The 72089-nt window shown below is 40.2% G+C and overlaps 1 protein-coding gene across 1 annotated transcript; it reads right to left on the bottom strand.

Moving 5' to 3' along the window:
* Positions 1-16078: 16078 nt before the first annotated feature.
* Positions 16079-52256, bottom strand: LOC148015565 (beta-1,3-galactosyltransferase GALT1-like). The gene is made up of 7 exons (XM_087665126.1): positions 50271-52256; positions 49904-50136; positions 49506-49784; positions 18824-18952; positions 18547-18726; positions 16961-17068; positions 16079-16872 (listed from the first exon to the last, which is right to left on the bottom strand). Exons 1-7 carry the CDS (start codon positions 51139-51141, stop codon positions 16666-16668), a joined length of 2007 nt encoding a protein of 668 aa, XP_087521252.1. The 5' UTR covers positions 51142-52256; the 3' UTR covers positions 16079-16665.
* Positions 52257-72089: the final 19833 nt, after the last annotated feature.

Raw genomic sequence — 72089 nt, 5'->3', positions numbered from 1 at the left:
TTTCATGGGATGGGTATGCGCAGTCATTAGAGTTATTTCCTTGGTCAAACACTGGTTTATCAACGATGTAGTCTTGATATGTGTCAGATGTGGTGATGATTTGGTTTCCTGTCTTTCTTACGGTTACGGGTACGGTATGCAGTTTTTTCTTTTCTTACCTGCTACGGGATTCTGGGTGTTTGTCTGATGCATCGCATGAAGCTTTCGGTCGCATTTGTCTCAAGGTCATGTCGAATTTTTTCTAGGCTGTGATTTGCTTGGGGTTAGTTGGTCGAGTCACGTTTTATTGTTTTGGTTGTTCTCTTATCCTTGGATTTTTGTCTGTTGCTTTGCAGGCATTCTCCTTGATTGTCTGTGTTTGTGGTATGTGTGTAACCATCTGAATGGCACCTTCTCACGCTCCTCCCCCTATCCAGTACGTCCCATTAGTTAGTAGGGATTACTCTTCCCTACTTACTTTTGAGCCTCTCACGAAGGCGGGACTTGCTGCTTTTGTGGCTACTTCTTTTCCATTGCTTCCCGAGGATCCGTCGTTATGTGATGAGTTTCTGGCCTCTTACAGCAAGAAGACATGACTAGTCCAGGGAATTTCTCTGACTTTGACACCTCGAGGCTTAAGGAAGGCTCTGTCTCTTCCCTCCAAAGGTGAACCTTTTGTTACCACTCGTCAGCTTTTCTCTAATGAAGAGATTCTGAAGCTGTTGCAAAAGCAAACAAGGGAAATGTTGGATGTTAAGAAGGTGATCAACTCTTCAGGAGTTTCCTTTTCTATGATCACTGATCCCGTATGGAAGATGATCTGTCAGTTTCTCCAGGACAGGTTTATGCCTGCCAAAACGCCATCCCAGTACTTGTCCAAAGAGCTTTTTACAGCTTCCAGGATGGTGTTGAAAGGAGTTGCTATTGATTGGAGCACTTACCTCCTCACTAAAATGGATCAACATTTCGTCAAAGTCACCAGGGGTAATGTTACCAATGTCACATATGGATCATATTTGTCTGCCTTCTTGACCTATTCAGGTTTACAGAAGAGTGTGCATCCACCTCCTCCATCAGATTCAGTACCTCCTCCTCCACCTTCAGATGAGTCAGAACCTATTGACATAGAGGATGATGATTCTCTGCCTCCCCTGGTCATCCAGCGTAAACGCTTGAAGAGGGTAGCGGATAAAGCTCCTTCAGTACTTCCTTCAGTGCCCATTCCTGCTACCTCTGGCAGTGAACTCCCTGGGTATCTCACTTGTAATAACCTATTCAGAGCACATCGCGAAGGATCATTGGACATCTTAGTTCCCTCTCTGCACAGTCTCGTCTCAGGAGATGCAATTCCTTTCCTCTGTAAAGATATTCAAAGTTCCATTGAATTGTCAGTGACAGCCTGTGTTCAACAATTGTACGCGTCTTTTTATGAAGAACTCATGCAGTCTAAGGACCAGTTGCATAAGGCAACATCTGAGTTAGCATCTGCTAAGGATACCCTAGCAGATTTATTTAAGTAGATGGAACAGCAAACCCAACTGGTTGCCACCCAAAGAGATGAGATCTCTTCTTTGAAGATCCAGTTACTAGAGACTCAATCCCAGGTTACTAGCCTTTCAGAGGAGAAGGAGAGGACGTCCAGAGAAGCACAGGAGTTCCAAGCTATCTTAGATGACAAACTTTCAGCTTTACAGATTGCTAATGACACAGTGGCCTCCCAAGCCTCCCAAATCCAGCAGTTGCAAGATCAACTCGCAAAGTCACGCTCTGTTCCTCCAAGCCCTAATGTTCCCTTGATTCCTTCTCTTTCACAGCAGGACTTGGCTGCTCTTCAGTGACAGGCTACTTTGTGTCCTCTATTCCAAGATAAAGTGGAAAGATTGCAGTCCAGAATGGACTTGTTATGGTCTACCTTTGAGCAGTTTCAGGAATATGTTTCACCAGACCATTCTTTCTTTGTCCACTACCACTTACAAAAGTTGGTCTTCTACATGAAGCTTTCCATGATGGATTTACCTCTTCTAGAGGATGGCTGGAGTGGGGCTTGGTCTGCTGAGTTGCTGACAGAGATAGTAAGGATGGTATTTGAAGATTCTGTCACGCTAGATACCATGTTGATGTCATACATGTATCTACGAGGGGACTTGTTAATTCTCGATGAGGTGGATATGGCATGGTATGTGGGGGATGTGGTATTACAAGCTGTTTTATATGTCAACCATTTAGAGTTGTGCATAGCTGACATGTTCCAGAGTTACTCCTCCAAAGTGGCTAATTGTCATGATAATTCATGGCATCCCATGATTGATTTTGTGGTCCTAAATCAAAGACAAAACACAGCTCCTACTTATGCCCAGAGTACTAATCAACTGAGGATGGATCTCTTAGCCTATCTTTCAAAACATAATCCGTTTGATTCTACCTTCTTTGATGCCTATCATAGATGATCTCTCTTAGGACCTTCTGTTCCTACCCTCCTCTATTACCAACAAATGGCTCACCGATATGCTACATATCTTTCCCTTTGTCAATCTAATTCCACAATTATTTTACCCCTTCTTTTCCAACCTTCATCTTTCCCTCAAATTCCCATTTTTACATACTGTTCCTTTATTGAGGATAGGGTATTTTTCCCTTCTCCACCCTGTCCTTCTCCATCCATTCATGTACCCTCCACATTTCCTATTTATCAGTTAGCACCCTTCCTTAGTGATTCCCTCCAAATTTCTGCCACTCCTTCTTTAACCTTTTCTTCCTTTTATGATTTTTCCTATCCCTCCCTTCATCCACTTTTCCTTATTCCACTACCCTCTCCTAACACTTCTATATCTCAACCACCTCAGTTGGTTAGTGACTATGATGGGTTTGATAATCAGATTTCCAGAAGAAGGGGATGGAGTTCGGATGATTCCCTTACAGGACCTCAGATCAATTGGCCAGTAATTCCAGGAGAATGGACAGCTTCCAGTCAAGCCTATCAGAACTATGTTCATTTTGATCAGCAGTATTCACAGTCTGCCAATCCTTCAGTGAGATTAACTGCTCACTTTGCTTGGTACTTGGCATATATGCATAGGCACTCTCATAATGATTCCAAGCCTATTCCCAAGTTGTGCATGAATGTCAACGTGAGCATTGATTCCCACAGTTGGATATTTTGTATTTTCATGCCCTTTGTTTGCCTAGCGGATACCTGGTCCTGTTGGAAAGGATGTGCTGTCTTTAGTTTTTTCAAAATCCTCCCAAAAACTTTGTAGATGAATCCTTGTCTATGGATCGTTTCCGACAACATCAATCTTTCAAGAGGGATCATCTTCATTGATACCTTTCCAATGTATGGTGGATGCTTTTTAATGAAAATCTCTCTTTTTGGAGGAGTCATTCAGATGGTTGTGTTGTGAGTTCATTTATGTAAAATGAGCGTGGTGGTTTTCTATTGGATTGAATTTCGTGTGCGAGTTACATTTTGGAGAATTGTGGTGCTGGGTTTGTGGTTGCAGAGTTGAAGCTGATGCTGATGAAGAAGAAGAAAACTCTTATATCCTTTACAAATTTGTTGTGATTTTCTTGTTTGATAAGAGGTGTTAATGTGTAAAGGGTTTTCCTTTCTTTGTATTTTTATATCAGAAACAGGTTATAAGTTGGGGTCGTGGTGGATGGATTCTTTTTGAAAAGATATTGAAGATTAAAGTTGTGATTTTAAATGCACTTATATTCCCTTTTTCTTGGGTCGCGAGGACGCTTCCTTATTAAGTGTAGGGATATGTTGAGTGTTGAAATGACTTGTTTTTTTGGCTGATTTTTGTTGTTTTTGAGAGCTGAATGGTTGATTTTATGAGATGATTGATTGGTTTGGAAGTGGTTTGAGAGTGTTTTGGATGATATTGATTGTGTTTTGGAAGTTCATGATGTTTATTAGTGGTTCTATGATGTTCTAATAGGTTCTGATTGGTTCTGTATACCTTCTGTTTTGCTCTGTTTTGTTCTGATTGTCTTCTGTAAGGAGGGATGGAGTATTGATTGATGAAGATTGAGATCTTGAGAAAGCTTATTGAATGGTTTGTGAAAGTTTGGAATGGTTTAAGAATGAGTTATGTGGTTTTGATGACCTTCTGTAACCTTCTGAAGGTGTTCTGTAGAGCTTCTGTTTCTGTTCTGTTCTGTTCTGTACTGTAGCTGTAGCTGTTCTGGTACTGTTCTGTGACTGTTCTGTATGCTTCTGTATGTGTTCTGATGGATGAGAGTGTAGCTTGGGAAAGTTTTCTAGCCTTGGAAAGAGGTGAATACAAGTGCAAAAGAGCTGAAAGAAGTGGAAGAAGTAGCTGCTGAAGACTCAAGTGAAGACTAGAGTGAAGTGACAGTAGTGAGCTATGAAAAGACACTGTAGTGGCTCTGGTGACTCTTCATATCAAACATACCTCTTGGGAGGGGTATCCACGACCTAAGAGGGATTATTGAAGGTGATTTTTGAGAGATTGTAGTGAGGATATGATGTATTATTGATGGAGAAAGAGAGAGAGAGTCAGAGATAGCCAATTTTACTCAAACAGAGTGATTGTATATGAGAGATTGAGAGAGAAGACTATGAAGATATTGAAGATGAATACTATGTGATGTATTTCCATTCAAAGATGGTGTATTCCTTTGCTTTCTTTGTTCTATTGATGGATTTTGTGAAGATATTGAAGAATATGGTTGATTCTATCAAATCCGTGGGAGATCTACATGATGTTGTATGAAGATTTGTTGTGCCTGGTGTTCTTTTCTTCATTGTGATCATATGAAACATGATAAAGAAGCTTGTTGGTATTACAATATAGATTTTCTTGCAAGAGAATTCCCTTTTCCTTGGTGTTCCTCTTGGGGCTCCAATCTACCAATGTGGAGAAATTTTCAATCTATATATCACATAACTAATCTTTTTCACTACCTAGAAGGGCCCATAATAACACATATTCAGCTTTGGATACAAGTGATATTTGCCTTATATCTTTTTCATCCTAGCCTTTGCAACTAGCAGCAATATCCAATCATCCTAGACAAACTCTAATGTGCATCTATGGCAATCAATTGTTTTTCTCTGCTTCTCTTATAACATCTAAAGTGCTTGCTTCACCTTTTGATAAGCAACATCTAGACTTTCAATATACCTATCAGCCTCATAAATATTTTCCTTTGTATGCAAGATCGATGGAACTTCATTTCCACACTCAACAACCTCAGAAGAAGCCGTGCCAATATAATTATGCACCATATTGTTTTATGCAAACTCAAGCAAGGGTAAAAACTTTCCATAATACCTAATAATCCAAAACATACACCTCGAAAATATCCAAAAATGTAGAGTTTGCCTCTTTGGACTAACCATTTGTCTATGGATGGAAGGAGAAATAAATTTTAATGTGGTACCCACGTTCTCAAATAGCCCCTTCCAAAACAAACTAGTCATCAATGAATCTAGTTATGATTGACTCAAGCATGCCATGGTACTATAATATATGTTGCATAAATAGTTGTGCCATATGATTGGCCTTTATCTTCTTCCTAATAGAAATAAAGTGGGCTTGCTTACTAAACATGCACATGATAGTCCAAATCCCATCATTTTCAAAAACAATGTCCATAGCAATACTTTTCCAAGGGCTATCAAGTATAGGTAAAGGATGTAACAATCTAAGGATCTTTTCTATCATGCTTTACCTTTTGACACTACAATGTATGTGTGAATAAATTGCTCTATATCATATCTCAAAGCTAGGAAATAGAAGAAGCGCTTCACTACCTTTCATGCAGCATCAATGCCTCTATGCTTGCATACGATGGAGGATAACACTCTATCCTCACTTTCGGACTCAACTACTTAATCAGACATAATTACACGTGCATCATGAGAAATCCATCTCTAAGCATAAAATGCTCTCATGTCTTTGTCCATTGCAAAGTTATGCGTACACATTGGTAAATTCCAAATTAGTCGTGTACTAATCTTTTATGGCATCCAAATCAGTGTGATAAACCATGATAACTACTAAAATCTTAGGCTTCCTTAACAATGCATCAACCATTACATTGTTCTTACCACATCAATATGCAAAATCTAAAAATGAAACATAGACACGATTTTTCCATCTCATATGCTTCTCAACAACTTGGTTTGAGAAAGAAAGGAATGCAATGTCTGATGATCTGTCGGCACAGTGAAATCAACTCGTAAAAGATTGTGTTTCCATGTGGAAACTACATGAATTACAATAATTCCTTATTATAAGCCTACAAATTCTTTTCAGTACCATGGAGAACACAACTCTCATATGCCACAACGTCACTTTCCTACATTAAAATAGGCCTAATGTTGTTACCACATACATTAAGATCGGGCAATACTAACACTGGATCCAAAGTCATCTTTTCTTTTAACTTTTCAAATGCTAAAATTTCCATTGTTTTCCATCTAAGAGGCACTCCCTTCTTTTGCAAAGTATGCAATGGAGATGCCATTTTAGCAAAAGTGTGAATGTACCATCTACAATAAGAATATAAGCCCAAAAAACTATGAATCTCATGTATATTTGCAAACATGGCCATGACTATATTGCCTCTACCTTTGTAGGATCCATTCATACCCCATCAACCAATATAAATGCCCCAAAAAGTGGATTACATGCAAAAGGAACCAACCAATATAAATGCCCCAAAAAGTGGATTACATGCAAAAAGAACCAACCTTTCTTGTCATTAATATCAGTCTATGTTTATGTAACTCATTGAACACTCTATCCAAATTATGTGCTCCTCATTCTTTGAATGCACTATTATGTCATCAAAGAATGTACCCATGAAAACTCTAAGTGGTTCAAATATCCTACCCATCATCTTATTAAATGTGGTAGGAGCATTCGTAAGCACAAACAGCACAAACTCAAAATCTAAAACATACCCTAAAAGTTCTTTTTAGTACATTCTCTGGCCTTACACACATCTAATGATACCCACTTTTCAAATTGATACGGCTATAAATAGATGACCCCTGCAATCTATCCATTATATCATCAATCCTTGGAATTTAGAATTAGTTCTTAATCATCATCTTATTTAATACACAATAGTCAATGCACACACACCATGAATCATCCTTCTTTTGCACCGAAAGCACTTACAAATAGCAAGGAGATGAGATAAGTTGAATCGGCCCATTTTCCAATAGCTTATTGACTTGGCTCATAATCTCCCCATGTTGGGCTACACTCACCTTATATGGTGGCTTATTACGAGAGCTACTCCAAAGGATTAAATCTATACCATGATCTTTTAACATTTCGGGCGGTAACTCCCCTTGAAACGATGGAGAGAAAAACCATCATACATTTTTAAAAATGAAATGCCATCCTTATCCAAAAAACACATTTCCGATATTCTCATTATCATCTTTATCTTTAGCAAAGACCATACTTTGTTGAAAGCTCATTTTTCATTACTTTAGAGATGGTAGAAGTTGTTACAACATGGACAAACTCTCTCAATTTTACATCCAACGTATGGGCCTTGCCCTTATGAGTGATAAAAAGTTGCAACTTTATCATGGGTATCAACTCCTACATGCACATGATGGCACTAATGCATTCCAAGTAATATATCACATCCTTCATGTTGTTATGGAGAACTCTTTGTTGTCCAACTCCGAATGTGTAACCAAAGCTTCCCAATGAAAACTCCGAATGTGTAGCCAAAGCTTCCCAATGATAGGAGTGAGACTTTACGTACCTCTTGCATGTCATACTAATCTCCCCCATGGGAACCATCTCATCCTCTCTTGCATGCCACCATACCAATCTATGAGAGCCATTTCATTCTCTCTGATGCTAAGACAGGAAGCCATGTTTGTAGAGAAAATTTGAATGTGCACCATGATCAAAGAAGATTAAGATATGCTAATCTTGTACCTTAACCCATGCCTTGCAAAGTTCTGTAGCATCATCATTGGGTTGAACTACCACCATGTCAAAGACTAAACTAGTCAAAGTTTTGGATTTTTCCCCTGGGGGTCTCCCTTTCAACTTGCTACCAATTGGGATAGTCCCTTTCCATGTTACCCTCTTGTTCACAAACAAAGCATTTATTAGCAATCATTAGTTTTTTACACCTTGCTGCCAATTTCCAAGCCTTTTCTTGCCGCATTTGCCTCTTCTCAATCATATTTTCAAATTTGGAATTTTCTCAACCTTGGACACTTTTTTGGATGGCCTCACATTTCATCTTTCAAGCCCAAAGACTTTCCATGCATCAAAGCATCAACTGTACATGCCATCTCAATAAGCTATAACATACTACTCACTATGGTCTTTATGCAAAAATCCCTAAATGACCCTAGGCAGCAGCCCCCAGCAATACTTATCAATTTTCTTTGAAATAGGGACATCATGATAAGAAGTGACCGACAACAATGCCTCCCAAAACTTCTTATTGTATTGCTCTAAATTTTTGTATTGTGATGCATCCAATTTATTCCAAGCAAACATAGTATCCACTTCAAATGTGCTTCTCAACGAACTAGAAGCAAACAATTGCTTAATTTATACCCATGTTGATGGTGCTCTACCTTGCATCAAAAGTATGGGCCACCACTACAATGCATTTCCTTTCAAAAATGTGAATGCATTTTGAATCTTATAGACCACACATTACAACAAGAAATAAATCAACTTTACCACTTAATCTTCAATAGCCACCAACACCAAATTGACCCCAATAATTGGCACCCCTTGCAGTATTTCTTCATCTTGTATTACTAAAAGGTTGAAGTATGCTTAGACACAAGCTAATCCCCTTCAATCTTCAATACAATTGCTATCAAAAATGACTAACACTTTGTAGAATCAATTTCTCCTTAATTTTACCATAATCCAAACATAGTTGGATCATCAATCTCTTGCATGCATGTCACAATGAATTGAGAATGGGATACCTCTCAAATCAACTACAAATTTCTTGCCTTCAATTATTACATCGAGTACAAGATCTTTGGTGATTGGGCACAACTCTCAAGATGGTTGCAAAAACCCTAATTTTTTTTATGTAAATTAGGATTTTGACATCAATTTCTTCTATTGCTCTTCACTGAAAGTTAGAAGTGGCTGAGAATTGTTGAGGGAATATTAGAGGATGAGAGAGAAATAAGATAAAAGGAGTATCTTTGAAATGATAACTCAAAGGTTAGAATAAGTAATTAATCAAATCAACTAAAATGAGGAAACCAACTACACGTATCCTATCGCACTGTGCAATCAAGTATCACCCATCTTAGAGCTTAATTGATGGCTCCTTCCTCCCTCAACCTCTAAATGCTAGAATCACCCTTAGTTAGTCCCCCAATAGCCTTCTCGCAGCTTCCATGGTTAATTTTAACAAAGGTAGTAGTTTCTTTTACTATTTGGTAGCCTTTTAATTGTAATTTTTAACTATTATTAAATACTTTTTTAATTTTAATTTCTAAAAATTAATTAATCGTTTATTTGACCCTTCTCGAGAACTAGCTAGTGCCCATTCACAATTAATGTGATAACCCCTATGGAATATTTAATTACACCAACATTAATTGACTTTGAACTAGCTTTAACTTAAATTAATACCTACTCTACCAATGTCGCCATGGGACATTTTAATGGCCCAATGAATGGCCTAGATCCATGTTAACACTAAGCACCCACAAGTATCTATTCGACATAACTTTCTACAACTTTTAGCAATGTCACCCAACCACCACTAATCACTTGGGGTAACTTAATTGACTTGTACTTCACACATGGACCTCAAATGTCCATAACGTAATAATGCTAAAGCTAAACATTACAAGTGCACATCCCCATAACATGGACACTCTTTCGAGGAAAAAGTTTGAAGTCTTTCACAAGGTTTTACAATTATTACCCTTTGGAGATCGATCTACCATAGCCCTATAAAGGTTCACATCATTCACTCCAAAAGGGTTTATTACACTTATATTTCTCTTGGTTGTTTTAGTGTGAAAAGTCTTTCACACACACTTTTTGCCTTCATGTTGAGGAGGATACCAACATCCTCAAGAGAAGAATAGAAGCCTAACTCAACTAGAGTAGCGACATGTTTGCACTCCTCAAATTGAAAACATTGCAATAATTATCCAATGCAATCCCACCCAACAATATCAAATTAGATACCAAGATAGTAGTGCAACTAGCCAACATCTAGCAGAGCAAATGCTTGTTGTAAATCAATCTTAAATGCTCAAACTTTCAATCTTAAATACAAGATCAGAATGAGAAAAGCATGCCCCTTTTGTCTAAAGGGTGCTCTTAATTGACTTGTTCTAAAAGCCTAAAAATAAGAATGAATATTCTCATACCATGCTCATGGTGTCTAATTCATCCAATACAATACTTTCTACAAACAATAGACTTTCTTTCCATACCCTCCTATATAAACACTAGTAGTTGGTTAACATAGACTTCCTCATTCAAGTCACCATCAAAGAAAGTAGTTTTAATGTTAAGCTAATATACATTCCAACCATGATATGTAGCCAAACCAATGACTACATGGATGGTCATCATACATGACATGGATACAAATCTCTCCTCGTAATCAACATCATATCTCTAAGCATAACCCTTTGCCATGAGCTTAGCTTTGCAGCCATCAATGCAATTTTCAATCATCATAATCCTGAATTGTAAATGAGGAAAAATTAAGTCGAACATGTATAGGCAAGTTGTTGAATTTATTGCAATGATGCATGAGATTGAGCAAGTGCATAGTCAACAATCTTTAAGAATGATTTAAACAATGGCATAATCAAATCAAACATATCTTCAAGGCCAATAGTTAGCTGATTTTTGCAATCATACAAAGGCTTTTCTAAATCTTCAACAAAGACATAGCTACTAACAAGCACTGTCTGTAACCACTTAGTACAATCAATAGCCTTTGATCTCCATGTTATAGTTAATAAAAATACATTTAATCATTTTGTCTTGCAATTTTTATCTTTTGAGATAGAACACGAGTGCAAGCTAGACAAGCACATAGCAAGTGGTATGAATCGCATCCAACTAAAATTTATATAGCAAAGGCTTCCCATTGAGTATATATTTGGTCATCTCCACCAAGAGATCTACATTTGACAAGACCATTCTGTTATAGTGTACAAGGCATAGTGCACTAATGAATAATATCCCTAGAAAAAAGAAATATTACAAATTCTTATAACATCTAGACTTAATAAGAAAAGCACCTGCTATAAATCTTCTCTATGTGCCTAATTGAAGTTTGAAAAAGGAATAGATTATGTACTCTCATCTATAAGTGCAAAGAGTAACCAATTAGCAACCACCATAGTTTTCAACCATAGCAATAAACCATTGAAAGCTTAAGAACATCTTTGACTTGGCCTTCAATGAAGGTAACAAAGTAGGCATCCACTAAGAGAGAGTATGCATAGAACCACATACATCACTATGCACAAGCTGTAATTTTTGTGTGGCATTCACTCTCCCATCCTTGAGAGAGTTGAATCTATACATTTTGCCAAGTAAACACTCCTCACATATGTGCTTATAAGGCACATGCATATCAGGCAAATCATAGACCATATCATCCCTATACAAGCATGACAAGCAATTAAAATTCAAGTATCCAAACGAGTGACACTATCTATCATAAACGTTAAGTCTATACGAGCCACGACATGAAATACTAATGATAACAATCACTTATTATCATGTGTATCCTTAACCACACATTGTGACCGAACAAATCTAGCTTCACAACCACTAGTGACAATGACTTAACACCAATAATAGATTCGTTCAAATGCCAAGTGCACAACATCATTTGAGGTGACAATATCCCCATTCACTACAATATAAGGACATCATTTGAGGAGGCAACATCCCCATTCACTACAATATAAGGATTTTTCCAATGCCTTCGAGTGCATAAGTAACATTGTTAATACATGTAACAGTGCCATGTGTAGCATCAACCAAAGAAATGAAAAGATACTTAGATGAGGTAATGCGCTTGCTAGCACCACTATCAAAATACCAATGTTGTTCGTTATCCTCTACTGAAAGGCCTATATCATATATAGTAGAATCATAAAAACAAGACATTGCAAAAGCATATGAATTGAAAGTTTCTACAATATGAGTTGCCTCATCCTTCCCACCATTGAAAGCACTAAAAATGGTAGTCGTAACAACCAATGAGGCTTGTTTATTCTCCTCCTCCATAGCCTTACACTTGCAAATCCTAGCTTGCAACAATACTTCTCTCTCTCTCTTTTCGCTCATATTTTTTTTTAAGGAAAAGAAGAGCGCAATGAGTTACCCTTGTCATTCTAATGGCTAGATGAAGAACCTAATTACTTCCCTTTGCCTCTATGATGAGAGGAGAAAGAGATATAAGCATTGGATGTAGCAACAAAGTGATTGAGACAACCCCGCTTCTACAATATTAGTGCGATCAACTCATCAACAAAAATTTATGCCCATGACCGCAAGAAACCACTCGCAAGGTAGTAACAAACATTTGATAAGACCATGAAAGCCTACCAAGCATAATAGAGAAGACAAGATAGCTCTCTATTCATATCAATCTATAATTTGTGTATGATAGATATCCATATTATCCCAAAATCTAATCCCTCCCTCAAATTAGCAACACATGCCTCATTTCTTATTTGATAAAGAGATGTAAGCTTATCCCAAGCACTCTTTAACATGAGCAAATATACAAAATAATGAGTTATTTAAAAGCAATCAAAGAGCATACTTCACGCATATCCCAATCCACTCCATGGACAGAGAGAGCACCAATTATAACTCCTACAAAGTTAAAAGTCGCAATAAGCCACCTAAAATAAAGGCACTAGCATATATGAGTGTGTTACAACTTGCCAACCAAATCTTTGCAAGTGCATTAGGGTTTATTGGCCGCACCTCTAAATACATGCTTCATCACATACAACCAAGTGGAATAGATGGTACCATTTAACTTGTTCTCAATAGAAAGCACCCAAATGATTCATTCCAATTATATATCATCTTTAGAAACTACTTAAATTCGTCTAAAATTAAAGAAGATAGTTGCTATCCTAACAAAAATGCGCGAAAAAATGACTTAAAAATAAAATGAGATGAAAGAGCATAAAACCAATACAAATGTTGATATTGACATTATTTAGACACATACATATAAAAATGTTGAGGTAGTAAATTGAGACTTCACAAAATCGAAGTCAAATCGAGTGATTTGGACAAAATTCCCTAGATGTTATGCACATGTCGAAAAAATTAATAAATTTTACACATTCAATAAAGATCCACGCAATGAAAGATGAATACGAAAATTTCAAGAAATTTCAAAAATAGAGCAAATCAATCAAAAATCCCCAAATTTTTTAATGTCAGTTGCATTAAATTAAAAATTGCTTAAAAATTCAAGATGAAACTAGGGTTTTTGAGTTTTCATACGCAATAAAAGATGGCAAAGATGGACAAGACCAACCATATAGACCAAAAAGTATAGAAATTTTTGAAAGCCCCAAAACTCAAAAATTAGAGTTTCTAAGCTTTTTATAGATACATAGAAAATGGCAAGGCAAAGGAGATCACCAACAAGAGAGTTTGAGAGAGTGCACAAAGGGCTACATAATGAGGCATTGCATGCGGCTTGTATAGAGAGAGAGGACACAATAAAAAGTACGGCAACTAAGGAGGCTAGAGCAATGATGACTTTGGCCATCATTGTCCTTGAGGAATTCACATGTCAAAGTTGACGATAGAATTGATACCACAATGGTAGCAAGGCCAATGGTCAATGGTCCACAAAGTGAGAGTAAACACTCAAGAGCTCTTGAGTGTGCAAGAATACCTTCACAATAATGAATCACAAGAATAGAAGTACCAAATACAACTCTAAGGTTATTTAGACCTACATACTGAGGTGTGTTCACATGGGGAAAAAACCTTCCCATGCAAGAGGGTAAAAAGTGCTTGTGGATAGAGTGTGTTCAGACCTAAACGACTCAGAAGAAAACACAAGGTGTATTCCACAGGTTTTTATCATCATATGACTACCCTCTTGGTGGTTATACTACAATGCCTTGGACATTATTGTTATTGATCATGTCCCAGCAAAGACACTCTCATGACTGTGTCTACTGCATATGCGAGCTTTGCCCCAAACGCAATGATGACTTTGTGTCCTAGAAAGTCCTTGTCCCATCCCTAGAAACATTTGGGTCATAAACAGAAAGCACAAGGAAAGACAGCGCGATGAAGACTCCAACAAAGCATGTTCCCAGTCCTGTCAGACCAGATTATTTAAGGTCTAAAATCCTGCTTGATCAGGAGAAGGGTACCACTACAGCCTCTATTACCTGTGTCAGCAAAGCTAACATAGCCCATATCAAAAATCTCTTCAAGAGTTTCATCCCCTAGCTTAATCTCTTGCAGTGCTATGATATCCACATTGGTCTGCTACAACAATTGCATGCATGCAGTCTTTTTAGACTTAGAACAGAAACCCCTTACATTCCAAGGGCTTTTAATTTGAGAATTTCCAAATCCTCCCCATCAAGTCCCTGCAAGGCTGCATAGACATTTCTTTCAACAAGAGGCGGACAAGCCAGCCTTTTAAGTGAGATTCTCTCTTTGCCCTTGTACCTTTGTGAATCTGATCTTTACCCTTAGACTGCAGAATATTCTCCTTATCACTGAAGATTTCCTTCTTCTTTAGCTGCTTGGCTGTTCAGACTTCTCAGCCTCTCTGTTGCCAGAGGCTTCTCTGAGCAACTGATCCTCCTGACCAGCAGATTTTCCAGAAGATTGTGTATCTTCCATCTTTTTGTTTCACTTTCTCAGCAGAGGTATCTCAAACTTCCTCATTAATTTTCCTAGTCAGACAATCCCTGGGAAAACTGGCCGGACCCCCTAAACAAGCAACAAGAATCTGGAAAGGCAGCAAATGGGATCTCTCACACAATTTCGATTCTGTTAGCATGAAACACCTCGACGACCTCTGGAACTTCAGTGCAGCATCCACTTAATCTTTGTAATGCCCTGCTTGCCTCCAGGCTTCAGGGACATTGGGCATGTGCTCAACACCTCAGCCATTTATCTAATCTCCTCATCATCTAGTGCAGCATAGAGGGACCCACACTGGATGCTCAAACTGAGGGAGATCTTAGGGTGAAAAGTTTGATATCCATGTAAGGACACAAACAAAGTTCTCTTTGTAGCTTACAATGCTCCAAAGCGTCCAGCTACGCTCAGCATTGATGCAACCTGCACAGATAAAAAGCGCTTCATAGCTTACAATGCTCCAAAGCGTCCAGCCACGCTCAGCATTGATGGTAAAAACCACTTGCCCATGAACCTATATTGAACCGAAGCAGTGTAAGCTTGGTAGGCTCGTCCAAACCACCTTTCAAATTCATGTTCCCCATGGGGCTTTCCCAGAAAATAGAATAACTATCCAGTAAGGGAATAATTAAAATACCTAGACATGAGCCTACATAAAGAAAATGCAGCTGGAGCTCTAAAAACCTCATCACCAAGCTGCTGACACTTTGCTCATTATAGAACTTGAGGTTTTCATGCAGAACCCTCTTGATTTCTTCCATATTCGGGCACAGATTGCTTGAGAAGTTCTGCATATTCCAAGTCCATACCCTCCTGATCCCTCTGAAGCTTTTCTTCAGCTCGGCTCCTCCATCCCCCTGCTGATTGCACCGGGGCAAATGGACCACTTAGATCAGCCATCCCCTGCATGCAGGCAGGGGGGAAAACAGCTGACACATGGGGGAGTTAAAAAGCAATAAAAATGAATAAAGAGCTGCGGGCAGTTAGATGCCAGACTTCCACTTGCCACTATCCTCAGTCCATCCTTTTCAATCACTGCCAATAATTTCCAAACTTCTGCTAAAAGTGCATTCATTAAGAACTCCACAAGCAAATTTTAAAAGTAGTGTGAATCTAAAAGCAAAACCAAAAGTTGGAAGTGGAAAGAACAAGGACCATGAACAAATACTTCTGATTCAGAAGTTTAATGACCAAAAAAAGTGATTTCAAAATCTCGAGTAAAACCATTTACACTTCATAGTTGATTTGATAATCTCAACCAATACATAAAAAAAGGTCACTATCACAAAGTAGTTAGAACTCCATCCAAACTGCACTCCACTAGATTGGACAGCAGACCAAATTTCCCAAGGATACTCTTTCTGCAAAGATAAACATAACAGATTACAAAAAAAACGCCTATCAAGGGATAGAATCCAATGAAACTCTGACACATTGCACTGTTCCACCAGTGACATTTAGCTGAGATTGTGCCTGAAGCAACTTTGTAACTTTATACAGGAACTCAGAGAAATGCTGCCTCTAACCAGAGCATTCAGGATTTCTAACATAGCTGCTGATAGATTTTCTATACCGTCTTGTGGGAGTCCAATCCTTATGCTGTGTAAAAAGCCTCATGCTTGTGATCTGGTTGATCCTTGCACTGAAGCTTAAAAAATGCAGTGGCTTAGGTGGTCACTGAGTTAAATAAGTGTCTAATGTTTGTTAACTTTGACTAACTATATGATACACTTCTCATGGTAAACTCATCTGCCCCTCTTATGGACAAGGTTAGTGGGTTAGAAGTTTACTCGCAGCAACGCGGCCCTAAACCTTCCTTAAGTTTCCCCCACAAGCAACTCATATGCTTGGGGTTTTGGTAATGTGCAATGACATAGCCATCACTGCATCCTATGTTATTGAATCTATCATCATTGTTGTAATAGACCTTCTGCCCCTGTCTTCGGTACTCATCTATCCAGATCCCCATTGAAACATCCTCAAGCTTGAAGAGCTGCAAGCAAGCCATGTGTCAATACACACAAAACAGAGAGACAGACAGGCGCACACATTTGTGTGCATAGAATCAAAAAGAGAAATACCTTCAAAGTTGTATTATAATGCGCCTGTACAATAAATCTGGCAACATCCTTAGAAATGATATATCCAGGGCCATGAGCCCATGGCGGATACTGAGGCAGTGGCCATTCCTGCACAGTGCAAACATTACAGATACTTCATTGATGTTGAAATTTTCAGGTGAAGTTACTAATTGCTTGTTTGTGTCAGATTATCAACAAAGTGAGATCCAAGATGTTGAATCTTGTCAGCCTCCCACGTTACCTTCCAGAATCAGGAGAACCTTTACTGTTCCAGTGCACTAGGTACAGGTTTTTACAGCAGATTTACTGTACATATTCGCCTGCTTGGAGAGAGGGGAGAGTTTTCTAGGAAGAAAGCCACAAGTTTGCAATTCTATTGGAAGCCAGCTTCCAAAAAGCCATGCGCTAGTCATAAAGACCATCTCTTCTATATGAAGATGAAAGGCCCACAGCTAATGCAATACAGATTTATGAATAAGTGTCCGGCCCACTCATTAGAAACAGTATCCATGGAGTTCAAAGTCCTGGACTATCTGCTACTCTAGGTCTCCTAGACCAAAAACAGGTGACGCTCTCGTGAGAAGTGTCAAGACCATAGCTCATTGCTACATGTGAAGCATAACAAGCATTGCTACATGTGAAGCATATAGCATCAGGACCAAAGGTCATGGCTTTTGGTGTGAGGCAGCCTTGCGTGCAGAGCCCAAACAGTGCACCATTGAGAGCAATGAGCCTATGGCAGAATGATGACAAATTAAATGCAAGTAAGATCTAAAGGGCCCATAGTTTTGTGGCATGCTGTACGTAGTATTTATCTTGTGTTTATGGATAGGTCTTGAACCTGAATTTTTTCATCCACATACACAAGGCAAGGATGTAAACATCTCACACACATGGCAATCCAAGAACACCTGATTTCCTTTGGCTGAAGCCCACTAGTTGACATCATTAATAGTATCAAGATGAAACAACCCTTAAAAGAAATCACTTCGCCTGTAGAAATTAGCGAATAGCGAATCAACAGCTCAACATATGTGCGTGACATCTCTAACACTAAGCTTTTATCCTGCTACCTTTGGTTTTGACCATATGAAAATAGCAATAGGAACGATCCCTGAACCTGGGGATCGAAGCCTCATATTTCACAATGTATCAGCATAATAATCACACAAGCTTCGGCCTTAAGCCACTGATGTTTTACTCCATTCAGCTGCTTAATTAAACAATGAGAAACACTGGATCCTAGAAAATATAGGCCAAAGGAATAGAGTGGTTTTTTCTTTTGGTAGCTGTTTCACAAGAATTTTGTGCGATAACAATCTTTGCAATGCTTGTGACTAGCACGCAAGAAGATAATTTGTTCATAAAAAGGGACTCATTTTTAATCAACAGCCACAGAAAATGCAGAAGCTGCAGAATAATTTGCTTATTCAAAAATTTGTTCAGAGCATTTATAAATAATTGTACTTTTTGCTTATCTCTTGCCGAGATAAATCTTATCACCACAATTAGAAAAACACTCTGAGATATAAACAATCAGAATAATACTTCACTTCAAAAAGAGCTTTGCAAGTTTATGTCATTACCTCTGTTCGTATGTACCATTTATCAGTAGGGTCCCGGTGTGGTTGACTTTCAAACTCAATTGATCCACATAGAAGACCTTTACTCTTTTGTGTTTGATTGAGAACCCTTAGCACTTCATCAACTCTCACAAATGTATCATCATCCGTCTTCATAATGTACTTAGGCCTTATTATTTCTGTCTGACTCCAAATCAGGCCCATGATTCGCAACAAACCCCATTTTAGAAAAAAGATAAAAAAGCCTTGTGTGTCAGATCAAATGGCAGGATATACATACCCCGAAAATGCAGATAGCTATGGTTTTTAAGGTAATCAAGTTGTAATAATCCACAAAGGGCATCAATTGTATATCACCATATGTCAATGCCTCCCTCCAAAGCTCTTTGTTTACTCGCTTATTTGAATGCTGTCAACAAGTAAGATACATAAGAAAATCAAACACTTGGTCAATATTTCCCTGCCCATCCGAACCACAACCCCTTCCCAAATCCCCACCTGGTGCCTGCATACCTTCCCTCCATGTTCAATCAAAAGATGCACACAAGGCACCCAATAAGACTGGCTTCAAGAAGAATGCATTTTTTCTCTAGAACACATCTTCAACCTTCAATCTCACAAAGGAAGCTAAAGCAAGACACGTGAGCACCAAGCACTATAATGTACAGCATCCCTTAGTGTGTCAAATATTGGAAGTATTTCCAGGAGATGCAAAACCCACTGGAGTAAAACAGGAATGCTCACTCTTGCACACTCTATCCAATCTTAACAGTAATTCAAATATCACAGTGTGTGCACTTCTCTCTCGCCCATTCTATCCAACCCGTAGTAACATGGGACAGATTTTGAGAATGGGGGCAGGGTCAGGAACACGGACAGGGACAGGGACAGGGACGAAGGCAGGAAATGTCATTCCCCGTCACCATGAGAGGAGAGGGGGTTCTAACATGGGGACGGAACTGGAACAGTATGGGTACGGGATGGGACTGGGAGAGAGAGCTAGAAAATGGCCATCCCCTGTTACTAAGGTCAAACCTTACAGCAATTCAGATATTAGAGTGTAGATATTGAAGGGGCACGAAGAACTGGCTAGAGACTCTTCAAACTACTTGCCAGACAATAAATCCTCAGATGATGCTCAACCATGAGCAATCTTGTAGGGATAGGGACAAAGGCAGAAAATGGCATGCCCCGTCACCATGAGAGGATGCTCTAACATGGGGACAGGACTGGGACAGTACCGGTAGGGGGTGGGACTGGGATTTTACCCCCACAAGAACTTCTCCAAAAAGCTTCCTACATCGTAGCTTCTCAAGGCTTCTAGAAGGAGCTACTACCAAAAAAGCACATAAAGAAGGCATCATGGAGGAAACTCCCAAAAGAAACTACCATAGAGGACCTTTAGGCAGAAGCATCTGGCAGTATTCTTTCACACAAAATTTTTTTTTTTTTTTCCTCATTTTGAGGATTCTCACAAGAATTTGCAGAGTACCTACCAGAGTATACTATATCTTGGCCATTTGCCACCCTAGAGTGTCTACCTCCAGCAATATTACTGCCTTGAAGTTATTAATAAGATCAAATGTGATCAAAAGAATGTCATCCAACCCCCACAAAGATCCACCACTTACGTCTATAAACTGAATGGCAGGCACATGTGCAGCCTTCATTGCTAAATGTTATCAAGGGTGCACATGTGAAGAAGAAGTGTTCAATCTCCAACCAGTGTTGAGTTGGCATGGTATCTTGCTGATATGAGATTCTCACATATTGATCAATTTATTCATCTCTCTTACAGCCCCAAAAAGAGGTTCAATTTTAAATAATCACAGTGCACAAAGTTTCAGCAGGACAAAAGCTCTAAAAGGTTCCATAAATGAGACCAAGGGACAAGACCACTTTCATTGCCAACTCTTATCATTCCCATTCCCATTGTGCCCCAGCTTCCCATCAGCATCATTCAACCTCATCACCATTTCTGCTGCTGCCACACCTATCATCATTATCGTATGACATGCATGGTAGAGGCATCTTCCAGTGATAGTCACGCTGCTGCTACATGGCTGTTCCCACTGTCCAGACCAGACATATGCATTTTGTTGTCCTAGAGACATCACTGCTGCTGATACTGTCAAGCACAGTTTGCCACATCATTATTCTAGCCAGAAACTGCAACATTTTCTGATCATTACCTGCCACAGCTACTCAGCTCATCTCAGGGTGATTTCATACACAGTCCAAAACATTTGAGTGCTGGCTGGCCGCTCCATTCAAACCTGATGAACTCCTAGCGATTCATGGTGTCGCCAGCAATGACTCCAGCACCCACAGCCCAAGAACCAAAGTAATGGAGGCTTGTGCAGTTTCTCCAGCCTCTGCTTCAAACCTTTGCTTCCAATCTAGCTACGTTGTAATCGGCCCCTCTGCTCCTTGAACATCATCCATCTTTGTATCTTTCTTGTCCATGATGTCATTCTCATTTTTCTAAGCATATACTTGCTGTCTGTTGCTTGTACATCCACTGCCTTGTATTCTCTTGTGGTTTCAGAACCGAGTGCCTTCACACCTGAGCTATTGTAAGGCTTGTACATCCACTGCCTTGTATTCTCTTGTGGTTTCAGAACCGAGTGCCTTCACACATGAGCTATTGTAAGGCTTAACCATTAGGAGTTCTGAGAGCACAACCAACTTTTGATTTCTCAAAGTGTTTGAATAAACCCTACCCCCTCATTCAATTTTCCCCTTTGTTCAACCTTTGAGAGTGGTAGCAGCATCCTTCACCTTCAACAAACATGTATCCTCAACATATTCCTACTTCTTGGGAGCTTGGAATCAAGTTCCTCAGCCCTCAAAAGTTGCATCTCAATTGGTGCAATTGGTTAATCTCGATTCATATTTTCCCACTTATATTTTGATGATACTTTATGTTCTTTCTGCTTTAGAAAGTGGAAACCCATTGAGACCTTGCTCAAGTGCAAATTCATGGCACACATGCTCCAATTTGCATTGCACCTTGCACAGCATTGCTTTTGTGATTTGGGCAATTGGCTGGTCATAAAGCCAATTGGGGCACCTTTTTAAGGGAAAAACCCTCGCATTTGTGATAACATGCTCTCTTATGCTCATGTCATGGAGCGGATTTCTTAAGCTTCCATGCTCTTTTCTACTCCCAAGTGGTCAACTCACACGAGGTAGCATTCCACTATCATCGACATCCTTGAGGGTTGTTACATCCTTTGTCGTGAGGACATGTATTTTTAAAACCTCACTTAACATGTGGATTAATTTTTAATCACACGATTAAGTAAATGTTACATATGTGAGGTGCAACTGGGGTCAAAGTAAATTTACGAGCCCGAGACCCAAAGAAATCACAGGATGTCAAAGGCAAAAGTTGCTATAAGTTATGCCGCACAAGTACTTGGTGGTATTTGGTACCAATTGTTAACCTAGGTCATTCATTTGGCCATAAGTGTCAGTTGGTGACACTAGAGAAGTGGCATTTAATGGTTCCTAATGCCAATCTAATGGTCAAAGATGGCACAGAGACACTCGGGAATGGAAGTTGCCTAGCCAATTTAATTATTGGCTAGTCATATTATTTTTCAGAGCGCCGAAATAATTATTAGATTAATTTTCAGTAATTAAAGATTGAAATTTAATATTTAATTATGGAAAACGCTGAAAAATCCAGTCATTCTTCGTGACAAAACTCTGAATTTTCTCTCTCTACAGCTTTCTCTCTCATCTCCCAACCATTTCACAGCCTTGAAAGATCTCAGCATTTGGACCCTTGGAGGCTAAGAAATTGCAAATTTCTCTGCTGTTAACCCTAATTTATAGTAAAAATTACGGTTTAGCAATAGCCTCGAGAAGCATGCCAAGAATTGAAAGCTCCAAGACTTGGATTTTTCAGGGCTGAATGTGAATTTCAGCTAAATTCAGGTGGAGAACTAGCCAGCCATTGAATTTGGGGCATTTCCATCGTCTATGAAGTGGGTGAAGGCCAATTAAGTGCCTGAATCAAGGGGGAATTCAAATTGAAGATTTGCTAGTCACTTTAGACAGCAAGGGGAGTTTGGATTGCAAAGGGGATCGGGAGAATCCATTGTAAGACAGCCTTTTCTTCAATAGAACCAAAAGAAATACCGAAAGGGGCGCCAATTTTGGGGCCAATCGAGTGTGCATTGTCCAAGATCAATTGGTAAATTTGTATTTTCAGATTTGCATTTATTGTTTGCTACTATAATTAAGTTGTAATCATGGATTTACCACCCATCCACGAAAGGAAGGCTAGTTACATGGTTCCATTGCCGAGATACCATAAAATCCTTTGAATTGGTGAGCCCGTGGTACTTGATTGCAACTTGGGACTATTGCATTATTACTGAAATTGTTCTTAGCAGTGAATTACAGCAAGCGTGTCTTCACATGGTGATACGGGATCAAGTGGAGAGAATGCATCACTCCTTAGTCAATCACGTGGTGAAGGGGGAAATGCAATGACTAATGTTGGGCATCGTTCTCAACATGGACAAAATATGTTGCTGATTTGAACTTTGCTAATGTTTATGATCAGCTTTGCAATGGTCAAAGACATGGACACTTTGTGTAAGAGATGGATTTCTGATGATGCATGGACGACTATGTGTCACAAAGCAGTTGAGGCCTAGAGTTATCATTGAAAATCGCGCTCATCTGTATGCAGGACATTGAGGTATTGATGCCACGATCAAGGCAGTGGAGCATTTCTTTTATTGGCTAGCTTTGAGGTATGATATAGAACAGTTTGTTAAGACATGCATTATATGCCACAAGGTAGAGCATGATAGGCAAAAGATACCAGGTTTGTTACAACCCTTGCCTATTCCAGATAGGCCTTAGCAAAGCATTGCAATGGACTTTATTTTTTAGCTTCCTAAGACACCTACAGTGAATGATGGGATATGGACTATCATTTGCAAGTCTAGCAAACAAGCCCATTTCATTCCGGTGAGGAAGAAAATTAAGGTTGCTCATATGGCACGATTGTTTTTACAGCGCATCTTTAAGTATCATGGTATGCCAGAGTCGATCATTAGTGATCGAGGCCCCCGGATGACAGGTTTATTTTGAAAGGGCTTGTTTGAGAATATGAGTACCATGCTGAAATTCTCATCATCCTTCCATCCGCAGACAAATGGTCAGTCTGAGGAAGCAAATTCCACACTATTAGATCTTTTGAGGTGCTATGTTTCAAACCACAAGACACAGTGGGAGCAGTATTTGCTCTTGGTTGAGTTTGCTTACAACAACACAGTGCATAGTTCTACAGGCAAAGCTCCATTTGAGGTGGTAGAGGGTGGTAAGAAAGTACCCCCTATTTTGCACACAAAAGATAAGATCTTTGAGTTTGATCGCTATGTGGAAAGCATGGATGCAACTTATCAGAAGGTTAAGAATGCACTTCAAAGATCACAAGATAAGCAAAAGAGAGCAATTGATCATCATAGGTGTGCTTTGCACTTTGCAGAGTGTCATTATGTATTGCTGCGATTTGAAAAGGCACGGCTGAAAAAGATGAAGGGCAAAGAGCGATTGTATCCAAAGCTGTCTATGAGATACTACGGGCCATTTCAAGTGTTGGAGAGGATCAATGATGCATGCTATAGGCTGAAATTGCCTCCATACTAGTGGATACACAATGCCTTTCATGTGAGCTTGCTTAGACCTTTTCATGGAGATGTATCTGCTGAAATTTAGCCAGAGGTTGAAAAGCTCGATGAAAAACTGGTACCAAAGCAAATTTTGGCACACAAAGAGAGAAAGATCAGGGGAAAGGGTTCCAAGGGTACTTGATGAAGTTTCAAAATTATTCACCAATGGATGCCAAATGGATAGAGGAGGATGACTTGGCAGACCATCCTCAGTTGTTGCAGCTTTACCTTGATGCTTTCCAATTAGAGCCGACTTTAGTTCAGGCTCAATCAGGTTCAACATAGCAGAGGTCCAAAGTATTACCTGATACTTGTGAGGGAGCTAGCACCTCCGCTCCTCAATAATGGACAGCTCTAGAAGTAGTAGATCTCGAATGTATTCAACATACATTCATGGTACTGTAACTGAGCAGTATGTTTGCCAAGGGATTACTATTCAGTGTACTAGTCACTATGTTTGGTATGTAGATTGGTATGGTTTTCACTGTAGCTCTAAAACTATACATTTGCATCAGTTATGCTCAATATATAATCAGTTATGCTTGGTATGGCATTGGTTATGCTTGGTGTAGCATCAATTAATGATCATCAGGAGCTGATTATCGAGCGTTGATTTTCAGTGTATGATCATTAATATTCAATGGTATTCAGCTAGTTTTGTGGACAGCAACATGTCTTATGATGCCATTGATGTTACAATACAATCATGGTTTATGCTTGGTTTTCACTATACTATGGTTTGGTTTTGCCAGATGAGTTGAGCTCATGAGAAATGGACATGTCACATGATAATCTAGAAATGTTTTTGAGATTCTTTGTAAGTCTTATGCTATATTGCTATAATTTTCAGCATATGTTGGACATATGGAATGGTTGAATAGCAGTGCGCAATGTTGTGTTGACTATGATGCCCTATGGAAATTCCAGTGTAGTACTTTGCTTTTGATGCATTTGATAGTGCAATCAAGGACAATTGCAAGGATTTCAAGGGAAAGGACTGTCATGAGAACATGTATTTTTGAAACTTTACTTAATATGTGGATTAATTTTTAATCACATGATTAAATAAATGTTGCACGTGTGAGGTACAACTGGGGTTAAAGTAAATTTACGAGCCCAAGACCCAAAGAAATCATGAAATGTCAAAGGCAAAAGTTGTTATAAGTTATGCTGCACAGGTACTTGGTGGTATCTGGTGCTAGTTGTTGGCCTAGATCATCCATTTGGCCATAAGTGTCAGTTGTGGTGACACTAGAGAAGTGGGTTTATTGGTACCTAACGTCAATCTAATGGTCAAAGATGGCACAAAGACACTCGGGAATGAAAGTTGCCTGGCCAATTAATTATTGGCCAGACTGATTATTTTTCAAGGCATTGAAATAATTATTAGATTAATTTTTAGTGATTAAAGACTAAAAATTAATATTTAATTATGAAAAATGCTAGAAAAACTATTTGGAAAGGCTGCCACTTGTCAAAAATGCCTATGCAAGACTGAAAAACGTCTTTAGAGGCTGGAGAGGCATTTTTATAAATTCAGTCTGCAAAAGAGAGGGAGGAGATGCTGCTAGTCTGATTTGCAACCATTGGAGGACCTTCAGAGGCTGTCAAGGGCAGAAGAAGACCAATCAACAGCATGAGACAACATCTAGAGACTGTTGAGACAAGGCAGTAGCAATAAATGACTGATTTTCTTCAGTTTTTTGCATCTACAAGCTATTGTAGCAGGGCAGCAACTGCATTTGACAGATTTCCAATCATTCTTCGCAACAAAACTCTAAATTTTCTCTCTCTATAGCTTTCCCTCTCATCTCCCAACCATTTCACAACTTTGCTCCGAAGATCTCAACATTTCGACCCTTGGAGGCTGAGAAATTTCAGATTTCTCTGCTGTAAACCCTGATCTGTAGAGCAAAAATTAGGGTTTAACAACAACCTCGAGAAGCGTGCCAAAAATTGGAAGCTCCAAGACTTGGATTCAACAAGGCTGAAAATCTTTTTAGCCTATTCAAGTGGAGGGACCAGCAAATAATTGAATTTGGGGCATTTTTCATCGCCACCAAAGCAAGTGAAGGCCAATTGATTGCCCGAATTAAGGGACAAATGAGATTAAAGACTTATTGGCAATTCATCACAGTAAGGGGAGTTGGAATACCGAAAAGGATTAGCAAAAGTCCATTGTAAATCAACTTCTTCTTCAATAAAACTAAAGAAATACCGAAAGGGGCGCCAATTTTGGGGCCAATTGGATATGCATTATCGAAGATCAGTAAGTAAATTTGTATTTTCAGATTTGCACTAATTGTTTGCTATTATAATTAAGTTGTAATCAAGGATTTACCACCCATCCATGGAAGGAAGGCTGGTTACATTATATTATGTTGGCCGGTAATTTTCAGCATGTATTGGGCATATGGAATGGTTGAGCTCTATGATTCCTTGTGGAAATTCTAGTCCACTATTTTGCTTTTGATGCATTTAGCAGTGCAATTGAGGATAATTGCAAGGATTTTAAGGGGTCGGCTATCATGAGGGCATATATTTTTGAAACCTCACTTAACATGTGGATTAATTTTTAATCATATGGTTAAGTAAATGTTGCACATGTGAGGTGAGTTAGAGTAAATTTACGAGCTCGAGACTCCAGGAAATCACAAGATGTCAAATATAAAAGTTCCTACAAGTTATGTTGCACAAGTACATGGTGGTATCTAGTGCCAGTTGTTGGCCTAGGTCATTCATTTGGCCATAAGTGTCAGTTGGTGACACTAGAGAAGTGGCATTTAATGGTACCTAATGCCAATCTGATGGTCAAAGATGGCTTAAAGACACTCAAGAATGAAAGTTGCCTAGCCAATTTAATTATTGGTTTGCCAAATTATTCTTCTAGGCACCGAAATAATTGTTAAATTATTTTTTAATATTTAAAGACTAAAAAGTAATATTTAACTATGGATAATAATGAAAAAACCGTTTTAGAATACTACCACTTGGCAAAACTTGCCCATGCAAGCCAAAAAAACGATTTTAGGGGCTACAGGAGTCTGTTCCAACCATTGTGAGAGGAAAGGAGGTTGTTAGAGAGCAAGGAGAAGTTACTAATGTGATTTGCAGCCACCAACAATTAATCCTTTGGCAAGTTATAACAATTTGGAGCCCTCCAAGAGTAGGTGACAACAGCCTAAGGTCCTAGTGCAAATGACAACATGTAGAAGGGGGCAGCTGAAACCAACCTTTCTTCCGTGGATAGGTGGTAAATCCTTGATTACAACTTAATTGCAGTAACAAATAATAAATGCAAATCTGAAAATACAAATTTACCTACTGATCTTGGACAATGCACACCCGATTGGCTCCAAAATCGGCACCCCTTTCGGTATGTCTTTAGGTTTATTGAAAAAGAAGAAGATTTACAATGGAATTCTTTTGATCCCCTTCGCAATCCAAACTCCCCTTGCTGTCCAAAGTGACCAGCGAGTCTTCAACCCGTTTTGCCCCTTGATTTGGGCACTTATTGGCCTTCACCCACTTCATAGACGATGGAAATGTCCCAAATTCAATGGCTGGCTAGTCCTCCACCTGAATTTAGCTAAAATTCAGCTTCAGACCTGAAAAATCCAAGTCTTGGAGCTTCCAACTTCTGGGACATTTTCCGAGGCTGCTGCTAAACCCTAATTTTTGCTGTAAATTAGGGTTTACTGCAAAAAATTTGCTATTTCTCAACCTCCAACGGTCCAAATGCTAAGATCTTCAAAGCAAGGATATGAAATGGCTGGAGATGAGAGAGAAAGCTGTAGAGAGAGAAAATTCAGAGTTTTATCGTGAAAAATGACTGAAAATCAGTCAAATGCAGCTACTGCCCTGTCACAACAGCATTAAATGCTGTCACCTACAGCTGAGACATCCAAATCTGCTATCACCTACAGTTGAGACATCCAAATCAGCTATCACCTTGTACCTGGATGTAATCGCCCAGCTGTGGAGGGTCTGGATCTACAATCGCCTCCTCAAAACTCACTCGTGGTTGGCTGCAATGGCTGATAATAGGCTGGCCATAGCTGCTCATAGCTCTCCCACATTTGCTACAGTAAGAATGATCTCGTTTTTCCTCTTCTTCAGCCTTTTACCAGCCTGTATGGGCAAGTTTACCAAGTGGCAGCCTTCCCAAATGGTTTTTCCAACATTATCCATCATTAAATATTAATTTTCAACCTTTAATTACTGAAAATTAATCTAATAATTATTTCGATGCCCAGAAAAATAATCAAACTGGCCAATAATTAAATTGGCTAGGCATCTTTCACTCCCGAGTCTCTCTGTGCCATCTTTGACCATTAGATTGGCGTTAGGTACCATTAAACGCCACATATCTAGTGTCACCAACTGACATTTATGGCCAAATGGATGACCTAAGCCAACAATTGATACCAGATACCACCAAGTACCTGTGCAACATAACTTATAACAACTTTTGCCTTCGACATCCCATGATTTTCTGGAGTCCCGAGCTCGTAAATTTACTCTAACCCCAGTTGCATCTCACATGTACAGCATTTACTTAATCATGTGATTAAAAATTAATCCACATGTTATGTAAGGTTTCAAAAATACATGTCCTCATGACAACCCTCTCCCTTGAGATCCTTGCAATCGTCCTCGATTGCACTACCAAATGCATCAAAAGTAAAGTACTACACTGGAATTTCCATAGGGCATCATAGTCAACACAACATTGCGCACTATTGTTCAACCATTCCATATACCCATCATATGCTGAAAATTACCAGCCAACATAACATAACATAAGACTCACAAAGAATCTCAAAAACATTGCCAGATTATCATGTGAGATGTCCATTTCTCATGAGCTCAACTCATCCGACAAAAGCAAACCACAGTATAGCGAAAACCAAGCATAAACCATGGCTGAAACATCAATGGCATCATAAGACACTTGTTGGACATTTTTGCTCCTTGAGCATCCATATCTGTATCATCTTCTTCACTCATTCACTTTCAACATTCATTCATTCAACACATACATATCTCCCTTTTGTTGTGTTGCATTTTGCCTAAGTTAACTCTATTCTAGTCATGTTTGTACTCCCTATGTTTTGCAAACCGCATAGGTTCATAGGCAAGAGAAAGTGATTGTTCACCAATTGTAATGTGTCCACCTGTTCCCTTCAGGACACGTCTTAGCAGTCCATCGGAAAGAAGATCTAGAAGGCTTCACCCGGCACTCCCATGGAATGTTACGAGATTTGCGATCTAGGACTTTCCGCGTCTGCCACGTAGAGGAAGAATTATGGACGTTCCCACTTAGGACCGACCTAAATCAGGGTTTCCCCTAATGGTCATTTCCTAAACGGCAGCTAGTGTCGAACCCTGAGCGACTACTTTACGCAGAAACGCCAGGGCCGAAGCGGATTCACTCTGCACTTGGTTCAAGGAGAATGGGAAACGAGAGGGATACAAGACTCGACCTCATTACCATAAGGCATAGCCTCATTCCGTTCCCCTAAAACAGCATAAATCGGGATTTATTATGTAGAGACCCTTAGTACTGATGATTTCATGGATGATTCGGAGTAAGCCCTCTGTACCACATGAGATTATGAGAGCAAAGATTGGAGCACCATCCATGGTGGCAGAAAACCTCTTCCAAACAGTGACTTTCCTGCATAGGCTCTAGACCTTGCCGAGACAGAGATACTCCTGGCTCATTAGACTCTAGGTCAGCGCCCTTGCTATTCATTTCCTTTGAAAACGATCTTCTTGCTGTCCATCATGATTGAGAAAAGTTCCCGGCCAACTGGGACCACCCATCTGTAGGACGGACCCATGGCCACATCCATCGCACTTTCCTCAAGTTGTTTTAGTTGTCTAATTACCTACCACGTGTAGTTGGGCATGCATCAAACAGCTTCCTTAATTAGTCCGTTAGGCACCGGTTCCTTCACGTAATCATAGCACTTGACATAGAAAAGCAATGTCAAACAAGTTCCTTTTCAACAACTTATCATATTTATCTTTGAAATACATTTATGAAATCCAGCCCGTAGGCTTATCCATAATCCGCCCGAAGGCTATCCAGCAATCCACAGGGATTACTAATCCAAGAGTCCGCCCGTAGACTAGTATGCGGGCCTCGAGATCCAATCCCAAGTCACGTTGGCCTCTTGTACAGGGCCCGGAAGGTGAGGGATTTACGGCCAGAGCCCCCCCTGGCACTCAAGCGTCCTCCTGCTCCAAGTAGCACTCAACGGAGAGAACTCTCGAGGCGGCTTCGGTCTACCTTCCCAGCACGGTTAACAACCCCCTTGGTTAGGGTCAGGCAGGCAGTCAAGGGTAACTAAAGCTGCCTCTCCCTTCAGGCCTTCAACCTGAAGCATTAGATATCTTTACATCCTTTAATTCTTTGAGCAAACAAAGCAAACAGTGCCCTCTAAACTGTTACAAGCACAATCATTTCTAGTGGTAGTTATTTTTTGCCAACTGCTAAGGAGTGAATCCTTCTTTTCGAATGCATCCAACACTCGATCCGGGATCAATTGCGACTTGGCAAGATTCCCAAGGGTTTGTTTGTTAACCCTTATATCCTTGGGTTAGGGCCGTACACTATTAACCCAAATTAACCAATACCTTAAGTTCTATTAGCAGTAAATATGTTATTCCAATTTACTGATAGATCTTTTGCTTCTAATCCCCTTATCTTGGTTCTTTTCCCAAGAAAGGTGCTATGTCAGGATAACTACTTATCCTCTTGCAAGATAAACTTGCACAAGAATCTGCCAATCTCATTCCGAGGAATTTGGCCATTCCCTTGTGATCAAATCACAAGATCATGCGACTCTGTAACTTGTTGCACAAATGTCGCATCAAAATCCATGGGACTATTTTACCCATCGAATGGCATCTTCTAATCACGAAATCATCATTAGATAGGAAACAGGGTTAGAGTGTCTTCATAACCAATCCATTCCTAATTACACTAGGCCGACATTGTCGGTCCTAGGGTTCCAATTCAAACCGAGTTTCATCTTTTTAGCAAGCGATCCTTAGGGTAGAAACCCTAGATCGTTTCTCGTAAGTATGTCCTATTGTCCCTACATTCCGTGAATGTGGACAAGTCTTTAGGGATACGAGAGTTTCAACTTGGCAATAAGTGCGACTAGGTCACCTCCTCAACGTGCTAAAACCTAGTTAGCACTTTGGGATATGTTGCATCGATTTAACCATTCCTAAGCAAGTCCCTCGTGTTCTAGGTATTTAGGTTAAACCAATTTACTTGTCTATTCTTGAAGATATTTACGATACCATTTTCATAATCACATGATTCATTGCCTACGTATGAGTAGATTTACAAACCCTAACTTTTCTGGTTAAGATCAAAGCGTATGTTAAGTTATGGCATAATTCCTAATGATCCTTCTATAACATGCAATCAAGATTCATGCTACTAAGCTTTAGGATTTTATGTTTAAAACGAACCATGCAGCCCTAGAATCATTTCCATGCATAATCGAAGTGTACAATAATAAATTCGACCTTGTAAAGATGGTCATTAGTTGATCTAATTTCGTTACTTTGCAATGCCTATAAACAATTTGCTAAGAATGCATAGATGTCTTATGTCCTTCTTTCATTCGTTCCTTTGAAAAATACAAATGACCGATTCTTCGATTGTGAGTTAATTTTCCCTAAGATAGACAATGTTTTTCATTCGTAAAAGTGCATCTTACTTTCGTGAATTACCATGCATAATTACGATATTCTGACGTAAATAAAAAATAGGAAGAAAACCTGGACTTGTGGATTCGGTGAAATGTCCACATGAATGCTAGGAAATTGTTGAGATATCGAGCTCCACTCGTGATATGCCAGGATGACCGTTGTGCATTTATGTCACCGACGTGTCAGTTTGCAAATGCGGTTGGTACACCGCCCATGAATAATAGCTACATGACAGCTATCCTTATCTACTCTAGTTCGTGGCTCAATTAGTATACCACCTTAGTTAGTTGAGTTTGGTTTGAGACCCATATATAGGGTTCTTCTATTTCTTTGAATAAGAGTTCTTTTGGCTTACACAACTAAGAAGAGAAAAACTGTTTTCAGCCTCCACCTCTGTGTGTATTCCCCCATTGTGCAAGCAAGAAAGCTACAAGTGAGACTCCTTCCTTCTCTCCCACAATCTTGACATGGTATCAGAGCCTTGTTCGTGGTAAGGAGCTCAAGAAAGCAAGCCAAGCTTGCGGTGTTCTGGTAAGAGGAGCAGTGTTGCTTTCATTTTCTGTTTTGGGAGCAGATCTCTGCAGGCAGCACAGCCGAAAATTGCAAGAGTGCATTGTCTCAGATTGAGACGCCCTTCGCGGTGAAGCAAGAGGACAGTATATGCTGCGGGATGAGGCTTTAGCCCTCGGCGACCCTGTTTTTTTTTATTTGAGGCCATTTCGGGGCCTATTTTGGAGACGGAAGTTTTCTGCACGCACTCAGGAAAAAGCCATGTTTTATGCTGTGCGACCACTGTTCTACAGGTCGGTGAAAAGTTACCACAGATATTGCATCATATGCTCGTGTGTAGAGACATTGGGAGTTACAGAATCATCCTTGGTTCCTGTTTATCCAAAATCGTCACTAGGAAGTGACTGTGTGGTCAAATACCACTTTCGCCAGTTTTGCAGATTTGCTCTTGTGAGAGTGAAGCTGTGTTTTTTGCAGTGACAGAATTTTTTGCAGTGTTTTGTAATAGCGTCTGATTCTCTTTCACAGATTGTAACTGAAAAGCTTGACAAGAACAACTTCCAAGCATGGAAGTTTAGAATGACGAATTTCCTTATGGAAAAAGGATATTGGGAATTTGTTGCAGGAAATGAAGAAGAACCAGTTCTTCCTGATGTTCCCAATCAACAGCAAATGCAGGCATTTAAAGCATGGCATGAGAGGCAGGAAAGTTATGTATTGGCTGTCTATCAGCATTTCAAACTCTATGATTGTGCATATTCAAGATGCAAGTACGCCAAAGGAGGCATGGGATACTTTGTCAAAAATGTATAGCACGAATACGCAAGCCAGGAAAATGCAGCTCAAGCAAGAGTTGCATAATGTGCAAAGAGAAAATATGAGCATCAATGACTACCACATGAAGGTGAAGAAGATTGCAGATGCACTTGCTTCCATTGGGTCGCCAGTGGAAGATGATGATTTAGTTTCTGTGACCTTGAATGGTCTAGGAAAGGATTATGCACAGTTCTAAACATCCATTTCCGTCCATGAAAGATTTCCTGATTTTGAGGAGTTGATTGCTCTTCTAATTTCTGAGGAGCAGAGAAATGGTGGTGCATCTTCTTCAAGAAGAACTTCAAAAGAAGCTGTCTTCTACTCAAATGCTGAAAGAGGTAGAGGCAGAGGTAGAGGAGGCCGATCTGGAGGCCATGGTAGAAATCAGAATATGCAGCAAACTCAAGAAAACCAGTCCTATGGAGGAGGACGTGGTAACTCTAGAGGCAGGGGGAGCCAAAGAGGTCGTGGTGGATGGCAAAGAGGCCAAAATGCAAACAGCAATGTTGAATGCTACTACTGTGGTAAAATGGGTCATATGGCTAAAGACTGCTATAAAAAGCAGAATGACATCATGAATGGAAAATTGCAACAAGGGAATTATGCATCTTCTAGTAGACAGGGTGATGACAGAAATGAGTATTTGTTTATGGTATAACACATGAACAATTCTGTGACAAGTGCAGAACAAAGCAACGATGTGTGGTATGTTGACTCAGGTGCATCAAACCACATGACAGGTCATGCAGAATGGATGGAGGATGCAAGGAAAATGAAAAAACCAGGATTTGTGGAGACTGGTGATGATACTGCACATCCTATTGTGCAGATTGGAAAATTTCCTTTGTCTATGCAGGATGAAAAAAAGAAATACATGTCCGATGTATTTCATGTCCCGAATATCACCAAGAATTTGGTTTCTATTGGTCAAATGGTTGAGCAGGGCTTGCAAGTCAAATTTAATCCTCATGGATGCTTTGTTGAGAATATGAAAAATAAAGGTCGCTTGATAGCAAAAGAAAATAAGAATTGCAGAATGTTTACATTGGATGCAGACATGCCTGAATTGAGTGCAGCAATGTTTGCACATGGGACCGGTGTAGTTGCATATATTGATATCTGGCATAAACGCATTGGTCATGTTAATGTACAGCAACTTAAATCAATGCAGGCCCAAAATATTGTTGCAGGATTGCCTAAATTCAAGGTTGCAGAAATGCATAAGGTATGTGAAGCCTGTCAGTTTGGAAAACAGGCAAGGAAACCATTTTCTAGACATGTTCAAGAGAGTAAGAAGCCATTGGAATTAATCCACTCTGATGTGTGGACTACTAAAGCTGCATCTCTTGGAGGCTGTCATTATTTTGTCACTTTTATTGATGACTATAGCAGAAAAGTTTGGGTGTATTTTATGAAAAAGAAAAGTGAAGTGTTTGGGTATTTCAAAACTCTTAAAGCTATGGTTGAAAAAGAAACAGGCCTGCAAATAAAATGCCTAAGGTCAGATGAAGGGGGAGAGTACCTCTCAAATGAGTTTGCAAGGTTCCTGCAAGAGCATGGCATAAAGCAGTAATATTCATGCAGTCATACCCCACAACAAAATGGAATTGCAGAAAGGAAAAACAGGCATATTGAAGAGGTATCTCGTACCATGCTCAACGAAAAAGACTTGCCAGATTTTTACTGGACTGAAGCAGTTGCTACAGCAGTCTATATAATGAGCAGGACTCCCACTACAGCAATACATGGGATGACTCCAGAGGAGAGGTATACTGGTAGGAAACCAGATATCTCTCATTTGAAAATTTTTTGTTGCATTGCCTATGTACATGTGCCAGATGAGTTGAGATCCAAGTTGGATCCAAAAGCTGAGAAGTGCATCTTTATTGGTTACTCTCTGTAGCAAAAAGGGTATAGATGCTATAACCCTTCTACTCGTAAGTTTATAGTGAGCAGAGATGTTTTTGATGAGATGAGTAGCTGGTATAAACCAGTAAATGTGATTGATGATGTAGATGCACAAAATGGTAATGCTGCACAGAATTCACAGCAGCAATCACAAAATATTAGTGGACCTGGAGCGTCCTCTAGCAGTGGTTCACATTCTTCGCCATGGACAGACAGATTGAGATCAGGAGAATCTTCTCAAAGCAATGCAGATAGTGGTATGCAGGTATCACGAAAAGGAAAAGAGAAGGTTGATCAGCCCATGTTTGATGTGAATGCAGGTCACTCTTATGTGGATGGTGAATCCAGTGACTCAAACAGAGCATTGATGATGAGTTGGGTATTTCTTCTATTGTTACACCTGGAGTAAGGAAGACTAGGGATGTTTTGAGAGCACCTGGGAGTGAACCTATTTTGCGCAGGTCTACGAGAGCTAGGTATCCTGTGGATAGGCTGAAATATGATGGATTTACAGCCATTCACTATGCATATATGGTCAAAGTGATACAGGAACCAGAACCCATTTCTTTTGAGCAAGCCATGGGAAAAGAAAAATGGAATAAAGCCATGGATGAAGAAATGGATGCCTTGGAAGCAAATGCTACATGGGAATTGGTACCTTTGCCTAAAGGTAAGAATGCAATTGACTGTAAGTGGGTTTATAAGGTGAAGCACAATGCAAATGGTTCTGTGAACAGATACAAGCCAAGATGAGTAGTCAAGGGGTATGCATAAACATATGGCATTGACTATGAAGAAACATTCAGTCCCGTTACAAGGATGGCAACCGTAAGAGCAGTCATTGCTATGGCTGCACCAAAGGGATGGTCTTTACATCAGATGGATGTAAAGAATGCCTTCTTGCGTGGTGATTTGCAAGAAGAGGTCTATATGGAGCAGCCACCAGGTTATGTGCATGCTGTTCATCCTGAGTTTGTTTGCAGGTTGAAGAAAGCCTTGTATGGCTTGAAGCAAGCACCTAGAGCATGGTCTGACAAGATACTTGGCTTTTAGATTTCCAAGGCAGATTTCTCACTTTATGTGAGAAAAACAGAGAAAGGTATTATGCTACTTGTCATTTATGTTGATGATTTGATTATGACAGGTGACAATGATGAAGATATCCTTCATGTGAAAATGCTATTGAAGCAGAAGTTTGAGATGAAGGATTTGGGAGAGCTGCGTTATTTCTTGGGCATTGAGGTGATTAGATCACCAAGTGGGATACAGCTCTTGCAAAGGCAGTATGGATTGGACATGCTGTCCAAATATGGGATGACAGGCTATAAGCCTATTTCAGTTCCTTTGGAGCAGAATGTGAAGCTGAGCGCAGATGCAGATGAGCTTCTGGAAGACCCTACTACGTACAGACGCATAGTAGGAAGCTTGATTTATATGACTATTACCAGGCCAGATTTGAGCTATGTTGTTGGATTGGTAAGTCAGTTTATGCAGGCTCCAAGGAAACCGCATTTGGATGCGACTAGACGCATACTCAGGTATGTGAAGTCCACATTGCAGTATGGACTATTTTATGAGATTGGGGTTCAGATACAGTTGCATGGATACACTGATGCTGATTGGGCTGGTAGCATTTCTGATAGACGATCTACCAGTGGATATGTGTTCTCTTTTGGGAGTGCTGCAGTCACTTGGAGCAGCAAGAAACAGCCTACAGTTGCCTTGTCCAGCACAGAGGCTGAGTACAGGGGTGCAGCAATGGCTGCATGTGAGGTAGCTTGGTTGCATAAGCTACTTTATGATATGTATCAGCCTACAGATGGGCCAATTGTCATTTATTGTGACAACATGAGTAGTATACACTAGGCAAATAACCCAGTCTATCATGCTAGAACAAAGCACATTGAGGTGCATTATCACTATGTACGGGAGAGGGTTTTACTAGGTCTTATTGATCTAGTTTATGTCAGCACAGAGGATCAGGTAGCTGACATATTTACGAAGGCATTGGGCGCAGAGAAGCTACGCAAGTTCAGAGACCTGCTTGGTGTGCAGGAATTGGGATTGAGCTCGAGGGGGAGTGTTGAGATATCGAGCTCCACTCATGATATGCCAGGGTGACCGTTGTGCATTTATGTCACCGACGTGTCAGTTTGCAAATGCGGTTGGTACACCGCCCATGAATAATAGCTACATGACAGCTATCCTTATCTACTCTAGTTCGTGGCTTAGTTAGTATGCCACCTTAGTTAGTTGAGTTTGGTTTGAGACCCATATATAGGATTCTTCTATTTCTTTGTATGAGAGTTCTTTTGGCTTACACAACTAAGAAGAGAAAAATTGTTTTCAGCCTCCACCTCTGTGTGTATTCCCCCATTGTGCAAGCAAGAAAGCTACAAGTGAGACTCCTTCCTTCTCTCCCACAATCTTGACAGAGATGACCCTCCTACGATTGCACCTTGTGCCTTTTTAGAAGCCATCACGTATTCGGCCTTCTTGCCTTGGCTGCGGACTTATGATCTTGGCCCATCTCCCTCACACGCGAAACTCTCTTTGAGATTCGGCTTCCTTGACCGATTGCACCGTCTTTCGGAATCGGGCTTTAGAAGAACTTATAGGCTTGTGGGAGTTGCAATAGGAAAGATAGTTTTTGAATCCGGCGGTTAGAGTGAACTTGAGGAGAACCAATGAAAAGAGGGTTTAAAACTTGCTAATACGGCTTGAGTGGGAATGTCAAGGGAGCCTTTAAAGAACTTGTGTGAGGGAAAAATCCACGGAAGGGGTTAAAAATGGCTTTGTGGAATGCAAGGGGAGGATTTAAAAGGATACGCGGGTTAAATAGCCTTGTGGAAATGCTATGAAAAGGGCTTTAAAAAACCCGGGCTAGGTGACTTTTGGGGAAACCAAGGCCGAAAGGGTTTAATTCTCGGGGATGCAAGGGGGAGAAAAGCCTAATTCCTGGGGGTATAAGAGACCACTTGAGAAGGGCAATAGGAAGGGTTTTCAAGAGCCCGCAAGTAAATATGAATTTGAGTGGGGATTTCCCACGGGAAGGATCTTTAAAACCCGGCCTAAGGTGGGTTTTGGGGGGCAAGGAAGCTTAAATTCGAGGGGATAAAATATGGACTTGTGTGGGAAGGATTTCAATGAAAAGGGCTAAATTCTCGAGGGGAAAAGGCAAGGGAAAAGCTTAATTTCCCGGGGTAAAAATCCCCTTGTGTAAGAACGCAAGGGAAAGGGCCTTAAGGAGACCCCCCCTTAGAAGCTTCTGGAAAGCTTATGTAGTCGTGATCACTCCACGTGGAGGAAGAGAAGATGATTTTCAATGGCGGCTTGCTGGCGGGCAAGGCCGAAATGATGGCCATGGCGGAACTTCTGCGGCGCTCCTCCCTCGCGGCGTGGCACAGAGCAGCGTGGCTCAACTCTCTCCCTCTCACGGCCTGGCGGCGTCGATCCTCCTCCGTCCACGACGGTCTACGGCAGCCTCATGACACTCTCTACTTCTCCACGACTCTTCCCTTCTCACCCCTTAGAGGGGGTATTTATAGGAAGAGGGTAAGGCCTCCCTTCCCCCCACGTGGTGCCCGCATGTAGTCTCTCCCCTCCACCTCCCTCATTCCATTACAGTCGATCACCTTCCCTCAGCCACGCTTCGGCTGGGGAAAGGTAATAAAAAAAATTTGCCATAAATATAACATTATCTCTTGACCTCCTCCCAAGAGGAGGTTCTTATGAAGCTATGCAGGATTCTTAGTCCTTAGGCTCGATTGGCCGATGGAGAATGTTCTATTTAATGTCCGAACCATCCATAACCACAAAGCCGGCATTGACATTTGCCCGAGACTTCACACGGTCTCGTAATATTTTCAGCAGAAATATTACATTCTCTCCTCCTTGGAGGAATCGAGATGTCATCATCTCGAGATAAACTGGGGATATTGATGGTTGAGAGTGCTTTCATCCATCCAAGTGGCATCCTCCTCAAGATAATCTTTCCATTGGACGAGGCATTCTCTCAAGGTTCTGGATCTCAGTTGTCTCTCCCTAACATCTAAGATCCTGTCAGGCCATAGTTCAAGGACTCCTTGACTAGGCATTACAACTTGTTGGTCATCAAGTACATGACTAGGATTTGGTACATACTTCTTCAATAGGCTGATATGAAATACATTATGAACCTTTAGGTTCTCAAGGAGTTGCAGTCTATAAGCATTAGGTCCTAGGCACTTGAGGATCTTGTAAGGTCCACAATACCTTGGACTTAGCTTCTTGCAATTTCCTAAGGATAGGGAAAGACCATATCTCCTCCCTCAAATTTTCTATCTTGACGCTTCAAATCCGCGTATGCCTTCTGTCTATCCTTGGCGGCTTGGATGTCCTGTCCTATTGACTTTACTTGGTCATCCATCTCTTCCAACATCCGCCTTGAAGCTTCAACTCTCAAGGTTGGATCTGAGAAGTTTAGGGAACTTCGACAGTCATGACCATACAATGCTTGAAAAGGGGTCATCTGAATGCTTTGTTGGTAAGAAGCATTGTAGGCAAATTCAACCAAAGGCAAGATTGCCTCATGTTGAGCTCGTTCTGGGTAAAGATCCACTTGAGACTCTTATGATCAGTCACTAGAGTAAACTTGTTACCCAACAGGTAGTGTCTCCAAAGCTTTAAAGCATGGATGACAGCTAACAGTTCTAGATCATGGGTAGCATAATTCTTCTCATGGCTCTTCAGTTTCCTTGAAGAGTAAGCTACAGGGTGACCTTCCTGCATGAGCACACATCCTAAGGCAAGCGTGCTAGCATCAGTTACAACCTCGAATTCCTTACTGAGGTCTGGAAATTTTAGGATAGGTGCTGACATCAAACTTTGCTTCAATCTATCAAAGCTAGATTGTTCGGCAGTTGACCATGCAATGGATATTTGCTTCTTCAGTAAATCCGTCAAAGGTGCTGCAATCAAAGCATAGTTTTTTATGAAGACCCTATACCATCCTGTCAATCCAAGAAAACTGCGTATTTCTTTGACAGTTGTTGGTATTGGCCATTCTAGCACATCTCTGACTTTGGCTGGGTCCACTGAGATTCCCTTCGCTGATACAATGAATCCCAGATATTCAATCTGACGTTTGAAAAATGCACATTTTTTCATCTTAGCATAGAGCTTATTTGCTCTCATTGTCTCAAGGACAATCCGAAGTTGGGGTTCATGATCTTCTTCCTGTTTGAAATAGACTAAAGTGTCGTCGAAGAAGACGAGTACGAAGTCATCAAGATATGGCCTAAAGATATCCGGCAGGCGCATTCTAAGCCCGAATGACATAACTAGAAACTCAAAGTGTCCATATCTTGTGTTAAAGGCCGTCTTTGGGATATCTTCTTCCTTGATTCTTATCTGATAGTAACCAGACCTGAGATCAATCTTGGAGAAGATCTTCACACCCTGAAGACGATCAAGAAGCTCATCTATTCTAGGAATAGGGTACTTGTTCTTGACAGTTGATTGATTCAACCCTCTGTAATCAATACACAGTCGAAGCATTCCATCTTTCTTTTTTTGGAACAGTACGGGAGCTCCCCATGGTGAACTGCTAGGACAGATGTAGCCCTGATCTAGCAATTGCTTGAGTTGTTCCTTCAGCTCAATTGCTTCCGAGATGGACATTCTATAAGGTCTCTTTGCAATTGGCGCAGCTCCTGGCACTAGCTTGATCTCATGATCCACTTCTCTTTGAGGCGGGGGTTCTGTTGACTCTTCAGGAAATACGTCCGCGTATTCCTTTAGCCACGAAGGTCATTCACTAGACTCCTGCTTCTGATCTAACTTATTGAGCTTAATCAAGTAGACAGGTAGTCCCTTTCTAACTCCCTTTATAATCCGAGATGCTTTGGCCAATTGAATTTTTGGCTTTCCAGCCTCTCCTTGAGTTGTGATCAATTCCCCTTCAGAGTTCCGAAAGGAAATTTGGCCCTTTCCACAATGAATGTGGGCGTCTTTAGGTTTAAGCCAATCCATTCCGAGTAGACACTCATGGATACCTAATTTCATGACTCTGAATTTGACTGAAGTCGTCTTTCCTCCCAAAAAGAATTCCACATTACATTACATATCTACTTCAGCCTTTAGCCAAGTGACCAAATCACTTTACTTCTTTATCAATATTCACAGTCAAGACAATCATTGATAAAAAGAAGTCTTATTCCATTCATATGGGCATAGCCCTTTCGAGGTACAATTATTTCTTGGGGCGATGGAAAAAGCTGATACATTAATTATAGGAGAATAAAATGTTGTTGCATTCAGTTACAAGAACTGAGTAGTAGTACGGATTGGGGTCATCGATTTTCAGGAATCGATAGGTCATTGGAAGATTAGGATATCTTTTCCTTTGATATCCGTTCTTCTCATGACATCCCAACACCTTGATTCGGTCGGCAGGGATTACTCGAATCACTTCCCCGTACACATACTTATTCTGATTAACCCTTCGACCTCCGACATGTAGGGTCGCGTTTGCGTGAGCCTCAATATGATCTTTAAGTCCTCCATCCACTTGATTCTCTTCAAGTTAATTTGAAGGTACGCAGGTCGATGGGCAGCTATGTAATAGATCCCTGAAACACCCATCCATCTCCGTTCCACGTACACAGGCAATGGATTGTAAATGCGGTCTACGATGTTCATCATCTCAACCCTTTGTCGATAATCCGGGAAATGCATCGCGGTCATAAACATGACTCGGAACACTAAGAACCTGTTCCATGCTTCATAATTCTGCAAGACAACATCGAAAGTAAGGAAATGTTCAGAACAGCAACATTTGCTTTACTTCTTCTTATCAAGATTTCTTAGAACAAATCCTTCGTTGGTTGGCTCTAATACCAACTGTAACATGTCCACCTGTTCCCTTCAGGACACGTCTTAGCAGTCCATCGGAAAGAAGATCTAAAAGGCTCACCCGGCACTCCCATGGAATGTTACGGGATTTGCGATTTAGGACTTTCCGCGTCTGCCACATAGCGGAAGTATTCTGGCCGTTCCCACTTAGGACCGACCTGAATTAGGGTTTCCCCTAATGGTCATTTCCTAAGTGGCAGCTAGCGTCCAACCCCGAGCGACTACTTTACGCAGAAATGCCAGGGCCGAAGCGGATTCACGCTGCACTTGGTTCAAGGAGAACGGGAAACGAGAGGGATGCCAGGCTCGACCTCTTTGCCATAAGGCATAGCCCCATTCCGTTCCCCTAAAACAGCGTAAATCGGGATTATTATAACTTAGACTCTAGGTCAACGCCCTTGCTATTCATTTACTTTGAAAACGATCTTCTTGTTGTCCATCATGATTGAGAAAAGTTCCCGGCCAACCGGAACCACCTATCCGTAGGACGCACCCATGGCCACATCCACCGCACTTTCCTCAAGTGGTTTTAGTTATCTAATCAACTTAACCAATACCTTAAGTTCTATTAGCAGTAAATATGTTATTCCAATTTACTGATTGGTCTTTTGCTTCTAATCCCCTTATCTTGGTTCTTTTCCCAAGAAAGATGCTATGTCAAGATTACTCATCCTCTTGCAAGATAAACTTACGCAAAAATCTACCAATCTCATTCCAAGGAATTTGGCCATTCCCTTGTGATCAAATCACAAGATCATGCGACTCTGCAACTTGTTGCACAAATGTCGCATCAAAATCCATGGGACTACTTTACCCATCGAATGGCGTCTTCTAATCACGAAATCATCATTAGATAGGAAACAGGGTTAGGGTGTCTTCATAACCAATCCATTCCTAATTACACTAGGCTGACATTGTCGGTCCTAGGGTTCCAATTCAAACCGAGTTTCATCTTTTTAGCGAGCGATCCTTAGGGTAGAAACCCTAGATCGTTTCTCGCAAGCATGTCCTATTGTCCCTACATTCCGTGAACGTGGGCAAGTCTTTAGGGATACGAGAGTTTCAACTTGGCAATAAGTGCGACTAGGTCACGTCCTCAACGTGCTAAACCCTAGTTAGCACTTTGGGATATGTTGTATTGATTTAACCATTCCTAAGCGAGTCCCTCGCGTTCTAGGTGTTTAGGTTAAACCAATTTACTTGTCTATTCTTGAAGATATTTACGATATCATTTTCGTAATCACATGATTCATTGCCTACGTATAAGTAGATTTACAAACCCTAACTTTTTTGGTTAAGATCAAAGCGTATGTTAAGTTATGGCATAATTCCTAATGATCCTTCTATAACATGCAATTAAGATTCACGCTACTAAGCTTTAGGGTTTTATGTTTAAAACGAACCATGCAGCCCTAAAATCATTTCCATGCATAATCGAAGTGTACAACAATAAATTCGACTTTGTAAAGATGGTCATTAGTTAATCTAATTTCGTTACTTTGCAATGCCTATAAACAATTTGCTAAGAATGCATAGATGTCTTATATCCTTCTTTCATTCGTTCCTTTGAAAAATACAAATGACCGATTCTTCGATTGTGAGTTATTTTCCCTAAGATAGCCAATGTTTTTCATTCGTAAAAGTGCATCTTACTTTCATAAATTACCATACATAATTACGATATTCCAACGTAAATCAAAAATAGGAAGAAAACCTGGACTTGTGGATTCGGTGAAATGTCCACATGAATGCTAGGAGATGATCCTCCTGCGCTTGCGCCTTGTGCTGTTTTAGGAGCCATCGCATATTCAACCTTCTTGCCTTGGCCGCGGACTTATGATCTTGGCCCGTCTCCCTCGCACGCGAAACTCTCTTTGAGATTCGGCTTCCTTGACCGATTGCACCGTCTTTCGGAATTGGGCTTTAGAAGAACTTATAGGCTTGTGGGAGTTGCAATAGGAAAGATAGTTTTTGAATCCGGCGGTTAGAGTGAACTTGAGGAGAACCAATGAAAAGAGGGTTTAAAACTTGCTAATACGGCTTGAGTGGGAATGTCAAAGGAGCCTTTAAAGAACTTGTGTGGGGGAAAAATCCACGGAAGGGGTTAAAAATGGCTTTGTGGAATGCAAGGGGAGGATTTAAAAGGATACAGGGGTTAAATATCCTTGTGGAAATGCTATGAAAAGGGCTTTAAAAAACCCAAGCTAGGTGACTTTTGGGAAAACCAAGGTCGAAAGGGTTTAATTCTCGGGGATGCAAGGGGGAGAAAAGCCTAATTCCCAGGGGTATAAGAGATCGCTTGAGAAGGGCAATAGAAAGGGTTTTTAAGAGCCCGCAAGTATATGAATTTGAGTGGGGATTTCCCACGGGAAGGGTCTTTAAAACCTGGCCTAAGGTGGGTTTTGGGGGGCAAGGGAGCTTAAATTCCAGGGGATAAAATATGGACTTGTGTAGGAAGGATTTCAATGAAAAGGGCTAAATTCTCGAGGGGAAAAGGCAAGGGAAAAGCTTAATTTCAAGGGGTAAAAATCCCCTTGTGTAAGAACGCAAGGGAAAGGGCCTTAAGGAGGCCCCCCCTTAGAAGCTTCCCAAGAAGCTTCTGGAAAGCTTCTATAGTCGCGACTACTCCACGTGGAGGAAGAGAAGATGATTTTCAATGGCGGCTTACTGGCGGGCAGGGCCGAAATGATGGCCGTGGCGGAACTCCGGCGGCGCTCCTCCCTCACGGCGCAGCACAAAGCAACATGGCTCAACTCTCTCCCTCTCAAGGCCTGGCGGCGTTGATCCTCCTCCCTCCACGATGGTCTACGGCAGCCTCACGACACTCTCTACTTCTCCAGGACTCTTCCCTTCTCACCCCTTAGAGGGGGTATTTATAGGAAGAGGGTAAGGCCTCCCTTCCCCCCACGTGGTGCCCGCATGTAGTCTCTCCCCTCCACCTCCCTCGTTCCATTACAGTCGATCACCTTCCCTCTACCACGCTTCGACTGGGAGAAGGTAATAAAAAAAATTTGCCATAAATATAACATTATCTCTTGACCTCCTCCCAAGAGGAGGTTCTTATGAAGCTATGCGGGATTCTTAGTCCTTAGGCTCGATTGGCCGGTGGAGAATGTACTATTTAATGTCCAAACCGTCCGTAACCACAATGCCAGCATTGACATTTGCCCGAGACTTCACACGGCCTCATAATATTTTCAGCATAAATATTACACCAATTGAAAGTTGAGGCCTGTAAATAGGCAAAATTGACCTAAAATCCTTTGAACAACGTCACATGCCAAAAACATCAATAGGGCCCAAAAATAGGGACAAAGGACAAAATAACCAAAAGTTAACCAAAGTGGTTGTTGGACCCAAACAAAGCTTCTAATATGTCCCTCTATGCCTAGATGTAGGGCTCACAACTAGGAGATCACCATGACCGCTAAAATCTCCTACCTCTGCATTTCAAGCCTTTGCCTCAGCTCACTACATGGCACTTGCCCCTCCACACATCTTGACGATCCCATCTTTGTATTTCTCTAGCTCATATGTTTCAATATCCCTTTACTCTCATTTCTTTGAGCATATATTAATTATTCATGTTGTTTGTCCATCTTTATACACTATGTTATCCCTTGTATCCTCAAACTTTGTGTTGATATCCAAGTGACAAGTCTAACATAATATCTTGCTAGTAGTAAATATGTGCAAGGTTCTCTAGTTACAATCCACTTGGAGGATCTTTTGTAGGTTGATAACAACATAAAAAATGGACCACCCAAATATTGCTTACACCAAATTGTTAGCAGATATTAGTCAGCTCATGGTGTGAGTCTGTGTGCAGAGGCTGGGCATTTTATGTAGCATTTTATGCAGTATTTTATGGCACATTTTTGTGGCCATTTATGATGTATTTGTAGCATTTATTGCTGGCCGACCAGCATTAAATGCTGGCCGACCTGCATTTTATGCTCCCCACTTTTGTGGCTATTTATTGGGCTCCTCCTCCACAGTCTTCAGTGCTTCAGCCATCAGTGGAGATCCTTCTGGGAGAGAGGAGCCAGTGCTGAGGAGCCCACGCAGCCAGTGACTCACCGTTGTATGCTGTTGTCTCGTGTTCGATATGGATTCCATTTCCCGAGCATACATCTGAGTTCTCATCTGTCTACTGTGTTCATTCTTTCTTCTGTCTTGTGTTTCAGCATTTATTTCAGCATATTCTTTACGCTTCCATTGCTGCACCACTTCTGACATGGTATCAGATTTCAGGCTGCAACCTATTTGTGCCGTGTTTTCTTGCTGTTTTCAGGATTTACACCCTTCTTGCTGATCAGGCGGCTGTCCTTCCTGCTGGCGACTGCTGATTTGCTGCTGGCAACAGTGTTTCAGCATTTGCGTTTTGCGTTTTTCTGGACAGATTTGCGTTTACTGCTGTTCCACTCTTTGCTGCCCGTGTTTCCTTCATCAAACTGCTGGCAACAGTCTTTAGCCCCTGTTTCTTCAGTTTGCAGCCTGCGTTTTGCTGTTTACAGCATTATTTTTGGCTGTTTTTCTGATTATTCAGGCCGTTTTTGCTGTTTTTGACAGTTTTAACCTGATTTTTTCACTTTGTGCAGCAGCTTTTGGCTTATTTTGGTCAGCCTTTGGGTTATATTGCATGTGAACTCACTATTTTTTTGGTGTTTTTGGTTGCGTTTTGGCTGTGCTCACTCTCCCAACAACCCTCTTTTCTTCTACTTCTCTTCTTATCCTCTCCAGATGGCCCCTCCGTGCACCTCAAGTGAAGATAAGTTACATGGACCTGATTATCTCGCGTGGAGTGCTGTCATGAAAGCTTGGTTTGTGCAGAAGCGGCTATGGTACATCGTCTGTGGAGCTCTTGCTCGACCTCTCCGTCCTTTCCCTCTTCCTGAAGACTTTGATGAGGACAACCATGAGGAAGCGGTGCTCACATGGGACTCGGACGATGCCCGTGCTTACTCGGCCTTGCTTCGGTGTATTTCTAAAGCGGTCTTACCGGCGGTTACCTCCTGTAGGACATCTCCTGAAGTATGGCAGAAGTTGCAGCAGATGTACGGGGCACCTTCCACCATGCGGGCCGTCACACTTTATGGCCAGCTCCAGCAGATGAAGTTTGAGCCGAAAGATACTATTCAGTCTTTTCTTCTTCGTGTTACGCAGGTACAAGACCAGCTTCGGCACATGCAATCTGCTCTTCCCGAGGTGCATCTTGTTGGGACGGTCCTCTACAAGCTCCCCCCGGAGTTTGATGGAGTGGCCAATGCTTTGCGGGCACAGACATCATCGACTCCTGTCAGTTTTACACATATGACCTCGATGCTTCTTGAGCATGAGGCATCCTTGAGATTACAGGGGCGGCTTCCGGCACATTATGGAGGTGAGGCTTATGTAGCTTCAGAGAGGGGTGACGGGAAGAAGAAGTCAAAGGCCCAGTGTTACCACTGTGGCAAGAAGGGACATTTGCGGAAGGACTGCAAGAAGTTAGCGGCTTCCAGGAAGGAGCAGAAGACGAAGCAGGATGGTGACTCTACCGATGAGTCCTCTCCTTCATCAGACTCCGACTCCGATCCTCCGACCAAGGAGAAGTCCAAGGCGCGGAAGGGATCCTCTTCTTCGGATCGCGGGAAGGGCTTGGTGGCCCCTTCCTCGGCTGCTTTCTAGTGGTGGTGATGCGGTCATCCCTCACGACTCCTCGGTGCCAGAGAGGGAGTGTGAGCGGGTGTTGGTGGGGCTGCCGTGCCTCATCTATATTTTGATACAGGTGCACAGGATCCAGAGAGAGATGTCCCTGACGTATCGACGGTATCTGGCAGTGAAATCCTAGAGACTAGTGTTGATTTCTGGGTTCATGATGAGCTCTTCTTCTTGACAGAGAGCGAGAGGCTTTCGTCTGGAGCTCACATGAGGGGATACTTTGGTGGTTTGGCCAAAGGCGGGAACTCCATGGTCACATGTTCAGAGACATGTTTGGCAGATTGGCTTTGTATGTCCTGAGTGACATAGGTGACATTACACAGAGAGCTGCTATGAGTCTTCTCTATTTTCAGGTGTTGTTGGTACGATCGACATCGACATCAGATACTCTCCGAGGCTTCTTGGTGGTGGGCTGGCCACTCACCGCTTGGACATCCATGGTCCTTCTGGTGTTTCTTTGTTGTGTAGTTTATGATTCTTCATCATTGTACTATTTTATTGTATCAGATCACACATGATCTGAGAGAGGGTGTTAGCAGATATTAGTCAGCTCATGGTGTGAGTCTGTGTGCAGAGGCTGGGCATTTTATGTAGCATTTTATGCAGTATTTTATGGCACATTTTTGTGGCCATTTATGATGTATTTGTAGCATTTATTGCTGGCCGACCAGCATTAAATGCTAGCCGACCTGCATTTTATGCTCCCCACTTTTGTGGCTATTTATTGGGCTCCTCCTCCACAGTCTTCAGTGCTTCAGCCATCAGTGGAGATCCTTCTGGGAGAGAGGAGCCGGTGCTGAGGAGCCCACGCAGCCAGTGACTCACCGTTGTATGCTGTTGTCTCGTGTTCGATATGGATTCCATTTCCCGAGCATACATCTGAGTTCTCATCTGTCTACTGTGTTCATTCTTTCTTCTGTCTTGTGTTTCAGCATTTATTTCAGCATATTCTTTACGCTTCCATTGCTGCACCACTTCTGACACAAATGTGGCCTCCAGTTACAATCAGAATTAGAATTTATTCCACTTGATAATGTAAGCATTAACCTCAATTTGATTATTATGCACTTGCCAAAAATCCAAGTTCCTAGCTCGTCCCAATGTTAAGAAGAATTTGCATGGCAAACTCTAGCAAAATAAGGTCAATGGTTCTCAATGCTCTTTTCTCCTCATTTCTTCCTAAATATAGTTTCAGCAACTTGGTGTACATGTTGTTCACATTACCATCTTGTGACAACGATGTATATTCTACATTTGAAGTTAGCCAACAATAATGAAAGCCATGAAGCTGGCAGCATTAAGATTTGGACACTATATATTCCCATGGAAAACGTGGAAAAGTGCTCCTTGGGATCATATTAAAATCAAAGCATGAAACAAAATGGAAATGTTGCATCCTTGCCATGAAAGTGCATTGGCACTCCATGGTCTTGGCCTGTATGGTATGTTAGCCCATGTTGCCATGGGCCCACATGCTATAGTTACTAAGATTTCACACATACAAAAAGCCTTTACATGGTGTTAGCCACAACTAATTTCATGACCTATGACCCCATCTATGTATCCATCTCATCCTCACTAAACCCTAGAACATTCAAGCACACCTTAACTATCTAGCTCCTGATATTTCATTATCTACACCAAGTTTCTATTATACATAAACGATAGTAAAAAGATGACAAAAAGTGATTTCCCGCTTACCTGTCCAACGAAGAAGCGTACAATGACACGACCAGAGCGAACGGCTTCATATTGCATCCATGATCGCCGAACTGCCATGCGACGATCAAAATTATTTCCAGTAGAAAATACACCAATGAAGAGTTCATTCCTCCTCTTGGAAGGTAAAGGAGGTGCTTTGAGAAACTTTAAATCCACTTGTCTAACATCCTCTGATGTTGGCAGGCCAGTGGCCATGACTGAAATGGGTTTGACATTGCCTTTTAACCTGACACCTACAACCAATGATGGTTTCAAGTTCTGGAAAAGAAGTTCAGACCAAAGATTAGGTTACAAAGGTTTGCTGGTAACACCTTGAGAATTGAGATAGTCCAGTGCATTCTTCATGATTCAATTCCTTGTCTTTGAAAAAGAATCACCTGTCGATACTCGAAGGAAGTAATGTGCTTTCCATTCACGGTCATGTGAAAGCCTTCCCAACCCACCCACAGTGTAGCTGCAAAAGGTAAACCATTTATAAAAGGAAACCATGGTTTTCTGTCACCTCCCTTTTGTGTACGTGGTAGCTTTCCAAGCTTTGTCTCCTCCAGCTCAATGACCTTCTGAACAGCAGCTTTTCCAACCTGCTCACTGCATATATCCAACCCATCCACTGCAAAAGTACAAAGAGAGCAGGTCACAAAAGAACCAGCATGTGAGCTCTGTTGTCTTTAAATCCATAAGGAAAACAACACCAGGAGCATCACCTCATGCTAACAAAATATATATTACTGTGAAAAGAAGCACCTTTTTTGACCTCCCCTAGAGCTGATGGACATCGCTCTTCCTCTCCCCAATCATGAACCTTAGTCCATGTATTCTGGACGATAACAGCATTATCTGAAATCTTGTCACCTTGAAGCCTAACATTGAAATGCAAGATGATAGGATATTCCAATTCTCCAGGCAATTTAGGCCCAAGCAGCTCAATTGCAAAATCCCCCTCTGCACCCCAAGGCATTCCAACTATTGTTACTGAAGAGTCAACTATTAACCCACATGGAATCTCTATTACAGCCTCTTCATCTTTGCCTTCTGAAACACTGACCGAATAAGGGCAATGCTTTTCTGTTGTGCCATTGGCAGACAGATTCCCCTCATGTAAAGCTTCCAACTTGAGATCATCCATTAGGTCTGCCCAGGATCTTTCAGCCTCTTCTAGTCCTTGCTTGGCTTCTGGGAAGCAATCAGATCGAGTGAATACTGGCATCAGATGCTTCCAGACAGACAAAATTGTAGATTGTGCTGCAGATGAATTAACTTGTGAAAGAGCCTCGTTTATGAATGGTGGATCTTTGACCTTCTCTATCTGCTTTTGAGGCTCACTTGTGACGCTAGCCTCCATAGCATCAACATGAAGAGCACCTTGTGATCGATTTGAGACGATGCTCAAAGAAGAATGATTGTCTAGCATCCCCAGGTACGACTTCACCAAAGGTCCTTCTAAAAGCTCAAACCTTAGCAGTAACATCATGAAAACAAACAAAATTACAAACCCTCCTAGCCACAAGCGCATCTCTGCCAAACTGAATAGCGTGCATCGCCTTGTTTGTTTCTTGTGCTCGCAGCTCTCTTGTTCCAACAATCCGTTTGTCTTCATGATGCCTGAAACCATCATAGACTACCTGTTTCCAAGCATGAGATCCAGTGAACTATCCTAACGGGCACAACATGATGGGTCTTTTTCTTACACGCCCTGAAATCCCTTGGTGCCTAACGTTGTCCTTTGTAAATGGAACTTATATTTTTTACTTTCTCCAACCATCAGTTTTACCAGGCATCAATAGTCAATTTTTCGAAAGAGCTAAGCTGGACCGAATGCAGGAAATGTAGGCCTGGCGAGGCGCCCCAGCTTGAAAATAACAAGGCAATCAGCTGTTCATACCAACGATATCTGCTGCACGCCTTGGCATCGAAAACCTGGCGGTTCTCCACTTTGTAATGTCATCCGTCGGTTCTCTGTTCAATTGTTAATCCAGATAAAGCCAATCCACAGGCAGCAGAACAATGACTAATGAAGTAGAACATCCGATTTCATACAAATTACGGGATCACTCATATCATGCAGGCTAAACTAACGGCAAATGCAGAGGCAATAGATCGTCTGTTTTCCTGCTCCGCTTACATGCAGAAAGCATTTTCAAGAAGTAAGAAAACGAAGCACGATTCTCTCCGAAAATGTCCGTGCCGCTCCAGTAAAAGGTGTGCTTTCTCTTCCAGAAGCTGTTGAAATCAAACTTCCTCCTGCCTCTTCAGCCCGGGCAAAAATCTCAATAACAAGCTGGTATGTAAAACAAGCTTCTAAATCTATGGCTTTTGTGTGGAGAAACAGCCAATAGAGCGCCCACTGCTTCGCCGTCCTATAGTGTTTTTTCCAACAGCTTGCAGTGAGCTTCAATCTCACGTCCCGCAGCGCGTACAAGGTAGCTCGCAGATCGAGAAGAGATGGTCGAAGATAAGGACTGCGAAAGACGGAAATGGCGAAAAGGCTAGCTCAACTGCCGGTAGGTGCACAGCGAGTGAGCGAGCGAGAGAGAGAGAGAGAGATGGAACGATGCAAGGAAAAGCCTCTCATCAGATGTGCTGACCGGGCGACTCCCAAGAGAAAAGGCCAAGGTGAACGTTCCGGGAAGTCACAGCCGAAGAAAAAGAAGACAACAAAGACGATGGAGACGATGAGAAGCGGCACTAGAAACTCTTGCCGCCATAGCCCAGTTTTTTCTGGGAGAAGGCCTTGAAATAGACAAAGGCACTGTATGTGGCCTTGATACTTTATATGATATAATATTATATTATAATTATAATTATATTATATTATATTATAAATATGATTAACATGGAGCCACGTCATACTCCACGTTGCCTACAGCCCCACAGCCAGTTAGCTTTTTGACACGTGTGCAACATCGGTCAAATACCCTTTGACGTTCAACCAAACAAATATATTTATATCATTTTATACATTTGATTGAACCAAACAAATAGATCTATATAATTTTATATTAATCTTTATTATTAGTTAAGGGGAGGTTGAGGGCGGGTGCCACGTGGCAGCCCCCAACCTCCCCACAAAGAAACGCGGGGGCGGGTGCCACGCGTCCAGCACCCGCCCTCACCGTGAAAATTGTGCCCTCCCCGACGTCTAGGCGCGGAGCGCCTAGTATTAATATTAGAGTCTCCTTACTTTTGGACTCTAGCCACCGGGGAGCGAGTTTAAGCCTATTGGTAAAATGGGTGTGCGAGTTTGATGAGGTCTCGGGTTCAAGCCCTGAGGGCAGCTCAAGGCTGGCCTACCAATACAGAACCCTATATAGTACCTTTAATCATGTGAAAATGCATGACCCAAAAAAAAAAAGGCAAAGGAGACTACTTACAATTGGCACCACGCCTTACACTTAAGTTTGCGTTGGGCACTCTTGCAAGTTTGGTGACGTTTAAAATCCAAGCTAAGCTCCACACAAGCCCATATATGGATATGTAAGTTCACAAGGCTGGCCTACAAGTGTGGAACATTGCATAATACCTTTAATTGTGTGAAAATTCATGACAATAAAAGAAAAAGGCGATGGAGACCACTTACAATTTGCACCATGCCTTACACTTAAGCCTACTTTAGGCACTCTTTGCAAGTTTGGTGATGCTTAGAATCCGAGCTAAGCTCCATACAATACCACATATGCATATGTAAATTCACATGCGGCATGCTAGGTTATGAACTTACAATACTACATCCTAAGGTGAGTCAAGAAATGTTGATCGTACATCAAATCCCAACAATATTAGGAAAGAGATGAGGAAAGGGGAGGTCTGAGGGGTAGCATCATGCAAAGGTCAACAAATATGAGAGCGCCACTTGTAGGTTTTACTTATGTGAGTTTGCCAAGTACCCATTTTGGAGGCTACTCTTTTTACTACAAAAAGTCTTGTGTATAATGGTATTCGAGTAAATGAGGCATTTGTACACACAAAAGAACTCAACCTTCAACAACTCATGCAAGTAAAATTTACCTATGCATATTCCCTCTTTAAGGATGTTTTTGAAAATAAATAAAAGTTTCACAACAAACCTTGGTATTTCCAATAGATTTTCATGAGGGGAAGATGAGTATTATTCAACATATATAACAATATAACATAAATGTATAATACATATGTATTCAATGATGTGGCATTAGGTAACCCCTGGCCCTAATGGGCTAGTTTTCAATGCATTATCATTTACTTGAAGCTCAATCTTAGCTGAGTATGAGTTTCCAATGCATTATCATATTTTTGAAGCTCAATCTCAGTTGAGTAATGAATTTTCTTTGTATTTATGAGACTATGAGAGACCGCAGACTAGAGTTCATCATCATAGTATCAATAATGCAACACATCCAAGGTCTACTCTCTCAAGTCCTATCAATCGTGCTTTGCATCTCTACATTATCCAATGCTCAAAAATAGTAACACCTAGACAACCTAACCATCATTGTCGAACAAACCCACCAATTGCACTTTACAGAGTTGGCATCATTGTAAACCTTGTGAGGCTTCACCTTTCTACCTCCAAAGGAAAGCAATCCTACTTATCCCATGGTTGCTTACCTTTGATTGTACAAAACAAGAGTGGTGAACTTTGCACATTAGAGCGAGTGAGAGTTTCATTAACACAACAAATCACAATTGAATACTACAATCTCTTATGCATGCTTTTTCTTCTAAATATGTCACCCTCGTTTATCTCTATGAACCAAAGCTCTAGAATTTGATTTGGGCTTGCATGGCATTTGGATATGGTCCAAATCTATCTAAAAGCAAGTTCTCTCTCTCTCTCTCTCTCTCTCTCTCTCTCTCTCTCTCTCTCTCTCTCTCTCTCTCTCTCTCTCTCTATCTACCTCAACACTGAATTAAAATCTCACTCAACATTAACTTGGTGGATTGTTTTCGGCTTCTTAACTTTTCTCTGTACTACAATCAAAATTTCAAAATAATGCCCATTGTCCCTCCTTCTCGTGGAACCTTCTTTGCACCCTTCTACATGTCCATGTTTGATGGGAGTATGTGTAATTGAGTGGAGGAAATTAGTGACACAAGGTCCATCAATTTAATTAAGGTGTATCTAGTGTACAAATTTTAGTGTCTAATTTATTGTAAAGAGAGGATAGCAATTCTTATGTGATCGATCCATTATGGATCATGTTTCTTTACCAAATTATTTAAGCAAAGTTGTATCTTGCAACAATGCTAAAATATTCCATTCCTTACATATAACAATAAACTTTCATCGACATTAAAGGAATGAAACATATTATAGCATATGATTTAAAATATAGATTTTCAAGTTGCCCCAAAATACTCTTACTTCACAAAAGTGCACATAGGATCCTAGCACTTTAGGTGGAGGCTAAGATCTAAGCCATTGCATGGGTGACTCAAGTATTGCCCTTACCAAGCATAGGAATAAGAATGACATAATATTTTCTTGTGAAAGGTGCAACCTCAAAAACTACAATGAGAAGCTCCTAGATATATTATTAGTTTGGGTGACCTTTTCACTACCCCTGTTTCTGGGTTCACCAACATCATCTCACTTTTTCACTACCTTGGTGAGTTATGAAGTTTGCCCAATCGTTCTAGTAAGCCAACAAGAATAAGCCTAGAACAAATATGAAACCATTAGAAAGCACGTATTCATGGTGGGTTATGGACTCTAGTTGTAGGAGTTTGTTTAGAAGTTTGTGATTAAGGGCATGTTTTTAAAAAGGTATCTATTTACATGGGATAGTATGATCATATATGCACACGAGGTTAATTAATTTCTCTTTATTATATCTCTCCTTCTAGGTTCTATACCTATGCATGTTTAGGGCATGATAAGGGATGCTAATACAACTTTATGCCTTTCTTTCGCAATCTCAACAGTAAACTAAAATTTCCCTTAGCATTAACTTGATGGATTACTTTTACTTCTCAAACTTTCTCTACATCGTGAATGATTAAAGTTTAGATATTAATAAAGTGCTCATGAGAGAATTCTACAAGATTTGTACTACCATCAAAGTAATACCCTTTTCATTTTCAAATCATCAAATTGTCAATTGGGACCTCAAAACTAACAAAATTTCTAAACTATTTCCGCTTCCCAACTTTCACCTTGAACCTTTCTTGACCCCATCCCATTACAATTTTGTCTATTTACTTTGTGCATTAACCACATTTGGGTGTCCTTGCAAGTTTGGGTGTTGAAGGTGATGCTTAAATTTTAAGCTAAGCTTCATAAGGGTCCACACATACTAAATCTACTTGCAACATGTTGGGTTATGAACTTATAATGTCACATCTTGGACAAGTCAAAGCAAAGGCGATCCCATATCAAAACTTGAGAACATTGGGAAAGAGATAAGGGGAGAGAAGTCTTGAGATGCACCATCATGCAAGAGTCATAAAATATGAGAGTGCCTTATGCGAGTTTTAAAGTTTTGTCCTTACTCTATCAACAATACAAGTCATGTGTATAATGTTTTCAAGCAAAGGAGGTATACCCACATGTAAAAAACCTACTTGAGTGACATGCATAGGTAAAATTTGCTTATGCATGTCCCTTCTCTAAGGATGACTTTAAAAACAAATAAAGATTTCAAAATAAACCTTGGCATTTCCATTAGGCTTTTTTAAAAGCAATGTGCATTATATTAACAAAAAGATATACTTACATACAACATCAAACTCATGTCATGAGACACCTAGGCCATATTGCTCAATTTCCTATGAAACAACTTAAAGATCCTGTGCTGCATCTTAGTGCCCTAAGCATTCTAACCTTAACTACCCAAACAAGGCATCAGGTTTGGCATTAACATTAGTACCAAATATGAATCTATTTCTCATATTCCAAATGAACCTAATGGTCACTTTGTTGACATGAGAATGACAAACTTCTAACTACTATCATCCAAACAAGCATGATCGACAAAAAATGCTACCACAGTTAGTAGCAACAATGCAACATATCCAACTATTGTTTCAAGTCTTATCTATTGGTGCTTTGCATCTCTGTATTATCCAATTCTCAAACAACTAGTTGGTTGCCAACCAAGCCCACTAACTATGCATATGAGTTTTCTCTAGAGCTCATGGGACAATGGGAAATCGAGATAGGAGCTCATTGTCATAGTAGCAATAGTGCGACACATCTAGGGTCTAGGATGTCGAGTTTTGTCATTCATGCTTTGCATCTCTTTATTGTCCAATGCAAGTAACAATGTCAAGCCAATTGCCAACCACACCTGCTAAATGTCTTCACATGATCGGCATCATTGCAAGGCTTCACCCTGCTTGTGTCTAGATTTTGGGAATAAAGGGAAGAAATCATGCTATCTTGAAGTTTCTTCTCTCTGCTCATACAAAATCAGAGCATGTTCTTCACATGTAAAGAGAGCTCAAAGAGAGAGATACCTCATCCCAACAAATAATCACCCTTGGATAATGCAAATCAATTTGTTATGCATGCTTTTTCTTCTAAATATGTCACTCTTATTTATCAATATAAACCGAAGCTATAATGGAAGCCCTAGAAATTGATATGAGCCTACATGACATTATCACAACATTTCAAATTTATCACAAGATATATAAGTTGATAAATTAAAGTTTTATAAAGCTTGAAGAAAGTTTGAGCTCTCTCTCTCTCTCTCTCTCTCTCTCTCTCTCTCTCTCTCTCTCTCAAAGTAGCCTTTATCTTCCACAAAGTCATGGGGATGTTGGACTATTGCCTTCATTCCATCAACTATAAGCCATCTTTTCAAATACAAATTTCAACATTCTCTTATTGCCTTTGAGGCAACTTAAAGGATGTTGATAGAGCTTCATTTCTTTCTTTCTCTACCTTAACTAAAAACTAAAATCTAAATCAACATTAGCTTGATGGTTTTTCTTTTTTGCTTTGTGAAATTTCTCTATATGGGATCTCTACATTACAACCACTCTTTTATTTCCAAATCATCAAGTTGTCACTAGGGAACTCAAAATTATCAAAATTCCAAGCTACTTCAATTGTCTCTCCTTCTTATCGAACCTTTTTTGCTTCTCACCACACATGTTTGTGCTTGATGGAAGTAGGTGTAACAAAGTGGAGGATATTAGTAACATGAGATCCATTGATTAACAAACATATCTAGTGCAACGTTGTTATAGATTAGCAAATGCCACATAGAAAGGCTTCTAAAAATAAATATTTCTCCTAAAATGGATCCATTATTTCTCTAGTGTAACTTTACCATAGAATAGAGGATGCCGCATAGAAAGGCTACTAAAAACAATAAATTATCCTAAAATGGATCCATTCATATAAGCTTATTTGCAAGAATGCTAAAATATTTTATGTGTTCCTTGAATATAAAATGAACTCCCGTCAAAGTTAAACGAATGAAGCATTCTAAAACACATTATTCAAATATAGATTTCCAAGTTACATATGTTTCATTTATAAAATTTCTCATGTGATCCAAAAACTTAAGATGGAGTCTAAGATCTAAGCCATTATATGGAAAACTTGAAATAGTGTTCTCACTAAGCATGGAAACAAATGTAAGTTAAACTTTCATTACAAAAGGCATGACCTCAAAAAGTGCAATGAGAAGTTCCCAAAGTTATCAATAGTTTGACCAATAGCTTAGCAAATAATGAACTTTGCCATTTTGAACCAACAAAATAAGCGTACAATAAAGCTTAAACTTTACACACGACCTTTTTCAATGTGTGTTTGTGAGCATGCATTTATGGTGGTTATAGATTGCAAGTTCTTGAGCTTGTTTAGAAGTTTATGTTCAAGGGCATGGTTCTAAAACTCTCTCTTTACGTGTGGCATTAAGATGATCATATGTGCACATGCTATTCATATATGGGATTGGTGTGGGTGGCCTTGGATGTTGGTGTGTGGTTGAGTAAGCATGTGCTGATTTAAAGCATAAATGTAAATAGCAAGTCTTCAACAACCTTGTATTGTAACTTGCTTAATTAGTCCTTGTAGCATATTTTAGTCTCAATTCTTTCTTTCTCTCTCTCTATGCGTATACGTGTGCGCGCACGTGCACATACATGCATGTGTGCGCATGTGTGTGTGTGTTCCACATAGATGTGGTCACACCCATTCAAACACAGTCCTACATATGCATAGACCAAAAACCTTCAACTTGAAAGGGAGAGAACACATGAAGTGCATGGAAATATGCAAACTTGAATGACTAGCCATCTAATCGTTGATGCCAAATCTTGATCCACAAAAGTAATGGTAATAATATACCAAAATTTTGGCTTTCATGTACTAAGAAATAGAATGCATAAAGTTATATCTAAACACACAATGAGCTAACAAAGTATAATTTCCAACAAAGTCTTCCTAATCTTGAATACAATTCAAAATAATAAATCATAACATCCAAAACCATGGTTTAGTGAACAACACATAGTTATAATGTTGCGCCCAACCATGCCAACATGGACCTTGGTATCAACAATCAATTTCTCATGCAATGCATGAAGGATGCTAGATGGCCATGATAGCCTCCAACATGTACGTATCAAGACAATGCTATTACAATAATATGCCCATGCTTGTTGAAGTGGTAGGTTTTTCCTTCATCCTCTTGCAACCTAGTAGTAGTTGCAACCTTCCCACATGATGAACACATTCATCACCTTGGCCTATACCTTGTCATAGTTGTTCCTAGTGATCCATCGAGCTCTCCTTTGAATACCAATATTATTGTGTCCTTCATATTAGAGTTTGTACTTTAGCCATAGCTTGAATGGTTAATCTACCACATCCAATAGGGTGCGTAGGGCCACCTCACCAAAGATTTTGCCCACCTAGCGTCCCTACATCAAATCTTTGTAAGAAGCTGGGAAGAATAAGGATTTAGTGTGTAAATAATATTGATGCCATGTCGCACTGACATTGGTATAAAAGGAGAGGACATGTAAATTTTCTCATCTTTTTTGACACATTAATGCATTACAATTCTTATCCTCGTCACCTTACTCTTAGCTTCAACGACTTCCTTCTCTTTCCTGTCTTTCTCTCACCTATTCTAGTATTTCTCTCTCCTCTTCACTCTCTTTCTCTCTCTTCTACAGTCTTCTCTCTCCTCTTTCTCTCTCTCCAGTTCACTTCTTGACAAGTGGTATCAGAGCATTGGTCTTTGATCCATTTTTCCTTCTATTTCAGTCCAAATTTTTCTCTATAAAAATCAATTTCAAACAAGTACTACAAGTACTTGACAAAGACAATGACTAGTAGAGGTTTGCAAATCATCTACACTTAGTAGGAGACTATATCTTAAGATCTTCAAGGGAGATATGGCAGTGGAAGGCTGAAATAGCAAGTCGTCATCAAATTTTCATGCAATTTGGAGGTAACTAGGTCAAATGGGAGTTAACCGGGCTTAGTTGGGAGTTAAATTGTCACTAAATTGATTGCTTATTATGCATTCTCTATTTAATAAATTTATGTCAATAAATTAATGACTCACTTTTCTTTAAGTGTTGATGATGATCTAGCATGGCCATGAGACCATTTAGAGACCAAATTTCCTAGTGCATCACTTAATGGGGCGATTAGAGCACTATGATGGGGATATCAGGTACATGCAATACAAGTTATGAAGGGGAAAGAAAGTGTTTGCCAATTGTAAGAGTGTACACAAGAACCAAGAAGTTACACATAAATGAAGATGGATTGAGTACTAAGAAGAGGAAGTGCATTAGCATAGTGTATATGTATCTATGTGTGCATTCGGGGATGCCTCGGAACATTTACTTGTGTGTAGTGAGCGTTGCATTCATTTGGGGTCATCCTCTCCCTTACAAGTCAAGGTTTAAGGTCTTTTCTTTCATTAAGAAAGACGAGAGAGGTAATTCTCTCACTAAGAAAGACAAGAGACGTGATCCTCTGGAAGTGAGGAGAGAAGTGATTTTCTCTTTCTAAGGTCTAAGATGACACAAGCTTTTATGGGAAGTCAATCTTAAGGTTGAGACCCAAGGCAATCTAATGAATTCTCATTATCTATGGCTCAAGGCAGTTGCATGGACCACAAGTTAAGAGTATAGTTTAAAAAGCTATTTTAAAAAAAAAATAGACATGGTGAATCCATTTTTAAAATATCTCACGATACAAAGCAGATCTTTAAAAACGGCCCTGGTAGATTATTGAAAACAGCGAGATCTACAACTTTCATGTTGGACGTTTTTCCATCCGAACAACGCATTGAGAGATATCATGAAATTGGTGTTGTAGAGTAGGTCCTAGAACAACCACATCTTGCATGAAGATCAACCTTTCCAATCTTGGCACTCAAGTCTCTCTCCAAGAAGAGAAGCTCTTGAAAGCCTATAAAAGAGGAGGCTCTCCTTGGTTGTGGGGGAGGTGAAGGAAGCATCACTTTGCATGCATCCAAGAGGAGGAGAGAAGGTGCAAGTGTTGCGGAAGCCCTGCTGAAATCAAAGTTCTAAGAGGAGAAGAGAAGGTGCAAGTGCTATAGAAGCTTTGTTGAAATCAAGTTCCAAGAGAATAAGAGAAGGTACAAGTGTTGTGGAAGCTCTGTTGAAATCAAGCTCCAAGAGGAAAGCCCTACACATTGTGTAGGAGAGAAGGAGAGACTCAAGAAGGATGAAAAGGTGCCAACTTCCAAGTTGTGCAAGTGTTAGCCAATTGTATACTGTGCAAGGAACCGTGATCTTGTTGCCAAGATTTACAAGTTAAGAATTGGTTTATGTGTAACGGAGGACCTTGCTCCTTGTCAATAATATAACTCCATAAGGGGGGACTGGCCCATTTTCCAATCCCTAGTGTGTCGTCAATCTCTCTCTCTCTCTCTCTCTCTCTTTCTCTCTCTCTCTCTCTCTCTCTCTCTACATCTTTCTTTTCTCTCATATGTTCTCTCTCTGTGCCAGCATAATATTTACCATATATCTTTTAAGTATATAAGAAAGTCGAGAGTGTATCTCGAATCTTATAACACAAACTGTGGTTACTTTTCAAGTGGAGCTTCTATTTCTCTCTCTTCCAAGCTTTTGGCTGAAGCTTCAATGGCGACTACCAAGAAATCTTTCAAGCTCTTTGTCTACTGACCATTTCTCTCAATCAAACCATGCGGCAAGGATTCTTCATGTCTTCTACCATAGATTGAGTACCATAGTCAGGCAACTTATGCAGTGAAGGGAGTAGCAAATTGCCCAAAATTTGCACCGCAAATTGTATTGATTTCCCTGGTCTGAATTCATCCTCCTTTTCCAGCTCATCTCTTCCAGAATTGGTTGCTTATCATTGGTATACTTTGAACAAGTTCCTTCAGCAAATTTCAACAAGATTGGAGCTCTAATCTTCATCCTCTTTGCTGAAAACCCTAAAACACAGCAAGACAACCATAGCCACAGACCTGGAAGCTCAAATTTCTTCAATCTTTAAATCTTCCTGACCTCCAAGGCTTCTCTACCATCATTTTAAAGCTGAATGGACTCCAAGATTGAAGACATTGCAAGGATTTCAACTTGTTGAGGATCTAGGAGCTCATATTGAAGGTTTATTTTGGGGCTTTTCTTCAAGAGGCTTGAATATTTTATATTCAAGTGTTCAAGCGAGCTTGGGGCATTGATTCTTCACGGATTTAATCATATTGGAGCTTATCTGGACCGATTTTATGGATCTTTCAAGCTTTATGAGAGATTCATGGTGGATTATGAAGGATTCTTCCATTATTTGGATTGGAGCTGATATTAACCATCTTCTTCAAGCTTAAACAATGTATTTTTCTTGCTTAATCTCTAAAATCTCTCAATAATCCACTTGTTGATGAGAGATTATTGGTCAATTAATTCTCTGAATTGATCAATAGATCAGAGATTAATGCTATTTCTATTAATCATAGTCTATTTCATTGAATTTTAGCATTGATTCAATCTTACTCCATCATGGATATCGTTTACAAAGTTTTGATACATAACCTTGATTTGATTGTTTGATTTCTATTATCCAAGCTTGAAATATTGTAAAGGGTAAGTACTTGCAATCAATGAGTCACTGAATTGCATTGGTAAGACCCTCTTCCTATCCAATCTTTCAAAAATTTCATCCTATTGTATTTCATGAAAGGGGTTGAATGAATTTTTTAGAAATGCATTTCATGTTGATTGATTAGAATAGCATGCTACTACCATGTTGATATATCCACTGAGGAAAAAGGTGGATGCTAGGGGGGAGAGTGGGACAAAAGAGAGGTGACCCTCCCTCACTATCGAAGATCTCAAAGGGGTGCAAGCCCACCTCTTGCAGTGATTTGGAGCCCGTGTAGGGAGCATGTCCTGCCGTTTTATCCCTCACACAAGTACAACGAGTGGAGAATTGAAGATTGAAGTGTTCTTAAAGAATGAAGTACCTTCAGGAGTAAAACATGAACTTTATAGGACATTGCAGGGTACTTATAAGTCCTTATAGGTACCAACTTCATTATTGAAGTATAGGTGCAAGTACTACAGGGTTCCCAAAGGTCCTACCCAGCCTCCTATGGGGTTTGGTAGCTGTTTGGAACTACTATTTTACCTTACAGGTGGAAACATGGCATTTACTTGAAACATGGTGCAGGCTTGGACAGTTCAAACTCAAAGATTGAATTGAAAAATTTTCTATCCTAAACCTATTATAGCATGCTATAGCTCATCTTAAAGAGGGCATCATTGGCTTTGATTTAAATCAAAAAGTTTTGGAATCGGAGCTTCCTAGCTCAAGTTATAGCCATTTTTCTAACAAGGGATATTGCAGGACTGCACTATTATGACAGGGCATAAAGGCAAAAATAAGACACGAGATGATTATGCACAAAAAATAAGGGATTATATGCTTGAGAATATACCCCAAGAGAGCTCTGAAGAGCCCCAAGTGCATGGAGAAATTAGTACACTTAATAATACCATGTGTGAATATGAAAATAGGAATGCCCAATGTCATATGGAGCTATTATCGAGAGTGGAGCAGATGGTCTTGTCTACTAGTCGAACAAAGTCTTCTATTGAGAAGTTAGTGAATTCAACTACTTAAACAAAGGCTTCTATTCACAAGTTAGTAGAATCTAACACTCAAATAATGGCTCAATTCTCCCAATGGATGTAAATGTAAATGGGATCTAAAGAAGCAAAGGAGAAAGCTTATTCAAACAGTGAGTCTTTAGTCCCACTTCAGCCAGCTAACCAAAATGGTCAAGGTCATGGAATCATTGGATGAAGGGGTATCCCAAATAGCCAATATGAAGTAGGTGAGACTTCACAAAGACATGATGACTGTTTGGGAAGTTTGAATGGTGCCAACTCCCAAGATTTTGGGTTGAATACCCAACTTCCTAGGGTCCTCTACCAACGAGAAGGTTTCATACTAGTTCTCAGCCACCTATTGGGGGAGTTCCATCTCATTTTGGGGGCTCAATGCCTAATACTCATGACTAGTCTATTTTGGGACAACAACCCTTCCATGAAAGAGAGCTAAAAGATAAGATCATCTTGGCCAAGTTCAACGGTCAATCATCTTCACCATATGATCTAGAGGAATGAATCTTCGAATCGGAATCTTAGTTAGACATATTTCCTAGAAGTGATGATATGAAGATTCACTTTGCTTCCTTGCCTTTGGAGGGAGTTGCACATACTTGGTGGAGGTATATTAAAAAGGAAAACATATTTGTAGAGAATTGGGAAGCTTTCAAGTTACTTATGGTTGAAGTCTTTATCTCCCCTCTTGAAAAAGAGAAATTAGCACAGAGATGGTATGGTTTAGAGTAAAGAGGCCTAAGTGTAAGAGAGTATACCAACCAATTCCTTAATCTTACCATGTATGTAGAGAGCATTAGCGATGAAGCTAAACTTCACAAGTACATGTATGGTACCATTGTTTTCAAAGCTATTAAGCTTGCAGAGCGCTATGGAAGAAAATATAGAAAGGAGTCTCCATTTTAGACTGGTTATGGACAACCAAGGATTGTTTTCAAACAGGGACAAGTTGGCAATGCTTATGGTAGCAATCATGCGCCAAGTGGAGGCTTAAGAGTGCCAACTTATCTACTATTCAATGCTTCAAGACATCAAAGTAATTTCAAGACAACAAACAGTCCTAGACTTGACTTCAAACAAGGGGACAGCAAGCCTAAATCTATTTCAACCAATATGAATCCCAAGTTTATTTCTATGGACCTCTTCAAAGAAAGAAAGGAAAAAGGCTTATGCTTGAAGTATGGGGAAAAAGTATACACATGATCATGCCACAAAGTGTGCATACAAAAATAAAAAATTCAAGATTCATAGTATGTTAGTCTTTGAGGATTCTGAAGATGATATTGATGAAGCTAATGTAATTGCACCTAATGTTGAAAATGATGATTTTGAGGAAGAAGTTGGGCAAGAGTACTTTCATGATTTGGTCTACTCTTTTCCTTTTGATCTAGGTGGGACTTATGATGAGCCACTTGGTGCCACTAGTTGTTCCATTTCTATGGATGCTTGGACAGGTTCTAAGAGCCCTAATACACTCCGTATGAAGGGTAACATTCATGGAAAGGCTGTATTCATTCTGATAAATAGTGGCAATACACAATTTTGTGAATACGTCCATTATGAAGAACAAGTTGAATTGTCTTCCCACTGACTTACAGTAGCCCATAAGAGTTCAAGTGGCCAATGGTGAAGAAGAAATCAGCACACAAATTTGCCCACAAGTTTCTTTATAGCTGGCTGAAAATTTTGAAGCAAAAGTAAACTTGATTACCTTGGAAATGGGGCCTATAGATATTGTACTCAGTTGTGATTGGTTGATGACATTAGGCAAAATCACTATGGATTTCTCATAGTTGTATACGAAGTTTATCTTTAAAGGACAGCTCATCCATTTACAGGGAATCCCTAGTAGATAAGATATTAAGCTTATCACCATTCACTAACTCAAAAGGGAGTATAAGAGGCGTTCACAGATATTTGTTTTACATTTGAATAAAGAGATTGAATATCAGTCCATAAATTCAGCAAGTCATCCAACCTTGAAAGGTCTTCTTGAGGAGTATAGGAATTTATTTGAGGTGCCTACTTCATTGCCTCTTGAGAGAGCAATAGATCACTATATTGATTTGGAGCCCAACTCAAACCCAATCAATAAGCCACCCTACAGATTGTCCAAGTGTGAGAGAGAGGAAGTAGCCAAGCAAATCAAGGAACTTCTTGAGATGGGATTCATTGAACCTAGTTCTTCACCCTATGCATCTCCAGTCTTGTTAGTCAAAAAGAAAGATGGATCTTTCAGGATGTGCATTGACTACATGGATCTTAACAAGATCATAGTGAAGAATACCCATGATTGGTGATTTTCTTGATGAGCTTAAGGGGGATAGATTCTTTATGAAGATTGATTTGAGGTCAGGATATCATCAGATCTGCACGTGAGAGGGTGATGAGATCAAGATTGCTTTTAGGATTGATCGAGGGCTTTATCATTTTCTAGTAATGCCATTCAGGCTTACAAATGCTCCAACTACATTCGAGAGTCCGATGAACAAGATTTTGCAACCTTTCCTCTTTCAGTTTGTCTTAGTCTTCTTTAATGGCATTCTGATTTATAATAAGATTCTTCAGGACCACCTATCACATATGAGGAATGTCTTTGATGTATTAAGACATCATAGACTCTTTGCTAAGGACAAGAAATGCTCTTTCATACAGATTGAAGTGGAATACTTGAAATATATTGTTAGTGAAAAAGGGATACAATTGACCCCAAGAAGGAGCAATGAACTAAATATTGGCCAACACCTAATACTACTACTTGTGGGAGCTTTCACTCAACCGCCAAGACCCTCGGACCGCTTATTGTTTCAAGCGTTCCAAGCCGAGCACTAATGGCTACCTCTCACATAGCCGATACGCAATGCCATATCTAGGGGTATAGTGAGCTTACCTCCATGCCGATCGAGTTACCTCCTCTCCCGCGCACTCCGGTAGCTCCACGATCCAAGTGCAAGCTTCAAGCAAGCTCCATCCTCAAGCTCTACACTCCAAGCTCCATTGCCACGAGCAAGACAAGAGAAGAGAAGAGAAGAGAAGAAGAGAGGAGAAGATGGAGAGCTTCTCCTCCCCGGTCCCTCACCCTCACACACTCACTCCCTCACACTCTCACACTCCCTCCCTCAAGCACAAGCTCAAGCAAGTAAGAAGAAGAAGAAGAAGAAGAAGAAGAAGAGGAGAGCTACTTTTGGCCACACACAAGAATGAGCTTCTCATTCCACTTTTTGGCTTTTATACATGCCCTACTCCTCCTTGGGCGGTCATCCCCTTTTTACATGACCGGCCATTGGCCTAGGTTCTCTTTTCCTATTTCCTTCCTATCCTGCTTGCTTCTTCTCCACCGCCCGTCTATCTTTACAATTTGCACAGGAGAGAGCCTAGAACTCTTTTACAGGATTTCAGGGTGTGCCTTTGTATTTTAAAATGCACATTTTCCTTTTTGCATTTGCCTTCGACTTTTAAGGTTGCCCTTGCGCTTTTGGCCTTTTCTCCTCTTCTTTCTTTAGTCGGGCTACCTTTTTTCTGCCTTTACCCTGCGTCTTTTTTATTTCCTTTTGCTTTCTTTGTGTTGGGGTTAACACTACTTTTCTTAAAGAATTTCTTGGTCTATCTTCATTCTATCACTGATTCATCAAGCATTATGCGGCTATTGTAGCTCCTTTGACTGACAGGTTGAAGAATGAATCTTTCTTTTGGGATGTTATTGTAGATAGTAGCTTCAACTAGTTAAAGGAACTCCTTACTTCCGCTCCTATTCTAGTATGCCTGGATTTTTCGAAGGAATTTACCATATAGTGTGATGCTAGTGGCTGAGGCATCGGGGCTGTTTTGTTATAGGAGCATGGGGAGTGATAGCCTTTGAAAGGCATAAGCTTATAGATAAAGAAGTGGCCATGAGTGTTTATGACCAAGAAATGTTAGCTATCTTGCATGCAATAAAGAAATGGCACCATATTTGTATGGCATCCAATTCAGAGTTCAGAGTGATCACAGGGTCCTTAAGTATTTCCTCACTTAGTCCAATCTTACTCCTAAGCAACATAGGTGGGTAGTTATACTACAAAATTATGATTCTGACATCACTCATACTAGGGGCAAAGACAATATAGTGGTTGATTCTCTTTCTTGTATGTGGGTTGGCAAAGTTTCAACAATGACTGAGCTACATATTGACTGGGTTGAAGAACTACATGAGGCTTATCTTTTGGATGAAGAGTGCAACAATATTTTTAAAAAAGTACAGCAAGGTCTTATGGGAGATAACTCACATTATCAGCTTCAAAATGGCCTCATCTGGTTAAATGGCAAGATTGTCATTCCCTCTACCTCTTCAAGGTAGCCCATTTTATTCCAACCAAGACCTAGTTTACTGCTTCTCAAGTGGCCAACCAATTTATGGAGCAGATTTTTAGACTGCATGGATTACCGCAGGTGATTGTTCATGACAGAGACTTAAAGGTCATGAGTAGCTTTTGGCAGGCGATATTCACATCCATGGGCACTAAATAGGCTCCTTCTATGATCTATCATCCACAGACTGATGGACAGATAGAAAGGGTAAATAAGTGGTTGGAGACTTATCTTCACCACTTTTGTTATGATGTCCAAAATTCATGGGATTCTTGGTTATACTTGGCTGAGCTTGCCTACAACAACTCCACCCATGCTAGCATTAGAGTTTTGCCCTTTGAGGCTATATATGGCTGTAAGGTGCCCTTACCCACAATCATCTTTAATGAAAGAATCAACCCTCATGGGAAAGAAGAGTTGGAAAGAATGTAGACCCTTCTTCAGCAGTGTAAGATGAATATTAGGAAAGCTCAAGACCAAATGAAGATTTATGCCGATGAGAAAAGGCGACCTTTAGAGTTCCAAGAATGAGAATTGGTTTTATTGAAGGTGCCCAAGTCCAGGTACTCTACTTTGAAAGATGGATCCAGCAACAAGCTTACTCATAGATTTTATGGCCTCTACCGGATCCTGAAGCGCATTGGAGAGTTCGCATACAGATTGGATCTACCCTCTTCCACTAATATTCATAATGTATTCCATGTTAGTCAGCTCAAACCTTTCTATGGTGATCCTATTGATATAGTTGATTGGAGCTACCCTCTTCCACTAATATTCATAATGTATTCCATGTTAGTCAGCTCAAGCCTTTCTATGGTGATCCTATTGATATAGTTGATGAGCTGCCACCTATTGATGATGAGGAAGGTCTTATTCAGTACATCCCAGAGGTTGTCATAGGTCAGTGTGAGAAGAAGCTTCGATCTTGTTCCATCATTGAATATCTGATTAAATGGAGAGGTTTACCACCTGAGGAAGCTTATTGGAGGCCTCATTCTAGATTAGACGAGTTTCCTTTCTTAAGAGACACATTGATGGGATGAAGCCTATTGACTATGGAGCTAGTTATGGTGCAAACACAAGGACGTGATAGCAAGCTACTTTAGAACAATTTTTATTCTGCCTAATTTTTAAAATTATGCCACTTACATAGGGTCAAAGTACTCTTTCATGAGCTACGTTTTGACATGTGGCACGCTTCATTTGGACACTTCTACTAGAAGTTATGGTAGATTTGGTCCAGCAGGGTCTGTCTACACAACAAGCTGTCTACTTCATTTTAAGCTCATCAGTTGAAGACTTCATGGCTCCAAATAATTATGAAGAATTCCTAATCATGTATATAGTTTAGGCCTAATTTTGTTCTTCCATTTTAGTCCATATGTCTATCATCTTTCATTCATTTTCCCATTTGTAAAGCTGAAAACAGAGTAGTACTCTATTCTATCCATCCTTTTTCGGTCTTTGTAAGTTTGTTTTTTAGGGCAAAAACCTTTGGGACGGAATAAGGATTTAGTGTGTAAGTAATATTGATGCCATGTCACACTGACATTGGTATAAAAGGAGAGGACATGTAATGTTTCTCATCTTTTTTGACACATTAATATATTATTGTTCTTCTCCTCTTCACCTTGCTTTCAACTTCAATGGCTTCTTTCTCTTTCTTGTCTTTCTCTCACCTATTCTAGTATTTCTCCCTCCTCATTGCTCTCTTTCACTCTCTTCTACACTCCATCTCTCTCTTCTATAGTATTCTCTCTCCTCTTTCTCTCTCTCTAGTTCACTGCTTGACAAACTTGCAATGGGATTTCTTATTTGTTAGTTTTTTTAATGTCTATTTTGTCTTGGCATGGTTGTAGGCTTATGGGTGTGTATATACTACCTTTCCCATTTAGGCTTTTATGTGTATTGAAGACTAGTTACCTTTTTGCATGCAATTTAAGGTGATTAATTATTTAGATGCTTAGGTACTTGATCTACAAATTAGAGCAAACTTACATGGATGTCAGACTTGCAAATTCGGCATCCATCACATACACAAGAAATGCACAAATAAGATTTAACAATAACCAACCGCAAATCATTTCACTCTAGAATAATAGTTATTTATTACAATTGGAAAACCATTGGAGAAAAACAATTGGAAAACCATTCATTACTTTGTTGTCTCTAATACTGTTTGATTTACTATAACAATGCCAAAATATCCAAGAAGTCAAACAATGAAAACCATTGAACCACAATTCAATTAGATGCCTCAAAGCATTATTGAACCATAACCAACTTAACATTTAGATGTATTATATTATTGGTCCCTCTATGTGATCAATTGGTATTTTATTAGTCCTTCATTTGGATTAATAATCATTTGAATAGATGATTATGCTACTGAAAAATAACCATTTGCCAATAATTCATGTATGAACTTATTCATCTAGGTGCATGCAAGGAGGAGTGACTGGTCACTTGGCCAAGAAGGGGAGTGGAATGCCCAAGGGAGATGGGAAACCCTAACTCTAAAAACTTGTATAAAAAGGATAAGAAAGAATGGAACAAGTTATTCTTGTGTGTGATAACTTTTGGCTCTTGCTTTCTTGCTCGTCTTCTGGGAGAGAGTGTAAGAGAGAGAGGTTGAGATTGAGGGAAAGAGAGTGAGAGTGTGTGGTGAGAGACAAAGGGTGAAGCCTCCTTCTCTTCATGTGTACTCTCTCATGCTTTATCCATGCTCTCCTCTTGCATGATGAAGGCCATAGAGGGTTTAGGAGCCTAAGGCATGCACCTTGGATTGTGGGCTGTGTGAAAGCAATCTTTGTGCATGGAGTTGGAACCTATATCAGATGGATGTAAAGAATGCTTTTCTGAATGGTGATTTGATAGATGAAGTCTATATGGATTAGTTGGAAGGATATATGCATGCTAAATATTCATCTTATGTTTGTAGATTGAAGAAAGCATTGTATGGTTTAAAATGGGCATCACGGGCATGGAATGTAAAAATGCTGTCATACTTATAGAGACTTGGTTTTCAAATGGGTAAAGCTGATCATAACTTGTTTAATAAGAAGACATAGAAAGGCTATGTGATTTTGGTGGTTTATGTAGATGACTTGGTCATTGCAAGTGATGATACATAAGGGATTGATGAGATCAAATCTATGTTGCAAAAAGAGTTTCAGATAAAAGATTTGGGAGAGCTGAAATTCTTCCTTGGTATTGAGGACATACACACACATCAAGGAATCTGGATGTTCCAAAAGCAATATGCACATAATATGCTAGAAAAGTATGGTATGCAGGAGTGCAAGCCCATGGATACTCCATTATAGCAAAATGTCAAGTTGATAGTTGATACAAGATATGAGATTGAGTGACTATGGTAGTTTGATTTATCTTACTATCACTAGACCTAATCTTAGTCACTCAGTTGGGTTGATTAGTTTGTTCATGCAAAAGCCAAGAGGAAACCTCATTTAGATGTTGTGAGAAGGATTATGATGTATGTAAACACTGCATACACTATGGGATATTTTATGAGTATGGTAAGCCTCTTGAGCTTATAGGATATAGTGATGCAAATTGGGATGAATGTGCATACAACAAAAGATCGACAAGTAGGCATGCATTTGGTCTTGGCAGTAGTATGATTAGCTGGAGTAATAAAAAGAAACCCACTGTGGCTCTCTCAGGTATTGAAGTAGAATACAAAGGTGCAACCCTAGAGCTACACGTGAAGCCTTGATTTGTTAAGATGTTAGATGACTTGGGAGTACATGTGGATAAACTAGTCAAGTTGTACTGTGAAAACATGAGTTGTGTGCTTCTAGCAAGTAATCCTATTTATCATGCTAGATATGAGAACAGAGAAGTGCATTACCATTTCATCAGGGAAATGGTGCTTGGAGGCAGGATTGACCTCATCTTTACCAAATCACTTGGTAGAGATAAGTTTACTCATTTCAAATTGCTACTTAGGATACATGAGGTGACTTGAGCTTGAGCAAGAGTGTGAAGAATCAAGCTCATTGACTCTTGACAGTTGTAAATTAGTTGTCAATCATGTGTGCTTCAATAAGTGAGTTGGGACCTAATTATGGTTAGGCAGTGTGGTTAGGAGTTAGACCTATGGTTTATACCATTCTAGTCAAG

This window comes from Lygodium microphyllum, chromosome 24 (assembly GCF_053477565.2).
Source record: "Lygodium microphyllum isolate KBCC chromosome 24, Lygodium_microphyllum_v1.1.10, whole genome shotgun sequence".
NCBI classification, from domain to species: Eukaryota; Viridiplantae; Streptophyta; class Polypodiopsida; order Schizaeales; family Lygodiaceae; genus Lygodium; species Lygodium microphyllum.
The sequence above is the reverse complement of the archived record's forward strand: the minus strand, read 5'-3'. Positions and strand labels throughout refer to the sequence as shown.

Coding starts and splice junctions, on each gene's coding strand:
- LOC148015565 (XM_087665126.1), bottom strand. CDS start 51,141: ATGATGGTTTCAGGCATCATGAAGACAAACGGATTGTTGGAACAAGAG. Junction 50,137..50,270: donor TCTAGGGGAGGTCAAAAAAG/GTGCTTCTTTTC, acceptor GTACTTTTGCAG/TGGATGGGTTGGATATATGC. Junction 18,727..18,823: donor TAGCTATCTGCATTTTCGGG/GTATGTATATCC, acceptor ATTTGGAGTCAG/ACAGAAATAATAAGGCCTAA.